Genomic DNA, 72,089 nt, shown 5'->3' with positions numbered 1-72,089 from the left:
GTTTATGTGGACTTTTAAGACCATCGGCATATACTGAATAGAGTCCTGAAACAGCCTAGAGTTGATTTTGTAATTATTAAAAGGTGATATTCAAAGTCATCCTGTCTCTCCCCTTCTTCCCTTCCATCATCGATGTCACATGATATTACAAGATAACAACAATAGGACAGGATTACATATCTTATTAGCAAAAATGTTACACAAAAGAGGAAACTGTAAACAAAGCCGGCTGTTCCATCCAACTAAACTGGAGCAATAACAATCTTCATACAACAGTACCACAACCTAGAAGAGCATTAGACACGTTAAACACAAATTTAATATTTTTGAAGGCTTTCCGTGTGGATTTACTAATTTTTAACGGAAGTGGGACCATTTTCCGTAGCTGCTCAAGCAACGGCAACAACATTTCTCTGGCAGGGTCAGGTATGCAAGGTCCATAACATTATGGATAATATTGATATACTGCCAGCACGCAGCTCCGGAGTAGGCTTGCAATGATATTGTGTTCCAGCTGTTTGAAATATGAATTCATTCATGGTAATAAGAAGAGGCGCGCCTTACGTAGTAGGCCTGTAATATTATGTTACCATGCTGCTTCAGCAAGCCTGAGATCAAGGAAGGTTTATATTCATCAGGTTATAATTGGTATGTTGAAATAAAAGTCGGAGATGGACGGGGTAGTTTTGTTACGAAGAAGTGTAAGAACTGATAAACATGGGTTAATTAATATATGTAACAGAAACTGCTTTGTAGAAATACATGGAATGGTATTAAACTAATGTACGTCTACACACTCATTCCCTTTTAAGCGATTGCCTAGAAATCACTTAATCCAGAATATACAAGTGTACTGATTTCTATTTTACTAAAGTGACCTGTAGATATCACAGTACGCTTCATGAGACATTTTGAAACTATCTCCTGCGAGACGTTGATGAATATAATCATGAACCATTCAGGAGTCTATTCATGGAATAAAATCGTGAATATTCTTCAATTATTCATGAATTATTTATATGCAATTCATGAACTTAAAACATGATTTTTTTTAAATATCGTTTAATTCATGAATTCATGAACGTTAATGAATCTCTTTCATTCATGAAACTATGAACATTCATGAACAACCCATTCATGAAAATTCATAAAAATGCTCATGAATATTTTAAGAATATTCATTAACTTAAAATCCGTCATGAATGATCATGAGTGTTAATTCGTGATAATTCCGTGAATTATTCATTATAATCTACAGCTGATGCAGAAACTGTTCTTGAATACTCATGAAACTTCATGAACTGGAACAAGTTATGAATATTCATGAGCTTGAGTCCGCGGTTCATGAGTGTTAATGAAATGCAAGTTGTACCGACTCAGTCAGCTCGCCATCTGAAATTTAATGAACTCTACTTGGGATTTTTCTATCAAACCAATGACAACTCTATTGGAATCAACACCATTATTTTGATGAAACAAATAACTTATGACAAATACGGATATAATTCATATGTTAATATATAATAATCACAAGTAGTTTAACACTTTGAAAAACTCCAACAGTTTACTGTGTTCATTATATTTTTCATACTGCCACCAGATAAGCCGCTAACAAAATCTGTTTTCAGTGATAACAGCTCCAATCAATTTCATAATACTTTCCAAATAAATTAGTATTTGTCCAATATAAACCCAAGTTGTAAAGCATGATAGTTTATAGATGGACAAATTTCTAATTCGAGATAACATTTGACAAAGTTTTACAAACCAATATCTATGCGACAAATCACCTACATGTATAGCAACTAAGCAACATCATGTGTTGCAAACAATTTCCTGTTGAAAAAGAACTACAGATTAAATTCCAAAACTTACTCGGAAAGTTTTCATTCTGGTGCTTAACAGAAATCCTGGAATGGAAATAATTACGTTCAGTTAATGTGCTCTAAACTTCCATTTTAAGAGATGAATTATGTTTCCACTCCCTCCACACATGCCAGGGTACAGCAGCCATTTTGGATTGGACTTTTTTGGCGGGGAAATATATTATGAAGTCATGTGACGCATGTGGTCATGTTACAAAGTCATGTGACTTCAGTGGATATTCATTAAAGGTTCAGCAAAATGAATGAAATAGCATGTCAAAGAATCATTCATGAAGTTTTATGCCTAATTTGATTATACCATTAAAAGTTCTTTTAAATTGAATGGCTAATTGCTTGACACATTGAATCATCTAAACAATCATGATAAAATATTATCATGTGATTCATAAAACTTCATGACGAGTTCAAGAGAGTCATTTCATTAACCACAATACATGCTAATATTCTTGAAGTTGAACAATCATTCATGAAATTATGCAGGGAATTATAACTCCGTCATTCTCCATCGTATATATATTTCTTTTCCTTGTGTGTTTCCAGACTTCTGTTTATATATTCTTCTAATAATGCGTTAACCAATCTTTTAATAAAACTATTGGTATTACCAACTTCTGTCTAACAAAAGTTAAACAACGAGCAACATTGACGAATAACAGCGAACGCGTTACATGTGTGAAAACTGAACGTCCGCCATTACCTCGACTACAATCCTATAAACGACACCGCCTTAACGACGAGACGCAGTCGACTAATAAAACGACACAACTTGACGACAAACGTCCCAGCCAACAGACCGACGACGGTACAATAAACTACGAACAAGACCTTACGACGACACTAACCAACGACCCACCATTGACGACGACATAACAACCGACGACGACCACTAACAACGACGACCAGCCTTGACGAACGACACTAAACAACGACGCCGCCTTGACGACTACACTAACAACGACGCCACCTTGACGACGACGACTAAACGATGACGACGACACTAACAACGACGCCTACCCTTGACGGACTACACTCAACAAACGACGCCGCCCATTGACGACTACACTATACAACGACGACACGTAAATTCATACAAACAACGATGTACCATTCTTTAACGACCGACACTAACAACGACGCCGCCTTGACGAGCTACACTAACACTGACGCCGCCTCGTACGATGACACTAAGAACGACGAACGAGGCCACCATCAATGGAACACAGCCAATGTTATTATAATAAAAGGTGATATTCAGACCCACACAGGAGACCTAAACCACTGTATGACTGTAAGACCGAGTGTAAACAGAATTAATTTCGTTATAAGATTATCTAGAGGACAAGGTGAAAATCGTCATTAAATACGCACTTCCGGAAATTCTATTCATTGGATGGATACTATGCTATCTGAACTTCCGTTAGAGACATTAGGTTAAGTGGAATCATTAATGCAGTGGAAAGACAGTTTCTATATTTTACATGATATCGAAACTTCGTGTTAGTTTTTTTATAATTACAGGAAAAAAACGAGTTCTGGTTTTATATATATGGACTCTTAATAAACAATTATGTAAAAGGAATGTTAAAGTAATTAAAATCTAACCGTATTGATGCTTAACTTTATATTTCTGATGTGAGTCTAGTCAACAGATATTGGCAATATTTGCCAAAAAAAAGTCTTATTATGTTAAATTCGTATCAAGTCAAAGCTGCAATATTTCTTTAAGTATTAAAATATCTTTTATAGAATCCGAGATCAATTATAGTTTATTGAGAGCTTACAAGGCAGTCTTCTGATTGCGCTAGCTCGCAATATGATACAGTGGTATAGACTAATCTGCAAAGCATTGGCATCTAGTTCGTCGGAGACCCACGTTTGATTGTAAGTACTACGATATATTTACATGATCATTGGTATGTTATCAGGACAATAGTATAATGTTTACATGAAGTTTGATCAAATTATTGTTTGGGTATACAAGGATGTGAGGTTAAACCAAGAGGAACATTGTAATATCGGTGATTGATATCCATTTTAACAGCCATTATTGACAGTGATCAGTTGACGTCGCACATGTTTGGAATTAATGACGTCATACAACATATTAGGTCGTCATTTTAATGTTTGATATTACTCCACATTACCTTATTAGTTAAAACATACAGTAATAGTACCGAGTCGATTAAAAAACAATAGTAAAACTATAGAAAAAACAATTGAAAAAAAAAAATAAAAAAAAATCCCGCTGTATTTCATGCAGAGATAGGACTAAAAAAAAAAATCAAAGTCAAGTGTCCAGTAATGCTTCGGAAATTTTTTATAAAAATCAAAATAAATATTGAACATGGCTGTATTGGTCCCACTTTTCAAACAAACCGAAGTTAATCGACAATGCCACGTCGTTGCCGAAAACACCATGTGACTACCGTAACTACGTGCCGTCTTTCCGAACGTTCTCCTGCTTTCTTCCACCAACAAACCTGACACGTCCTTACATGGCCCTGGCTGTTCATAGGACATTAAGTTAATAATACGGAAATCTTACCGAACTCTCCTGAGAACTGGTATTGAACTTTCCGACTTTCGGTAACAAGGCTTGTCTATAAGCAACGGCTTTCAGTGACTGCTGTACCAAATTAAGGAAGAAATCATTATAAATATTCGTGATATAGCTTCATTTTAAGGAAAATAGTAACAATATCCGAGGACGAATCTATCTTGACTTTTTGCAGTTAGTTGCGTACATTGTGACTTGAATAAACACTTTATTCCATAAAATCCAATAAAATCTATCCTAATTATAGCTTTACAAACCATTTGAAATATTGGCGGTTTGCTCAATAACATAAATGATGTCTATCTCCATCTAAAATTACAAAGTTTATTTGATGTACTTTTTCTACATCAATTTAATATGCAAATCATGAAATTAATGCTCGAAATAAAAACATGATCCCAAAATTTAGCAGGATAAAAGTAAACGAAATGATACACATTGTTCCTGTGATCGAACGTGTTTAAAAGTTATTATTTGTATCTATGAAGGCGTGCATTGTATGGAGTGCCGATGAACGCTCAGGTTTTATCACTTAATCTACGAATACCATGTGCGACTTATAATCCACGTGGACAGAGTTTTGACTTCCGTAATAATACAATTTCTAATTATAATGTAATTTTAGCTTTAACAGTGACCAATAATAACATGAGTCAAGCACTTTATTTAAAACCAAACTGGTTCAACCAAACATGTTAATTTCTTTGTAAACAATGTTTTTTTTTCCATAATTGTTTTAATAAGTACAAATGTACAATGAAACCAAATTTAGCGAAATGACCCACCATATTATTGACTGACGTTAGAGAGCACGTGTAATGCATAAAGAAGATACAAAATAGTATACATTTTGTTGTATAATGTGCAGATACTGAGCTGAAAGCTAGCTTATTCAGTTCATACTGAGAGATAATAAGACCTGGAGAAAATAGGAAAGCGCTACAGTGAAGGAAGAGTGTATCTGCGGGGTAAAGGCTCGTTAATTGTCGCAATCTTACCACCAAAGTAAGACAGGCTTATTAAAATGATTATATTTCAGAAAAGTAAAATCAATTTTGCAGATCTGATGACAAAATTTGAAAACTAAAAGTTATTATGTTCTAAGTATAAATAATATATTCTTGACTGAGAATCGTTTTATTTTTGGTATTCTTTTCGTTTTTCAAAGTGGTCAATTTGAGCAGGAGCGTTTCAATGATTAAAAGTAAAACCGCTGATTTAACTAAACGGTAGCATGCTGAAGACAGTAATATGCAACATAAATTAAAATAAGATTGACAAAAAAAAAAAATTTAATAACCTCAAAACCTTAAGCCATTTTTCTTTCAGTAGTGAGTAACTCGGCAAAGTTTTGGCTTTCTTTCTTATAAATTTTCAAAAGCACATTCCCTTGCAACGCAGCATCGTCGGGAAAAAGTTGTACCCAGCTTGTGAGCGTTCACGAAACGAGTGGGGCGGTGACTCGTGGGTTCCCAATGGAATGGGACGGAGACTTCAAGGGGGTTTCCGACGACGATAGGGCGTGAGATCACAGTGGGTTATCGACTATAGGGCGGAAGACTCATGGGTTTCCGGACCGATAGGGCGGAGACTCAAGGGGGGGGGGTTGTTAGTCGACGATAGGGCGGAGGACTCGTGGGTTTTTTTCGACTGGCTAGGCGCGGAGACGCGTGGGTTTCGGACGATAGGGCGGGAGACTAATGGGTTTTTCGACGATTAGGCGGAGCGGAGACCTCATGTGTTTTCGACGATTAGGTCGGAGGACTCATGGGATTTTCGACGATAGGGTGTGGAGTACTCAATAGGGTTTTCGACGAATCGGGGCGGATACTCTATGGGTTTCCCAACGATAGGGCGGAGACTATCATGGGTGTCAAACGATAGGGCGGAGACTCATGGTTTTCGACGAGTAGGGGTATACTCATGGGTTTTCGATGATAGGGCGGAGACTCATGGGTTTCGACGATGGGGGCGATACTCATGGTTTTTCGACGATTGGGCGGGAATACTCAGTGGGTTTCCACGATAGGGCTGTATTTGTGGGTTTCCGACGATTCACCACACCGCAAAGTTTGCGAAATAAAATGTCTCACGTAAATAAAACTGCTTAATAGTAAATATGTCAGCTATTTACCGATATTTACTGATGCGTTTGGCATCTGAGGTTTTTGAAATCGATATCCTTATATTGGTGATATTGATTATTTCGTTTATCAATGGTACGTTCACCGACACTCTGTCCACCTGTATATATGTACTATAGCCAGAGAAATCATTAGACAACATTTGACCTTAAATTTGATTTAGTGAATAAACGATATTGTAAACGTTTGATTAGTCATACTTAAACATTTGGTCATACTGACAACTCACAAATGGGTAAACATTGTACTGGCCTTCTTACAGTTTAATAATTCGGTTTATTTTCCACGATACATATTTATTCACTGTTATAAAATGTTGAAATGTTTACAAAAACCTAGTCCCTTTCATTGGAAAATGTTTTAAAATAATATCAATGTCCAGAAAAATATACATTACACATTATATTCTAAAATGTTAATGAGTGTGAATTTTGAAGTTGAGACCAATAATTAATCACGTTTCTTTGTGTTTCCAAGGTCCTATAATTTCTCAGCGTTTACACTTCACTGTCAGTGAATACATTTGTCATATGAAAATGAAAACAAAAACAAAATAATAGAATTATAGTATTATTCGTCTTTTATGCGGCCTTGATGACTGTTCATTTGTTTTAGCTGATCATGAGTCGTGATCGTATGTTCTCATTTAACTGTATTTATATTAAGATGTACAGGTAAATAAATGTCATATGTGTACTTGTAAAATTAAGCTGATGCATTGGTAGTATTGTAATCATCAAAATGTCTGTAATTGAATTTATGGTGATGAATAACATATCAAAACCTTTTCTTGTTTCACGAAAACTACAGCACTATGGTAGTACCCTTAACTCCTGTAACATAGAGCAATGCTGCATGTGTGTTTAAATCAAGAAAAGCTCATTTGATGAAAGGGGTTTAAAAAAATTTTCAAAGCCACTTGCCCCAGGCAAGTAGAGCCCAATACTTCTACCAATTTAGTTCTACTTGCCCCCAAAAAATACCATTTTTTATTGCAGTCTAGTATACTACAGTGTAACTAGAAATTAAAAAATAAAAACTTCAGAATTATCTAATAAACATTTCTAATTTTAATAGATATTTTCCTTCTATTATTAGAATAATAATGATTAATAAAGCCATTAATTTGCAGCATTATTTGCATTCTTAATTTTTTTTTTTTTTTTGCTTCTCTGTCTTTTTCTTTCTTTCTAAATTCTTGAAATCCGCAAACCGTATTCCGGCTCCATCATTAGTACCCAAGTGCAACAGAGATCGTTTTTACAGAGAAAAACTCCTTTCTTATGGCTAAAAATAATGGTTAGACGACAAATAATGTAAGTTAACTCTAAAGAGCATTTCTATTTTACTTAAAAGCAGTTAATTATTGTTTTTATCAGCTTGAATGTCTGAAAAACGTCTCTGAACTGAAGGTGCACCTAGCTAGCTAGCGACCCAGTTATGTCCATTTCGATTTTTTGTTTATTTTTGTGAAATAAAAATTGTTTCTTATTCTAAATTATTTGTTTTTAGTAATATTTAGGCAGGTTTGTTTCCTCAGGTATTTAGGTATAAGTCTCATTTAGCATGAAACTTAGTGCACCAGAAAAATTATGTCCAGAAATTCACTCTGGGAGCTGTCACTTGCTCAGGGCAAGTGAACCAACTTTTTCTACTTGCCTGAACTCAAAAACTGGTTGCCCCGGGCGTTGTTCAAGTGGATTTTTACATCCCTGCTTTTAGTAAAATTAAAAACATGTTTTGGACTGAACACAATGATTCTAAAAAGGCACAATGTTCCAAATACTAAATTTATAGTAATTGAATGTCATCAGATCATCACATCGACCTTGGTAACCATTTACTGATAGACCAGAGCTACTGACCTGTGAACTGTTAATGAAGGAATTTTTGACATTAGTCCATCAACAGTGAAACTGTTCTGTAGCTCCAACTCCTGCCAGATCTGTTCCTCATCAAAGTTCTGGATGATAAGTTCTGGCAGGGAGGAATCTGCCGCTGCTCTGTGTTGAGATTCCGAGGACTTTGAAAGGTCGTAAACTCCCTTTGTAGCATCTCGGAACTGTCTGTATAGTTTTTCCTGGACACTGTAAGTAAAAACTGACATAATTAATAACGATATATTCATTTTTTGACAATACCATTTGTGTTCTTTACTTGATTTTAGGGATATATGTAACATCTATATCCCACGCAAACAAAGTTAAATTAAAAACAATTGATATTTCAATTAAAACCCTGCTACATATAGTGTGCTAAAAATTGGAAATCTTCAGTTAAAAGTCTCATTCAATGTATTCTGCATGCAACCATAATAAAACCATATACTTGTACAACCGATATAGTCAATGCAAGTCCTTACAATCTCGTCCTGAGGTTATAATCCTAACTACATTTACTTTTATCACGTGTAGCTTCGCTCTTCTGAGGCACTGCCTTAAATTCATGTTAGATGTCTCTCTTCGGTGGACATCTATCAAACGTCCGAATATAAAAAAAAAATCTCGAGGGGGGATAAATCGTGCCTACAGACTACACCTGTCACAGACGTTTCAATCGCAGTAACCTCAGGTATTCTAAATAAGTAAAATTGATATACATGCTTCTAACAAAGATGACACCAATGTTACCTTAAAAACACTTCAGGTCGCTCAGTTAACTCTATAAAATTCTGCAACGTTCTCGTCACGAGGTCTTTGCAGGGCAGCGCCATCTTGGATTGACGTCTTACTAAAAGCTCTCCGGATCCGGACCCGGAGCTTCTAACATATGAAGGAATTAATTCTCTGATTCCCTTGTCAATAAAATTTTTTACCGCGTATATGATGGAATTCAAAAACAACAAAAGCCCGTAAAAATATTTTGCAATAAAAATGATATAAAAATTTGTAATCTTATAACTTTTAATATGTTTTCTTTTATTATTCAGTATTTCTTTCTAGATTTGTACTACAGTACTAGTGTAAGTATCAGTAACCACATCATGAACATAATTATGGCAGAAAGATTATTTTAATATTTAACTTGATTAGTTTATATAATACATGTGGAGCAGTATTGGGTGATATTGGGTGGTACTGGGTAGTATTGGATATTTGACACGCTAAATTTGTCGATTTCAACAAAATTTTATAACTAAATACTGAAAATCAAAAATATATGTTTCTGATATATATAAAACTGTATTTCACTATTTCTTTTTTTTAATTTAGTTTTTTTAATATCAGAAAAATGAAGCATAAATGCATTTCTGAATATACACTAGTGTTTTTCTGCTATAATCTGAAAAAATAAACATAACACATTTTGTACCGATTTATATGAATTAGCAAAACTATAAGAGTTACTTCCCTTAGCCCTTAGGTCGAGCTTTAAATATAATTTGCTTTGAATGAGTGAGTTCTAGTTATAATGATCGCAATAAATTACTCAATAATAACTAGATATATCTTGCTTATGATTTATATATAATTTAGTTTTGTATTATTGGATGGATAAATGTACAATGTATATGTGAGACGTGTTACACTGTACGAACACCCTTCTGAAGGGAAAATATTTATGTAGAAGTCCGACCCAAGGATAATAACCTCGACAGCATTCATTTATTTGTCGTAAAATAAAATGTGTTTTAAGGGAGATGTTTTCATTGAACTTGTCTTCTGTTTCTTAATAAAGTGTCCAAGTGAGTAATTCCTAGAAAAACATTCCCGAATTCTTGGAACAAAATAATCAGCTACATTTGTGATACATTACAATGCTTCCATTTATAAATTGTTTTCACCAAGTTTCAGTTTCATTGATATGTTTTTTTCTATTAATGTTAAACTGTAACTACATTTTGTGTATCATTTTGACGAACGCTGTTAACGCTGCCATCGTTTGTTAAATAGGATTGTGATAAGATACGGGTAAACAAATGAAATATTTCACGCTGTGAAAAGTTTCGTTAAAATCTCTGCGAAAAATAAATCCAAGTGTAAACATAATAAGTTGCACAGAAATGATTCATTATAGAAACACAGCGCAATCAAATGGAAAGCTGATCGACTAAGCGTTTTAATCCACACGAAGGGAGAGAGGTGGGCGGGGAATCGCTGGTTCTTGCATAACGAAGCCCTAATAAATGATGACACTAAATGATTAATATATACTGATAGATAGCAAATTTATAGTCCCATTTGAGAATAAGAAATTAATACGGTCATTGCATCTAACAGATACGGATTCGAAACTATGATCCAATTGGGAAATGGTGGTAGATTCATAAGAAACTTCTAAAACTACGAGGATTCACGGGAAAATACACATTACGAAATTATAGTCCCACTCGGGAGAATGTTGATACAAACAGAAATGTCAAAGCAATGTAGTCTTGCCAACATCACCAGCAGGTTTCGTTGTACTTGTTCAGACAGCAATACCTGGAGAAACGAGGATATTGTGAATAAGATATATTCTTGGAACTCTTTAAGTCCCCATCCACAGGAGAAATATCACATAGAGGCTGGTTTCATAAATTCGTTGAGCCAACATCGCAAGGAGAAACACAAGTGCATCTACTAGGTTGGACCTAGTTGTTCGTTTATTAATTAGGACGGACCTGTTGATTTTAAATTGTTTTCAGACGAGCCTTGACAAAGCCCTTACAGGCCTGTATCAAAAACCGCAGGTCCGTTAGGTTTTATATTTGAAATAATGACTTTAACCAACGGTCGAACCGGTTGTTCCGAATAAACGAAAACGGCCCATGAAATGAGATTAGGGCTCGATTCAGTTGGCTCGGCGTTGCTCGGGCGGCACAGTTTCGGATCCAATTTGATTTGGTCCACTCGGCTCGACACAGCTTGGTTCGACTCAGATGAACTAGGTCCACATCGCCAGGAGAAAAAGAGGGGCTGGGAAAGATGTTTTCGAGGAACTCGTTCAGTTTTTGCATTGACAGAAAAACAGACGCAGAGAATGAGATGATTTTGTAGATTTCATTAAAACGAAATTTCCAGTAGAAGGCGAGAGATTGAGAAAGAAAGAGGTTATTTCCTGAAACGCTTGAAGATCGCATTTCCATGAGAAATATGAAAGATGAGAACACGAAGAATTCGTAGATCTTCTTAAAGAGGCATATCCAGGAGAAATAAAGCTTGCAAAAGAGATAATTTTATGGAACTCGTTAAGCTTCATTGAGTGGGAAAACATTGGTATTGTGATTGAGTTATTTCCTGAAACTCCCGAGTCAATATCCTTTGGACATCATTTACTCAGTAGTGGCATAGGAAGGTGAAACCTAATGGGGAGGGGGCAAAGGTTCTCAATATTTTGTAAAATGAAGTGTGAAAAATGTGCAGGAGGACTTTTTTCTTTCAACTGTACATTTTTAGAACATTTCACTCGAGAAATAATGGTGTTGGGTATTAGATATTTCCTAGAACTCCTTAAGACTGCATCGCTAGCAGAAACAGAGGTGCTGAGAGTGAGATGATTTCGTTGAAGTTGTTTAGGCCGCATTCACTGGAGAATTTACGATGTTATGAATAAGATATTTCTGAAACGCATTTAAGACCGCATTGCCAACTGGTTATGCTGTATCGGCACCAGAAATACATGTAATGAGAGTAAGACATTTTTTGGAATTCCATAAACAAACATTTTCTGACACGCCAACAGAAACAGAGATGCTCAGAATGAGATGATTTCGTTAAACTCATTAGGCTTGAACCGATATAAGCATTAGGGAAGCTAAAACAAAGATATTTTCACAAACCTCATAAACCTCATTAAGTCTGCATCGCCAGGAGAAATAGTGATGTTGGGTATTTGATATTTCCTAGAACTCCTTAAGACTGCATTACCAGCAGAAACAAAGATGCTGAAAGTGAAATGATTTCGTTGAACTTGTTTAGGTCGCATTCACAGGAGAAACGACGATGTTAAAAGACCGCATTACCATATGGTCAAAAAGAAACAAAAACATGAATTCGCTGAACTGGTTATTTATGAATAACCAGTAGAAACACATATGATGAGAGCAAGACATTTCTAGGAACTCCATAAACAAAGAATTTCTGAAACACCTTAAATCTACATCGCCAATAGAAACAGATGCTAAAATGAGATGATTCCGTTGAACTTATTCAGCCTGAATCGACATAAGAATTGGAGAAGCTAAAATTCTGCTGATTACATAAACCTCATCAGATCACATCACCAAGAGAAACAGTGATTTGGGTATGAGATATATCCTGGAAATATTTTTGAAACGACTGAAATCTTGATTTGTTTTGGTCTCGGACCTATATATTTCCAGATAGTTAGACACTCTAATGGGGGATGTTGCCTTGTTCTCGCTAATTTGTATTTATTCCAGTTGTCTGATGTTCTACGGTGTTGATATTCTAACCACTTTTTATGCTTGTCCTGGATGTTGTCTCCAGCTGTAGCTTGTCTAAAGGGGCTGATTGCTTTGGATGGTAGTAGTTGTCTTTGCTCACTGGTACGTTTTATCTGCTATGATTAATTCAAATTCAGCGAAGTGTTTCCACGATATCCTATGGTTTCCCTCTAGGAATGTGTGTCAATCTGGTTTTTTTAGTTAGTATTTGATGCTATCGTATTATTTGCTTATGACAGCGTATAGTAGTAAAATTACCTGCATGTTAACATGTACTTTCATATGAAATCTACTCCTGTTAATGAGGTTTCGGAACACGTTCTTTGGTTGGATGTTCACACAAATATATCCCATGTAAAGGTCCATGGAACTGTATATTGTCACCAGTCAATAAATCTGACCACAGTACATATTTTTACAATAAATGTTATAGAAAATATATTTTCACTTATATATTTGCTGTTGAAAAATTAATTACAGCTAGAGAACGTTTTACGTTGCCTAAACTAGTGTCATGGACATCAAAATGTCGTATCCAAAAATTTTCGACGAGGGTTAGATCAAACTTAAGTTCGAGTATCAAGCAAGACAATTACGATACGCATACAAATTAAAGTAGGGTCAAACATCAACTGTTTGTTTGCCAAGATTCTGTAATGCTAGGTTTACACTATGTTCCCGGCGATCACGGTAGCCCCGTTTGCCCGAAACGTGGTGCGCCGTGGAATTTTGGCTATTTTTGTCTCTGTATTCAAGTTGAGCTAGGTCTTGTGAAGTTTTGCCACGGTCTTTTACGGATTACGTCATGGACCGTGGATATACGGGAAAGTGCTGTTCCGGGAGGTTAAAGGTACACTACGGCTTTAGCACGGTCTATCAAGAATACCACTACGTTCTCACTAGGCCTGTTACGATCTGATGAGGTCTGCCACGTTTTACACGTTTTGATCAAGCTACGATACGTTTTTCACGGTCCGCCAAGGCTTACTAGGGATGAAAGTCTGATACCGGGATTTTTTTTGAAGCAAATGAAACAATATTTATTGCCGAAAATGTCATTTCAAACACATTTTAATTACAAATTATATTTGGTATGAATATATAATTATTATAGCCAAGTGTTTTTACGCCATTTTTTCTGTAATGGTTAATCACTTAATCTGTCTTTTGCAATAATAGCTTTTGTATAATTTGATGGTTTTAATGTGTTTGATAATGACTATTTCTATTTAATAATACAAATAATCCATGAAGTAGCAAATATGTACCAGGCCAGGCAATGATACTTCATCAGATATTGGTTGCAACGTAAGACCGTAATAAGACGTAACACGCTGTATCACGTCGGGCTTTCAATCGATACATGCCGTGATTTGTGCCTTGAAAGAACCGTATCGAAACGGTTATCATCCAGCCTTGCTTGCCGTTCAAAACCTTGACACAACACATTGACAATACACGGCACAAACACGTGCAGTGGTCCATATCTTGCATTCAAAAACCGTGATAAAAAGTGGGAAAAAAACGAAACAAGAACGTCCCACAACTTACTTGAGAATCACTGTTAGACTTCACCGGAAAACAGTGCTTGCTGCCCGTTCCTCAGACACGTGACACGTATGCAGTCTGAATAGGTTTTCGTTTACGGCCTCGCACGCACATTGTTTACGTTTTGTCTTACGAGAAGTCAAATACAGATTCTAGTATGTCCGTACCATGTTGGACGTTTACACCATCACGATGTACCGTGTTCCTGGCCGTGACTGGCGCACTAAGATCACTTCTTTTGAATATTGCTTACTAACTCTACAGAATCACTCGGCGTACGCGCAAGCACTTCGACATCAACGGTAATCCACAGCATCCACGCTCAACAGATTTGTTTTTGTCACGTCACTTGACTACACGTTGTCCTCAAAGTTGTTCTACGAAAGGGTCAACTCTACCACGTTTTGCACCTCTATGTGGCCTACCTCGATACGGGGCTGAGACAGTGGCCGCCAACCACACGGGTTAAGTAAACATAGTGTTAACCCTTGCTATTATTTCTCTAATTATGACAGTCAATTAACACTCTAGTTCAGTGTCTACACTGTCCCATTTTAGACAACTCCGCAACCACTCATACACACATTCAACTATTTACTGGTATGATCATAATATTTTCTTCTGTCGGTTTTAGGTGTAGTCACAATTGTTATAAGTATTTAGCAAAACATATTATAATCCTTCATTCTTGCAATACCAATACGCGATGAAAGTGGGTGAAATAGAGAGACCAGAAGTACGTGAGAGGGGTTGGTTATACTGGACTAAGACGGGATTTTTCTTTTACGATTAATACGATTATCATAGACGGCTCTGTATCAAACCAAAATAACCATATTATCTAAATACTCTTAATCACTGTAAGTGAGAATACGTCGATCCTTGCTTCACGTCGAGTGATCTAGCACCACGTACTGCAGTGACCTATGATTTGAACATTACTTAGTTGAATTAATAGAAATCATACGAGTATGGATTAATTTCTACTCACACATAAGAATCATAGGTAATACGTATTATTTGCGTAACATACATGGTTCAATGAAGCAGACAGCAATATATAAGAGTTTCCACTGCTTGTAGCCATTGAGTGTACAATTAAGATATCACTTAGAGCGGTAGAATCGTGAGGTATAATGTCTTTTACTACAATTGTAGCTACATCTCTAGAAATTACTATTTTAATCCAACCTCGTCTTCTTGGCATCCGCATGACATTTAGCCAAGACGCCCATTACCTCGAATCGTAGTCGCTGTCACCAAAGACACGTTTCCCGCCTGCAGTGTCCTTGATACTGTAGCGTGTTTAGACAATAATTGGACCTCTGTAAACTACATGTCCAATTTCTGTAACAGATGGAATGATCAGCCTTGGACAACGGTGATCTGTAATACACACTGGTATACACTATATTATATTTTAGCATATTTTTTCGTGTATTAATTCGGAACTGTTAATTGGACATTAATTAATCGAACAAACAAACAAAAACAGGTTCTAAAACTTTAGAAATACTTTTCTTATGAAAATTTGCATAATGTTTCTATCGATAGCAGTTGCGCACTTCATCCAAATGTACTCACCCTAACCACCTCTAGATTAAACCCAGTCTGCTGCCGACTCAAATCAAAGCCGCCCCAGGCCTAGGGTTGTCGTCAGATCCCCCAGTCCAATCCCTGAAGATATTGCTGTCGATGATGATGTCGTTTCGTCCTATTGATGGACTGCATATACTTTCTGCTATTGAAAAAGGGAGTACAAGAGAACGCTGCGATTGAGTGGCTGAAGGAAAAGAACGCGCGGAGGAGATAGTGCCAGTGTCTGTTCAAGGACACATACAGAAAGAAAGTATTGTGAAAAGAGAAAGGGTAGGAGCTGGAAGCTTCCTTTATTTAACATCTGCAAGTACAGATGGAAGGGTGTTAATACTGGTATGTGTCGCTGCATAAAGTCTTGGCAGGCTGTAACCATGATGCCGATATCCTTGAGTTGTAGGGCAAGTCATCTACCCATCAAGCTTCTCTTCCGCTATGGCCTTTCATTTTCTATGAAAACTTTTACCATACATACTGCAGTACCGGGAGTCTAATGGAGGTTCTGCCAATAGACACCAGCGGGCTTCACCCTGTTCTGAAGTTGGTTTGTCCTTTAGTCAATATCTGGGTGGGAGGAAGCAGATGAGTGAGTTGAATATTATCATTAGTAAAATTTTGTGCATTTCAAAAAATCCTGGGAACGGATTTATATATATAAATATGCCTCTACGTATAATTTCGGAAGTGTGCGGATGTTGGTCGGCCGACACAAATACGATTTACGAATATTGCCTATGTTCAGCGAATATCAGCTAATCTTGTGCGCAACGCATTCATAAAATCTTCCCATACGCCAATGGGACTGGACCTTGCACACTATATATATGATGCATCACCCAAATCATGGAAGTTTAACGATTTGGTGAATGGATATACATCATTTTATCAAAACCTATTTCCACTTAGCATGTAGATGTGTTTGCATATAATTTTTACATGACTGAAACAGTAACATCCATTTTGGCATTATACAATAGAGTACATCGGTAAATATTGACTGATAAAGACGGAATTCCAGTCACTTTATGGAGATGATTATCATTATGAATAACGACGACTCAATTTGGTGTCATAATGTTTTCTATTTCTCGTAGCAAATTCAATAAAAATGGAATCAAATATACTACCTTTATCGATCACAGAGTGTGCTCGGCATTGTGAAACATGACAACAGAAAGTGGAAAGTTATGTAAATTTTGGTTTTTGTGTCTCGTAGTTACTTCCGCCATGTTTGATCCACACAGAGCTCTCTTTTGTAGTCCCATGATCCCCCCACAGTGATGCGTGCTGTTGTTTGGATCGTTGAGCTATTCAAACAAGGAAGATAGTGACTTAAAATGTTCTCTGCAGTGAATTGCCTAGAAGAAGTGTAGGTAGCCGGAAGTCTGGAATTAGAGACGTTTTGGTTTACACGTGTGTTGGAGAAATGAACAGTCAGCACATGTTAATACAATCTTGCTAGTCAATGGTATTCTGTGCCGGGTTCTACATATTGTATATAGTACTTATTAGCTACTTCCTTTATACGTATTGATGCCAAATAGAAATAAATAAAACATTTCTTGATCTAATGTTAAAACAAATTGTCTTGTTTTATATAAAAATATAAAAACGTTGATTCGTATAGTGCTTCGTGAATGACACTTAACCATGCTTGCTATATGACTTAGCGGTTAAATTCCTGTGTCTTATCCCCCCGAGTGACCTCTTAATTCTCTGTTGGTAAGACTTGATACTATCTTATTACCATGAAGATGAACTTACTACTCTTAGACCAGGTATTGTTTACACGCACCTCATATATTGTTTCATATAATGCGTCTTTGGAAACACCAAATCGTACAAAAACAAACAAACCCAAATGGAATTATAGATTTATATTGCGTCGTCTTTTCTCCGTTCGTGATAATATTACCGCTACCGCCGGAAATCGCTTTCCTATGATAAACTGAAAATGTTGTTTACGACATCATGCATGTTTTAAAGGATTGATGAATTCGAATGGTATGGAGACATATTATTGTAAATTAGCGTTCATATGACATTTCTAACTGTCTGCTGAAAATATATTGATTTCGTTGAAAACACTCCCGTCCCGACACCGCTGGCGTTCCTGGCCTCTTCTCCATTATACATAACAAGCTTTTCAATCAGAAGGAAACACCCCCGTAAAAAGCTGTCAATTCATCGGCATAAACCCAGAGGAGTTCCGGACTATTCATCCCTGTCACGTCTGTAGAGAGATAGTATAGGGCTTGTCTTTTCGTGTTTGTCTCCCAGTAGGAAATGATTTGCCGTTAAACCTGTCAGTATCGGTTGTACAACCTGTTTCAATATCTCTACCGTAAACTTTGACGATCATGACATTTTTAAATGGTTATGAACTAACCTTAATCAGCCAATGAACTCACGTCCTAACACCTCTATATTGAAGTAGAGTTTATCAGATACTTAGAGGAGGTTACACAACGAATGGTTATTGGATATGAAATTTATCGGTACTTTTCACGTACTTCAACAAAAAATAAGCAAGTGAAAATAAAAACGCACCTACACTTGTATATTACAGTACTGTAAACCAATTTCTTTCCCGAATTTTTACGATCCATGTAAATTCGCAAAAGTTTATCTCCGTCAAAAACGTATATGAGACTCACTTACCTTGTCTCCGTGAATTGACATCTACATCATGTATATTGATTGAGAGTTCCATTCACAAATGGAAATCGTCGCGAAAATGTTTTTAAAATGGAAATCGCGAAATTTAGTAGCCCCGATAGAAAGTTGGTTTATACATGTACCTTAATTTAATATCAAATAAAAAGGCTAAAAACATTGCACATGACACAGCTCGTAACGCTGTGAACATTTAAATATAAGAGTGAGTTGACAGACCAGACGTCCCTAAAGAACATGCATTATTTAGTTTTCCTCCCACCATTCACTGATTTGTCATCGGTTTTATCCGTGGGAGATTTCTCTGTCAACCCCTAGGGTATGACTGATTGCGCGCGCTAACCTTTTGAACCTGAAGACAATTACGTGACGTCATGACTTAATGCGGTGTAACCGTGGCGTGTATTTTCGATGGCGTCATCAATATTGACGTGCAGACGACGGAACCATGTTTATGTCGCGGGGAAAATACTTCTATCTAGGCTATTATTTCATCTTTTTGTTCTGTATATGGAGAAAAACATCATTTCCTACCTATGAGAATATAACAACAAAATCACAGCCCTCGGAATGTTCATGAATGTCCAACACTCAGTAAGTCTTGGATTGGACGTTAATGAATTACCCCTCGGTTTGTGATCTCGTTATCACACCATCTAGGTAGGGAATAATCCATGACACAAGCGTATAATCCACAGATACATGTACACGTACTAGTTATATATATCATGCAGTACTGGGTAACACTTGGCACAAGAAGAAGGGACATTTCAGACATAGAAACAGGATATCTAAAAAAAATCTAGTATCTTATTAGACATGTTTATTGATTGTTTGATTTTATTGTGTGAACAGTGTGATCATCTTTTTTGGAGATTTATAAAACATCAGATATACAGCGATCCACGGACGACAAGTCATTACAGAGTTCTACGTTTTCCACCATTTGCATTTTAGATAACAATATTACGTGACTACGAATTTAAACGTCATGTGAAATATTCGACTTGTAATAAATCTCGCAAATATCACTTCATGTGTCACCTTAGCGTATCTGTAGGGGTATTTCCTGTCCTGGAACTCTCCAGAAAAACAACTGAAATACTTCCGCCGTGCGTGCCGTCCTCCCTCTGAGGGTCGTTACGCATTGACATAATCACCAATACTGACTGCCATTTCAATAACTGCGCCGATAGGCTCTGTATGCTATAGGGTTTATTTGATTACGAGAGGCAGCAGGGAATGATATGAGACCCTAGGGGTGATTTAAGGAGAAACAACCCCAATTGTACAGGTCATTCTGTGGGGATCAATTTCGTTATCACTTAAGCCTAATAATTTTGTTTTTACCCCACTCTGTCAAGCAGTAATCCATAAATCGCGGTCGAGTGTCCGATGCAATTTACATCTGTTCGATTTGTATATGAAAAACAATGATGTATCTTTGTGTGAATATATATTTTTTATTTATTGTTATGATTCATTGTTCTGGTTTATAGCCCTATAGACAACACGTTGAGGACGGCTGTGGAAGGAGGAGCTACTGACATATGGGATGTACGTAAAACCAAGGTATGATGGGTTATATCATCATAAAATACAATTAAAACAAACAGAGGATGGATAATAGTCCTCATCTACCCGATCAAGGTTCTGTCGATATTAGGTTAGCGCAGTTTGTTTATTGTTTACAAGATCTTACAACAATAATGAAATCTTAATCATATAGCAATGCAACTCATGGTAGTGTCATTTTTAATACTTCCAAACACGATTCTTATTTTTAAAAATAATTTGACGATCACTGGAAAATAAATAATAATTCCAATATCTACAGAGTGCCATAGAACGATTTCCAATACGCCCAGCCAACCCCTTTATCAAGACATAACATACAAAGCTATTTCAGTCATACCATAAATAGTTGATGATTACTTTATGTTTAGCATGTAACCCTGTGTGTTTTGTTTGGCCTGATAAACGGTAGGTTGCCTCCATTGCTTTGTCCACACTGTAGACATTAACCATGTGTGGCTATATCTATACAAACCACCTCTCTATAATCATAATCATCTTGAGACATGATAATGAACCTGAATCTACAATATATTGCATTGTTTGCCATTCCACTGCGGCCCTCGTCGAATAGATTTCTGATTGTTCACTATCTTGACGTGATTAGTACGTTTCGCTGGTCGAGCACTGATGACTCTATATGACAGCAAATGATATACGACGTCAATACATTTGTATATTGATATAACTAGAAACTAGGTCATTACTGAACAAGTGGGTCACACGATGGATTATGTAGGTCAGTATTGTAAACCTACCAATGGTGGTATTATCTGATATCGTGACATACATGTATTTAGATTTTGTATGTTGTCTGTAACAGGACATAGGCAGATGAAACATTTAATCAATGAACCGGTGATGTAGTAACGTAATGATTTAGACACCGATTGTCTTAAGACCTATGAGACGGTTTCGCGTGTTAATATTAATATACAATAAGATACAATTGGTTATTTTACATCAAGGCATATGTTGACTACTAAACCAGAAATCCACTACACAGTACATGTAGTTCAGTAAACATATCAATTCTAGTTGTAGACTTGTATACCAATGTCTTCAGGAATGTTTGGTTCTAGTCATACTGTTATGAAAAGTTTCCACTTAGATTTTCGTTGCTTAATGTATACAACTTTATTTCGTCGTATTTACATTCACTTTTTAATTTTACTATTAATAACTAATCAAGCCAAAGTGAAGTCTATGAGGGTATAGCGACTATTATGACGTCACTAATGCTGACATAGTAACGCCAACTGATTACCATCAGTTAGTGCGCATTATAAAGTTTGTCTTCTAAACTCTGTCATCTATATCGACTAAAGAAAGGAAGATAATGCTTAAATATATTTTGTTTTAATATATATATATTTCCCTTTTGATGAGCGGTTGAAGTAAGACTAAAATGAATGAACATTATCAATATTTCATTTTTCTTCAAGGGTCTCGTGATTTGAACAAAATAAGATCGCTGACGAAATAAAAGTAGTACACCAAAGAAAACCTTTGTCATTTAGAATGTGCACTTTTAGCTGTTGTCGGTGTAGATCGTGTCAAACGTGGGCGAAATCATAACCTTAAGCAACTGGTGCTTCATTTCATGGTATCCACCTAGTGTATAGCTAATGGCGGGCTCGAGAGACCGAGCAGGTGGTAAAAGATAATTTGTCGTCTACATATAACTCACTTACTGGTGTAATTTGTCAGAGACTATTCATTTACGATGTAGCAATGCACTGCAGATAGTGAGATATAGTGTATATGAGTATCATTTCTGTGAATCCACGAGTTCATCACCAACAGGCACACCTTGATGTTATTTTGACGTTTCATCATTATGATGTTTGATAGTTCATAGAGCGCGTTTGAGTTATATTTCATTAATTTGTATTTACTACCATAACAACCACTTCTATATAAATAACACCTACTTATTAAGACCGCTTTCTCAGGGTCCCAAATGGTCACATTCAACAAAGTTTGACCTGTGCATAAAGACCACATGATTTTAAAGACCATTTTCTCCTTTGGGTGCTCTTTATAGGCAAGTTGGACTGTATATGATTCCAACTGATATCCTTAATAGTTTGTCTTATGTTATTGTAAGCATTATTTTATCATTCACACATCGTCGATCGACTTTGAATTGATATATGGGTAGTTAAATGATGATAAAGAAGATAATCTTCTCTCCTCCAAATATAATTGTGTGACTTTTTAAAACTTTTAATACTCATTTCAATCTCATTGTTTTACAGTTATATGGATCCACCCCAGTAAAACAGTTCCAATCAGAGACTTTCCTTTGATCTATATGAAAAATATCGAATAATGGTACTCTGTGTTTGAATGTGTAGCTTTGAAGTTGGGCGTTCATGGTTCGAATATATGTTGCTAAAACCGCTGCTGGTGCATTCAAACAATAATGTAAATAGATGGCTTGGATGTGAGAAAACAAGAGCGGAAATGGAGGTTTGACGTAAAACACTTGAATTTCATGTTATTCAGCATTTTGATCTAACAAAGTTACTCCCCCTAGTTCTAGTAACGACATAAGGAACCAAGGGAAGGAACTCTTATAGCCCAGAATGCGTTATTTTTGAAGATTAAGGCTATTCCGTTTCAGAAAAATGATGTCAATGTTCTGCTGTATGTTTTCTCGATATATTGTTGTTAATTCCATGTGATGAATTATATTACTGTGATTTTTCGTCACAATGGGTCATTTTTGACAGAAAAAAAAGTTGTTTTTTTTGTGCAGATTTTTTATGAACGAAATATTTAGGGATAACTTATTATTTAGAAATGCATCGAACATTTATGACGCTATTACTCCAACTAGCCGTTGATTTTGTTGTAATGAAACGGTTATGGGTCGCCGGCAACCAGGTACATATTGTAGAGCCCTTCGACCAGTGTTTAAAGGGTCCCGGGTTCGAATCCAGGTTTGGCAGTCTATTTCCTGCTCCTACTAGATGTATAGTACGTATTTGATTGATTTGGTGGATTTCGTTATCATTAATCAAATCTCTAATGGGGTAATATGATTTTCTAATTAATTCCAGATAGGTTCTTTGTTTCATTTTGTCGTATCCTACAAGCTGTCAGTCACATACATATGTACCTTTTAGTTTGTATCGAACATCAGATATTTGTTCCGTTTACAAGGCTCGGTTCATTCCAAAACAGCTATAAATCAACTTGGAGTTATTGTTTGGTGTTTCAATTGACGCTAAATGCCATCAATCATACATATCTTAAATACACGCCAAACAATATGACATCCCTAGGGGAATTGTGTATTTAATCCTCTACGCACCTGGGGTCAAATACAGGTTAGCCAATAACAGAGGTACAATTCCAAGTGGACAGCCCCATATTTTACTCCTATCGATCAACCGTATAAACGGTTCTCCTATACAGCCCCTCACGCGCCAGCCAAGGTTTATCTCGGGGTCCACACAAGAAATGCCAAGTCCATTGAACAATAGTCCCCAATCGATCGGTGACAATCGTTACCTGGTCCATTGAAACGTTTGTGTTGACAAACCATCTTCAAGGTGAAATTAATTTTGGATGTCAATTTCTGTCATCCATGACATGACGATATAAGATGTCACTCTTTCAGATTTCCACTCAGTGAGGGGCGATGTCTTGTTCCATTAAATGTTACCAGATGGCTGGACCTCCCGAACTCTGAGGAGGTGTGAGATGTGAACCCGTTATATATTCCACTGCATTCGAGTATTCTTTATAGAAGCTGTGATGTTAGCATTATAGACTATCGTGTTTCTTCCAATATTGTGACATACTATACTGTTTCTATACTTTCGTCACTCTAAAACAGGAAAACATGCACAACATAAAAGTTCACATTGTCAAAGAATTGATCATTTCGGGCAGTTATCTTTCGTAATTGAATACTTAATATTCAGTTATTACTATTTCAAACTGCAAATTGATATATATGATCAACTTCGTAATTTACGGTAACTTAAAATCTTTACAATAGGAATTTTATTAATTTTATGTACATTATATATCTTTTATTACATTAATTGTTTTGTTACTAATTGACTGGCGTTTTAATCAATTGTTGTCCAACCTTTAATATTTAGACAGAGGAAATAGTTTATTGGACACAATACGGAAAAAACGCCAGGAATATATAACTGTATTTCACTCCTACTCAATGTTCCAAGTAAAGTCAGTTTCAATAATGACATGTCATTTATATCTGCTACGTTTCCCAATGAAAGCTTTTAGTGTAATACGTTCGGGTGAATTCGCCTGGCGTTGTTCTGGAAAGACACACTGGATTTGTCGTCGACCTACACTAATATAGCAGTTAGACGGAATGTATCTATAACTACCAACATCCTTAGATACGCTTGTGTCCATAGACACTCCCCCCAGGGCTCCTCCTCTCCGGGGTAGTTCCGGCCACACAGAAGTGGTCTCCGGAGAAAGGCATTCTCGCGTTGCAGATGATTTCAGTAACTATATATAGCCGTCGTTAAAAGGCGCCGTTTTGTGTAAGAAATGATTTGAGGTTTTGCATCAACGGGAAATAGGCTGTTATATACATTTATACATTTGTTTCAATTCCTACTCTGCATTATGTTTAATCTAGTTCAAATTAATCAATCTGTTATACCATCGCAGAATTTATAAATATAGCCAATATACATGTATAAAAGATGTCCAGTCAATATCGTCTTATGGCACACTTGTATAAAGCTATTGACTACTACAGCAATTTAAAATGAAAGATAAATTCATGAAAAGAACAACTTCGATTGAAAAGATAATGGACTTCACTTTCTATTAACTAAAATAAGTTATCAAATGATGAAATGAAGAAGTCTTATTTTCAGACAGATTATAGAGAAATATTTTAAATGATACCATGTTGAAATTATACTTTTGTGCTTCACATGTGATTTTAAACATAGTTTTAATATGTATAACATTAAGCAATTTCTAACTGTATATATACCTTTTCATAAGAGTCTCATAAGCCAATATCGACAGGATATCAAAAATTACTTGTACATTAATGTTATCAATGGTTGTATATTTGACACTAAATTAAAATATTGATTGATTGATTGTAATCGTATTGAATATCAAACACCGAACACCACAACCCATCGTTCACAGATTCTGCATTTATTTTTTGCCTTAGTACCGAACATCACAACCTAGCGTCCACAAGTTTTGCATTTATTGTTTATCTTCGTAAGATATATAGAAGTTGACAACTTTTATCGGCATGTAAAACAGCAGGTATGTAGACCTGAACCTAAATAACCCGTTAAAGGAGAACGTAGTCTGAGCTTTTATAGGTAGGTCTACATTCCGCATTGAATGTTCGGGATTTCTATTTATACAGATATAATTATCTGGCTCGACGCACGGCATACTACATTTACTATATCCCATACAGAAGAGGGAAACTACAGAAGACTCTGGACAAATACAAAGGTGATCAGGTGACGAAACAGTCTTAGACTTAAATCTTTGCTTAGCCAATCAGACATGACGTAATATTTATAACGTCGTCAATGATTGGTTAAGTTTCCTCGCTCCAATTTCTCGAAACAGAAGAACAGATTTAAGTCAAAACTGATTTTTCTCGTTATGTAACTCTGTTAAAATTGACTTGATCTAGTAAAATCTTGCTAAAAGTAAATTAATAAATGTTATAAGGTTTAAATGTTTACAACATATAATAACAATAATATATACTAACAAGTGAAAATAAATCAACAACATATACTAACAACTTATACTAACAACATATACTAACAACATGTACTAACAACATATACTAACAACATATACTAACAACATATACTAACAACTTATACTAACAACATATACTAACAACTTATACTAACAAACTATACTAACAACACTAATGATTTATAACAACATAACTATACTAACAACATATACTAACAACTATACTAACAACTATACTAACAACTTATACTAACAACATTATACTAACAAACTTATACTAACAACATATACTAACAACATATACTAACAACATATACTAACAACTATACTAACAACTTATACTAACAACTATACTAACAACATATACTAACAACTTATACTAACAACTATACTAATGATATACTAACAACTTATACTAACAACATTATAACAACTTATACTAACAACATATACAACAACATTATACTAACAACTTATACTAACAACTTATACTAACAACTTATACTAACAACTTATACTAACAACATATACTAACAACATATATACTAACAACATATACTAACAACATATACTAACAACATATACTAACAACATATACTAATGATTTATACTAACAACTTATACTAACAACATATACTAACAACTTATACTAACAACTTATACTAACAACCTATACTAACAACATATACTAACAACATATACTAACAACATATACTAACAACTTATACTAACAACATACTAAATTATACTAACAACATATACTAACAACATACTACTAAACAACATATACTAACAACATATACTAACAACATATACTAACAACATATAACTATACTAACAACATATACTAATGATTTATACTAACAACTTATACTAACAACATATACTAACAACTTATACTAACAACTATACTAACAACTTATACTAACAACATATACTAACAACATATACTAACAACTTATACTAACAACATATACTAACAACATATACTAACAACATTACTAACAACATATACAACATTACTAACAACATATACTAACAACATATACTAACAACATATACTAACAACATATACTAACAACTTATACTAACAACATATACTAACAACATATACTAACAACTTATACTAACAACATATACTAACAACTTATACTAACAACATATACTAACAACATATACTAACAACTTATACTAACAACATATACTAACAACATATACTAACAACTTATACTAACAACATATACTAACAACTTATACTAACAACAATACAAATAAAACTAACAACATATACTAACAACATATACTAACAACATATACTAACAACATATACTACAACATTACTAACAACATATACTAACAACATATACTAACAACATATACTAACAACATATACTAACAACATATACTAACAACATATACTAACAACATATACTAACAACATATACTAACAACATATACTAACAACATATACTAACAACATATACTAACAACTTATACTAACAACATATACTAACAACTTATACCAACAACATGTACTAACAACTTATACTAACAACATATACTAACAACATATACCTAACAACATATACTAACAACTATACTAACAACTATACTAACAACTATATACTAACAACATATACTAACAACATATATATACTAACAACTATACTAACAACATATACTAACAACTTATACTACAACAACATATACTAACAACTTATACTAACAACATATACTAACAACATATACTAACAACATGTACTAACAACGTATACTAACAACATATACTAACAACATATACTAACAACTTATACTAACAACATATACTAACAACATATACTAACAACTTATACTAACAACATATACTAACAACATATACTAACAACATATACTAACAACATATACTAACAACTTATACTAACAACATATACTAACAACATATACTAACAACATATACTAACAACGTATACTAACAACATATACTAACAACATATACTAACAACATATACCAACAACATATACTAACAACAACCTCTATGTCACTGTACATAATAAAAACATCTCGTTTCCTTAAGTGAAACTAGCAATCAACGAAAAAGTCTCAAATAATTCAGTTTTACTTTTGCAGATTGGTTACTTAAACAACCCCTGTAATCGTAATTGTAATATACATATACGCCATTTGCAAAGTGCATATTAAGATTTGGGTTGCGATATATGTTAAATGGTTAGAGATAATTTAAAGTTTCCGATTCAAACCTCTTAGTCAAGGATAAGACTAACCCTATATACAGCAATATTGAGATGGGACAGCACGCTGCTAAATGGAACATTTAGCGCCCATTAATTATAGAATTAATGCACAGGCAGTTATTCTCTGGCACTGATTCGCAGTTCACAGTTTGACTTGATACACATAGTTCATCTAACGACCCATTTAACAGCACCAACGAAAGAAGTTTGCTGGTAAGATAGTATTCTTTATCCAGTAAATTTACAATTGTATCGACAGAAATATGTATCTGCTGCATTCCACAACAATGATATAGCTGTCCAGGGGTATAGCATTTGGAAGTCAGAATAGATTGTCATATCATATTACACCGCGAATCAATAGCTTACAAAAATATACAAGTGTTAGTAACTTAAAGTTTGTGTATAGTTACAGAGGAAACTAAAATAAATCAATACGGATAATAACTAGTATTACTCTTTAACATATTGTTGATTATTGTTTGTGGTTGACACTGCTATTTCAAATGAAATACAAAAAAATAAATATTCGAAACCACTTAAAAATACAACAGTTTTATGAAGCACTGTGCTTTTATGTTTATCCATTCAGATAAATAATATATACATATTTATTCCAAAATATTACTGATCGATCTTTTGCACATGTCTGTTCAATACTATTGACATTATCATTTACAAGTGATAGTCTCAGATTTATATTAGTTGCCTCTAATTACCAACTAAACCAGTCGCATTGTTTACTTCAGTTCTACAAGGCGGTAAACATCTCGTATAGCTTTTGTACTGTATATTAGAAAGAAAACACCAAACATTACATACTTTGTATATTCATTTTTTTTCGTCTATTATTCATAACCAAGAGCACTACGTCTTGTCTATAGTGAAAAAATGAAGACGGTAACGTATCTGTTAAATCATAATTTATTGTAACCTGGTTATTTCGATATATATTTTAGGAACCAAAAAACAAATCCAAATGCATCTATTTATTAATTTTTCGCAGTGAAATATAAGGGTTTATTGTGAAAATATATGCGATATTAGCTCGAATGAAGATATATTCGGGTTTTTTTTTTTTTTAATTTTCATTCTACAACTGAAAACTAGCCTACCAAAATTCAGCATTTATAGTAAAAATATAGTTTTGGCGGGAAAATTAGATATATATATATATAAAAATGATATAATATTACACACATATTTCAACGTTTTAACGTCCATTTGATTATCTTATATTAGTTTTCAACATAGATGGACTAAATGTATAAGCGGGGGAGTAAGGAGGTAAATAGGAATCGCGTCAGAATGAAATACACATACACCAGTATCAGTTAGCCTAGTATAGACCGAGGACAGAGACATAAGAATTTAACAAATACAATATTCCTTGTTTCCTGATGACTAGCACTTATATTTTATCTCGTGAGGTTTTGCAATTCTGAAAAATATCAAACTTTCCATCCTACTCGATGAAGTACATTTACAATGTATAACTTTTATTCATCAAGACACTAGAAATAACCTCTATACAGTAAAACGAATGTGACGAATGCCATGGGACCAGATTTTCCGTTATCGACAACTAGTTTAACACCTGTTTGATAGTACTTGATTTCCTATCAATCGATTCCCTTTCTAGGTCCTAAGTTTTACTTTTAAACATGGCTACATCCAGCACTTTCACGGAAAAAAATGTTATACAACAAAAACCTGCTTGACAGGACCAAGAGATCACTTTGTATTAAACGAGAATTCGTTATAATTGAATTCGTTATACATTTCTCATAGAAGAATAAAAAGTATCAATAAAGAGGAGCCTAAACCAGGGATTTTAATTTACCTCGTAATAAGCAAACATTCGTATCAAGCAGATTCGTTTAAAGAAGTATTACTATATATAGTTGTATTAAATATTTACATTTTGTCAAAGAGACTCCTGTTACTGTAATGATAATAATGATCTGCATTATGAGTCAATAAATGCAGTCTCTTCTTCTTTGTTTTTCATGATTCCAAAAATGACGAATACGTCACGTGATCTGTAGGGGTGCAAGGGTCTGAAAGGATTTTTGTGATTTGTTGTTGTTGTTGTTGTTGTTGTTTACGTATCTTGCTGTTCTGCGTTGTGGTTTTTTTTTCTATCCGTTGAATTGGTTTGTGTTGTGGGGATCCCATATGGAAGAGCAGTATTCCAGTTTGGGTCGGACTAGTGCTTTGTATGCGTGTTCTTTTATATATTGTGAATCTGTTTTCGTTTGCGGTGATATTGTTTATGTGTATGTCCCATTTTTTTTTTTTTTTTTTTTTGTAGTGTTAGTCCTAAATATTTACTTGTGTTTACTTGCTCAAGTGTGTGATTGTGGAGTGTTTAGTTGTGATGTATTTTGTTGCGTTTTAGTGTAACACTGATGATGTTGCATTTATCTGGATGGAATTCCATTAGCTAATCTGTTTCCCATTGTGCTGCTGCGTCCAAAGCCTTCTGTACACTTTCTGTAGTAATATCTATCCTTTGGACGGCCGTAACGTATTTATGCGTAATTATTCATTTGCCCCATTTCATGTACCCTTCTGGGGCCCCACTGAGACCGTTGAAAACTAAATACTAGTTTTTTGGAAATGAGATGTTCATCCCTATATAGCATGTCAATATCGATTCGGTCATTGCATTAGTGACGTCACAAATCACCTTTGAACATGCCCAAATAAGTCAAAAATTGAGGTCTGAAATCCGGATTTTAGTGTGTGCCCGGAAACCTGTCGTTGTGAGCTTAGTTATCAAGATACAGACATGCAGATGGTCTTAAACGATAGAAGAGATATCAAAGTAAGAGAAAATAGAGAGAAAGGGAAAAGGAAGGGGAAAATAGCACCGATTTCAATAATAAAAAAAACCAAGTCCCACGCGCAGGTTTCTGCCTCCCATGACCCGTTCGTGGTGACCTTTAGGGGACTTCCGGTGACTGTTTTTGCTTGTTTGTGGTGTGTACTGTTTGTTATCATCGTGAAAATGGCATCAAACGAAATCTAGATGTAAACTGCTTTCATAGATGGCATTTGTTATAACCTACTATCGAAATTGAGTCAAGTTCGAATCCTGCTGGCCGTCGAAAGGATATACATATAATGGGAATCCTGTTTACTGACAGCAATTTAGTCCGTGCGGGAAAATTGACATTGTAGTTGAATGAACCAGTTTGCCTATAAACCTATAAAATATTTTAAAATGTCTGGATATTAATAGCAAACTAAAAAGCTGTTGAAAACAGTGACTTTATGTTGTCTTTTCAAATTTTTAAACGAACTAATTTTATCACATTGACCTTGACTGTTCAGGTTTAATCGTTAAAGCGGAAATCCAAATATTCACTCCCATCTAAATTATATGGTTTTACTTTGAAATAGAATACAAAATGTAAATATAACATTATAGGATTCTTAAATCGCACTTATTGAATATATGAATGCAATCTGGATATAAGATAAATAGAATAAGTTATATTTTCAATAAATGCAATTTATTAATCATTTAATTGTTGAATAAAAATAGTTTATAGTAATTCGCTTTCATTTGAATATATAAAAAAAATATATGTTAAATGAAAATTAACATATATCTATTATATAGTAACATGTGTATAGTTTTCATATTCGTGATTTCTCAAAGAACCTATCTTAAATTATCTTCGTATCCGCATTGTGTTGGTTCACATACATTACCTCTGCCTTTCTGAAAATAACATTTTCCCAATAATGACATTCAGTATATGAGAAGTCCAGTTATCCTGTTATAACCGCGCATGATCTAACGGCTATATTTCTCATGCCTCTAACCACTGTTAAAAAGGCACACAAGGTGCAATTTTTGTCAGCATCTTAATTGCTTTCATATTAATGTGTAAACACGTCAAAAGCAGACAGAAGACCATACAGTACACGCCAAAAGCATAAAAAAATGCATGTTAATTAGTCGAAAGGAACCATAGTGATTCTTCCTATTCCGAATCTGTTTACATCTCCCACGTGTGCGACAGATGTCTTAAAAAGACATTTTATTGACTGGATTTTGACAGGTATGTCAATGATTATTCAATATATTGTCCTTCAAAATGTTATAATCAACAGGCTTCTCTATATCGACGATATTGAATGGTGTCGTATTTGAAAACTTTCGTTAATATATCATAACAATGATGTATATACGACTAACCAGTTTCCTAACGTAATACCTTTATAAGCCTTTGTCAGTATAATGTGACCGGGTAGTTAGAGGTGTGTGGCAGTAAACTTCAGTGAGGTAGCACTGTACTACGTGTCACAGTCCCACTATCACAAGGAGACACAACAAGTACAAACTGCAGCCTCCCAATATACGTACGTACACATGCAAAGTACCGTTGATATGTATATATAGGACGCATATCTAATCAACCAAAGAACCAACATATTATAATAAATAAGTAGGATCAGAAACATTGGCTTGCAAAATTAAACCTTCGAGACGAGTTTTATTAAATATCATATGAAATCATCACAAAAAGAAGTCCTCCAAATCCTGACGTCATTTTATTGTATTTGTCTAGACGTCACAATGAATGTCCAACCCATGAAAATCGTGGCAGGTCATATTACACTAGTGACATATAATGGATATTTAGCGCATTATGTTATAAAACTATCTAAGGCCAGCCACTCTATTCCAACATATTATGTCTGTCTGAGAAACTATTATTTATGTGCAGTCAACATATATCTAAATATTGTAACATTAAAAATACTCCACCGCCGACAGAGCATAAATGATATTCATCATTTGATGGATTGGTGTTTAAACGTGTATATATATATATACATGTATATCTTATTAACACAAAATATTATAAAAAATAATTTATTTCGCCTTTGCTGCATGCACAATCAGTACTTCATTCCATATAAGATATAGTGACACGGAATTTTTTCGGGATACAATTTGTTATTTTTCCTATTTTTAACTTGAAGTAATTTAGAAGCTAAAACCAACAGATCGCAGCCTCAATTAACATAGCTCGCCAAAAATATCATAGCCTCCAAAAACATAACCCAATAAACATACTGCAGCCTTCCAAAAACACATCATGAACATACATGTACTGCAACCTTCCAAAACACACCATGAACATACTGCAGCCTTCCAAAACACATCGTGGACATACTGCAGCCTTCCAAAATACATCGTGGACATACTGCAGCCTTCCAAAACACATCGTGAACATACTGCAGCCTTCCAAAACACATCATGAACATACTGCAGCCTTCCAAAACACATCATGAACATACTGCAGCCTTCCAAAACACATCGTGGACATACTGCAGCCTTCCAAAACACATCATGAACATACAACAGCCTTCCAAAATACATCATGAACATACTGCAGCCTTCCAAAATACATCATGAACATACTGCAGCCTCCCAAAACACAACCCGAACAAACTGATCTGTTCTCAAAACCGAAACACGAACAGATCGTAGCCCCCATTAACAAAACTCGCCAAAAATACTATAACCAGCCTTCCAAAACACAACCCAACAAATTTACGACAGCCTCCCAGAAGACAAATCGACAAACTTACGGCAGCCTCCCATAACACAACCCGACAAACATACTTCAGCCTCCCAAAACACAACCCGACAAACATACTTAAGCCTCCCAAAACACAACCCGACAAACATACTTAAGCCTCCCAAAACACAACCCGACAAACATACTTAAGCCTCCCAAAACACAACCCGACAAACATACTTAAGCCTCCCAAAACACAAACCCGACAAACATACTTAAGCCTCCCAAAACACAACCCGACAAACATACTTAAGCCTCCCAAACACAACCCGACAAACATACTTAAGCCTCCCAAAACACAACCCGACAAACATACTTAAGCCTCCCATAACACAACCCGACAAACATACTTAAGCCTCCCAAAACACAACCCGACAAACATACTTAAGCCTCCCAAAACACAACCCGACAAACATACTTAAGCCCCCCAAAACACAACCCGACAACATACTTAAGCCTCCCAAAACACAACCCGACAAACATACTTAAGCCTCCCAAAACACAACCCGACAAATATACGGCAGCCTCCCAAAACAAAACCCGACAAATATACTGACAGCAGCATCCAAATCAAACCCCCAATCAAAACGAACATACAAATGTACAGAATGTACTGTAAAAGTTCACTGGATCATCTGACAATCAATCAAACGTCAGCAAACGCTAACTAGTATCACAAAACGGTAACCAAAACGCTAACCATTATACAAAACGGTAACCAAACGCTAACAGTAATCACAGAACGGTAACCAAAACGCTAACCCAGTTATCACAGAACGGTAACCAAAACGCTTACCCAGTTATGACAGAATGGTAACCAAAGCGCTAACCCAGTTATCACAGAACGGTAACCAAAACGCTAACCTAGTAATCACAAAACGGTAACCAAAACGCTAACCCAGTTATCACAGAACGGTAACCAAAGCGCTAACCTAGTAATCACAAAACGGTAACCGAAACGCTAACCCAGTAATCACAGAACGGTAACAGAAACGTTAACTCAGTTATCACAGAACGGTAACCAAAACACTAACCCAATTATCACAGAACGGTAACCAAAATGCTAACCCAGTAATCACAAAACGGTATCCAAAACGCTAACCCAGTTATCACAGAACGGTAACCAAAACGCTAACCTAGTAATCACAAAACGGTAACCAAAACGCTTACCAAGTTATCACAGAACGGTTACCGAAACGCTAACCCAGTAATCACAGAACGGTAACAGAAACGTTAACTCAGTTATCACATAACGGTAACCAAAATGCTAACCCAGTAATCACAAAATGGTAACCAAAACGCTAACCCAGTTATCACAGAACGGTAACCAAAACGCTAACCTTGTAATCACAAAACAGTAACCAAAACGCAAAGCCAGTATTCACAAAACGATGACCAAAACGCTAACCCAGTTATCAATGAACGATGACCAAAACGCTAACCTAGTAATCACAAAACAGTAACCAAAACGCTAACCCAGTTATCACAAAACAGTAACCAAAACGCTAACCCAGTTATCACAAAATGGTAACCATATAGCTAACACAGTAATTACAAAACGGTAACCAAAACGCAAAGCCAGTATTCACAAAACGATGACCAAAACGCTAACCCAGTTATCACAGAACGATGACCAAAACGCTAATCTAGTAATCACAGAACAGTAACCAAAACGCTAACCCAGTTATCACAGAACGGTAACCAAAACGCTAATCTAGTAATCACAGAACAGTAACCAAAACGCTAACCCAGTTATCACAGAACGGTAACCAAAACGTTTACCCAGTTATCACAGAACGGTAACCAAAACGCTAATCTAGTAATCACAGAACAGTAACCAAAACGCTAACTCAGTTATCACAGAACGGTAACCAAAACGTTTACCCAGTTATCACAGAACGGTGACCAAAACGCTAACCCAGTTATCACAGAACGATGACCAAAACGCTAATCTAGTAATCACAGAACAGTAACCAAAACGCTAACCCAGTTATCACAGAACGGTAACCAAAACGCTAATCTAGTAATCACAGAACAGTAACCAAAACGCTAACCCAGTTATCACAGAACGGTAACCAAAACGCTAACCCAGTAATCGCAGAACGGTAACCAAAATACTTACCCAATAATCACAGAATAGAAGGAAATATGCAAGCTTTCATGGAAAAATGCATTACTAATTCATTAAATTGTACTATATGAATTTCTGCAAGAAATGACAATATTATATGTAATTTTCATCATTATCCGTTTAAATCAAATTTAAAATGTCTATGCATATAATCATCTGACAAAAAGATCATAGTCCATTCACATTCAATTGCGTTATTTTCATGCATATCATATAAAGGCGACATCTTTGATATTGTATTTCATTATTTTATGAACGGCAACACCATCGAATTAGGACGCACTAGGGCTAGTCAACCCTATATAATTATTTGACATCGTAGGTCTGGATGGAATATAATTTAGAAGGTTCGGATATATACTTATTTGAGTTGGTTTTAACGTTACGTTATGCTGGAATACAGTTAATTAACTTAATAAGGCTGTGTATAAAGCTACTAGACTGTTACGCTTTGTGGCACTTGTCTGACATGTAATCGGTCTGCTGTAGGATAGCTACTATATAGCAATGTAACGTACACCGCTATGTTACACCAGGCGGTAATCACACACCCTTTAAATGTTTAAATAAAGAGCCAAAACACAACGATACCATCAAGTCAGTTTTCAAATCATGACAGCTTTAATCTGAGATAGCTCACTGTGCAGATCATGTTATGAAAGAAATTGTTTATATTTATAAATAAATACATTCATATTGTATAAATACTTGATATGTATAATTGCTGGCAGCCTAAACGTTAATATCAGCTGTCTCATCGACTGCCATGGATGCTCTGGGGATGGGGAAGCTAACAACGCTTTAAAGATATTAGCCCAGAGGGCGAGAGTTAAGAAAGAAACGAGTTGAGTGAAGTAGGCCGGTGAAAATATCTACGTACCTACATATAATGTATAGCTACATACGCGAGCTGTCCGTATTTCTAACAAAATACGCTTGTGATTGAAGTAAGCGGCAGAAAGCTATTTCCCGCCATGTTGCGCATGCGGAAGAACCTAATCGCATATTACAGTCGTCTATCTTTCAACAATGAGACGACTATTTACATCCTGTCATCACGTTCGTTCGATTCCAAACAGACGCCGGTGAAATATCAGCCAATAATCGCGCTTTTCTGACAAAAAGCAGACGACCCTTTAGCTTCCGTTCTCCCATCCTCGGGTTTAGGCTCTCGTCGTTTTGGCGATGGAGACAGACTGATGGTTGGAGGAGGTTCGTTTGCGTACTTACGGTTGATTTCCTCATTGTCTAGAGAATTTAGCCAAGTGGTAATTTACGACCTCGCGCTCCAATTAGTAAGTTACTTTAACAAACGACAAGAAATTGCGGATACGGCACCTAATTGCACCATGGTATCAATTTGTTACAATGGTCAGTGTTATAGGCTTAGAATTAATGAAATAATTTGGTGCCATTACCGTTGAATAAAGGTAACTCAAAGTGCAGTACAAAATAATCTATGACGTCATAGAACACTTGAATATGTGGCTGCCATGGTAACAAGACATTAAACAAAGCATTATGTATTCTCTTTCAATGAAACATTGTCAGAAACTAAATTTTGTAACAGTCATGCTTATCTATAAGAAAGATTTACGGAAAATGACGAACTTTACATTTTCTTGTAATGTTACAATAGGTCCCTGGGAGAAAGTTGTTTATTTGTTTAAGTGAACATCAACACTGTTTTGGGTTACACAGCACACTATATTTTAAATCTTTATATTTTCTGTAGATTTATACAAGAAGTTCAAATTTCTGATGTGTCAGACAGCCTAATAGTTGGCGTTCTTGAACAAATTTAGATCGTGATGCTCTGAAAACCATTAATACGGTGGGATATCTTTTTCGATTGCAGCAATTCAATTTAATCCTGTAAAATGTTTTTAAGTGCCCTGCAAATAGACTCGTATATAACATGACCATTATGATGATTGAATCCTTCAATCTAAAATTGGAATTACTAGATGCAATCGATTTTATCTGTAAGACGATTAATTGAGCAGCATCAGGCAAAGTGCGCTAACATTAAAATAATTCAGATTCTAATTACGTAAATGCTACAGTTCGCTTTCGTATGATATATTGGCAAGATATGAAAGTACGAAAATACGGACATGATTTTAGTGCGAAACGAAGCCTGCAAATTGTTATTGATCTAGCATTGGCAAAGAAATACGCATGTTGAGTGCTCTCATATTCCCTTCATACCTCCACAATTACGTTATATTCTATAGCCTAAAACATAACAACGTATCACTTGTATCTGTTATATTTCTCTGTGTAATTCCGATAAAACATAAATGAAATTGATTGCTGATACTGCAGATTACTGTTGATAATTAAATAATAAGTATGAACTAGTTATTCATATTGTTATACTGTATTCATTTAACTTAAACACTTCGCGTTACTAACGTTTTTTTCCCATTATTATTTCGTCTCCTTATTTCCTCATTTCCTCATCGCTTCATGCCATTGCCGACTTAAATTTTGCTTGTCCCACTATCATCTGATCTTATCCCATCACCATTTCCTGTAATCATTAGCTCACATCACCTTCCGTTCACAATTTCATTATGATCATCACTTCATTTCACAATCATTTAATTCATCATTGTCTCATTTCATCACATTTCCCTCTTACGTCAAACTGTTTTGTCGTCTGTGTATTGGTGATTACAAACTCTTCCAGTGTATTATGATAAAACATTGATGTAATGCACTCAATGAGTTTTTATAAGTTACTATGACAAAATAAATCAGTATTTTGGTCTTTGACACCATTGCAGATCATTACACATTTTCTTGATATTAAGGCCAGTCCAAGATTTGCGATCTTATCTCAACACCGATATTTTAGTAAGAAAAATGACATTTGAGTGTATTTTAAATCATTGCTTTGTAACAATTTATCGATATTATTTTTCTATGTGTTCTATTAATTAGTTTGCTACACTTCTCGTTGCCAAGTTACACGTCATTTTTTATGGATTACATATAGTTTGATCCGTACTTCTTTATCAATTTAAGACTATGTAATCTTAAGTGACATTTTATATATACAGATGGACCCTGTGTTAACAATGTTTGATTACAAGTATTCACAACTTAGATCATGAAGATAATCTACAACAGTAGAACAGTTTTTGTCTATCCTTTTTCTGCTTTTAAAACGTTTTATCCTTTGATGTATATGATCAGCATCAGAAACATGATATTATGCTACCTAATTTGGAATTATATGAGAATAAACATCGCTATCATTGTTAATAGTAAATATCCGAAAGTTCACCGACAGTACTTATCACGTTAAATATTGTTATTTTCAAATATATTCTTCAAGTAAATATGAATTCTATATCGATCATTCTGAACTGATTTCAGTGTGATAATTATATAAATCAAATAGTGGACAGAGGAAACGCGTGTAAAAATGTACGAGAGAGGGAAACGATCAATGTAATGACGGGTGCAGAATGAGAGCCCTCCTACGCAAGGACGAAATATGTAAATGATTAGTGATTTATTGAATAATTTAGAAAGGAACAAAAAATGTATTTCCAGAGTAATGAGTGACAACATACCGAAATGTTTTAGGAAATAAATCAACTATAAACCGATTATAAATCAATTATTAACCAACTATACACCAATTATAAACCAACTATACACCAAATATACAGCAATTATAAACTAATTATACACTTACAACAACTATAAACCAACTATACAGTAACTATAAACCAACTATAAATCAAATATAAACCAACTGTAAACCAACTATAAACCAACTTAAACCACCTAAACACCAACTATAAACTAACTAGAAATAAACTATACACCGACTATAAAGAAAATATAAACCAACAATACACTAACTATACACAAACTATAAACCAACTATAAACCAACTATACAACAACTATAAACCAACTTTAAACCAACTATACACCAACCATAAACCAACAATACACCAACTATAAACCAACTATAAACCAAATATAAACCATCTATTAACAAACTATACACTAACTATAAACCAACTATAAACTAACTACACACCAACTATAAACCAACTATAAACCAACCAAAAACCAACTATACAACAACTATAAGTCAACAATACATCAGCTTTAAACCAACTATACATCAACTATAAACCAACTACAAACCCACTATAAACCAACGATACAACTATTAACCAGCTATACACCAACTATACAGCAATTATAAACCAACTTTACACTAACTATACAACAACTATAAACCAACTATATAGCAACTATAAACCAACTATAAACCAACTACAAATCAAATATAAACCAACTGTAAACACCTATAAACCAACTTAAACCAACTATAAAGCAACTATAAAACAACAATACACCAACTATACACCAACTATAAAGCAACTATAAACCAACAATACACCAACTATACACCAACTATAAACCAATTATACAGCAACTATAAACTAACTATTCGGCAACTATAAACCAACTATAAACCAATTATAAACCAATTATACACAACTATAAATCAACTGTAAACCAACTTTAAACTAACTATACAGGTAAACACGACTGATATTTTAGGGGGGGACAAACTAACTCTAACAGACCAGGAAAACGCGGACAACAGTTGGTTTACAGAACACCGTATGTACACCTAACTATACTTCACATTCCAATGGTAATTTAATGTGTCACGATAACGTAATGTTGTAAGTATAACATTTCTTTTAATTATTTCAGTATTCCAAATTGATTAAATGTTTCTACATGAATGCAGACTCTATACCAACTAAGCATATTTAAGAATAATTTACGCCCCAGCAGAAGTGCAGTCAGCAACACGTATAGATATGTTACCTGGCCATTTCCGAATTTGTTATTGCAGCGAACGCATAACATATGAGACATATTCATATCACAAAAATACAATTTAAATCTAAATGTGTATATATAATGATGAGTCGCTAACATGTAAATGATAATATCATAAATTAAGTCTCTATCTAGTATTCTGATCTAGGCTGAAATCTAATATTTCTACCGAGCTGTAGTAACACTGCAATGTAAAGCGTTATATTTAAATTTTATATATAGCCTGTTTAATGGTGTCAGATGGTATTTCATTTAAATATCTGACAGCACTTTTTGACAAGTTTTTAACCGCGCCATGGTAGCATTATCTTGTGATTTGTGGTACTATTCTCGTACAGACAATGAACTGACACTTCCTAGACAATGCCATGACACTTCATATTTGTTCGAGTCCGAAATTAGCGGTATGCTATTGAATGGCGTTGTACCGAAATCTGTACTCAGCAAGGCGACCCGTGATCAAATCCAAAGTACCGTCAGCTTGATACATCAAATATCAGTAGCTCTACATTAGTTTTGTCATGATAAATACAGTACTACAACTTTGTATTTGTATATCACAATAACAGATATACAAGTGAACGTTAAGAATTATTTTAACACGTATAAGTAATTTCAATTTAGATGCTTGATTTACGTTCTAATGTAATGTTGAGTTTGGGTTGGATACCATAGTATTAGGCTAGATTCAAACAATCGCAATCAACTTAAGCATATAGGAAACAAAGGTCTGTTATTTTTGTAATGAAATTAAAATGGAAAATGTGAAAAGTAGTACAAATGTATATACAAGAAGAAAACTTTGATAATTTTGATTGAATATGTGACCTTCTTCCTGTAATTGTTATTGCCGTGCCATGCTGACTACACTTGCCTAATCCAGCCTATTACAGATCTCATTGTAAATGTGTTTATGGCACACACTGTGAACATTGTTCACCGCCCCGCGTTTCATATTTAACAAACAACAAACATCTGGAATGTAATGTCTGATATTGTTACAATATTCAAACAAGTCAGTGTTGGAATGCATCCGATGAAACCAAACAAACAACAAAAGAACAAATATATTTGTGTATATACATGACAATCACATTCCACTCCTTAGCCTATCTTCATGTGATAAATACATTAATACAATACAAATGAGATTTATCTCAATTCCATCATCATTTCCATCTATATATTCACGACTTTAGAGATCCACGTTTTATCGTTGGTTACAAGAAACTTTTAGGAGAATTCGAAGTTTGTCTTCTTGTAACAAACAGAAAGCAATAATACAATAACGTCTATTACGTAACGCAACTGCATGATATTATTTCAGGACCAGGCCTAAACCATACAATTTGAATGTGTATCAAGAGTTAGATTTCTGTTTTTCATATTTCAATTTGAGATTCAGCCGTTTGCTCATTTGCTTATGGTTTTCGCGATATATTTGAAACATGCAACTGCGTGAAAATAAACAGTTCCTTGTGCATTCAGAGTTTGGAATTTTGATTTTGCCAAAACTAATCAATAAATATTTAGCAAAAGAAATCTATTCCAGAATCAGATTTCAAACTAATACTTGAGGTTAACGCAATATGTTTTAGAATAAGTTATATAAATCAGTTAACCTATAGACTGTCATTTGGAGGTGTCAATAGACAGAGTACACGTGTGACTGTCATATACATACACAATGAAATAAATAGATATCATTTCACAAATATATAAATACTGCCTGTATAGTAGCAATACATATCTCTACCATTTGAAAAATATAATCATAGCACATTACTTTCCTCCTAGGCTTTGTATATTATTTTATATATGGATTTTTCGGAAACATCATCAACATATACAGCACTATGAATGTCTTGCAAGTTCAAGGTGATTACTATAAATGAAGCTATAAATCACATGACTACCCTAAAACGAAATTATGCTGAGTCCAGCTGTATAAAAAGCAAAGATTGCTTTAAAAGATTTCAAATGAAAGAAACTACATTTCGTTACGTATTTTTATGTCTTAGCCTCGGCAGTCTCAGCAATGTACTCAAACTGTGACATGTTAAATGTGTATTTACACACAGTGCTACCGACATCACATGAAAGAATATGAAAGAAAATTCCTCGCTTCAGCGGTATATATCTATACTCATAGAGACACTATCCATAAATCACAGGAATATCTTACAATCGAAGCTAGTAAGGCCGCCTCCGTGCCCTGTATGCGATCCTCAAGTCGGGATCCCGCGCTTATGATTTTTTTCACAGCTGGCACAGAAGGAAGAAAGCATTGGCTATGATGTTGTTTGTATGTGAGCAAGATTTTCTCCATATAGACGATTACAGAGTATACAGCAAAAAATGTGGCCAACTTCATCACAGGAAGTATTACGGGTGTTTAGCAAAATGTGTGATTCAGCAATATAACACATATTAACATGGCGCGAGGTCCTGAATAGAGATCATTAACCATTTATAATTCACAATAATAACCATCATTGGGAAGTAACAAATACAACGTCTTACAAGAATAGACTGGACACCATTCAACAACATTATAAACAAGTTAAGCTTCAACGATAAACAATGGCTATCAAGGTTCGACCATGGGGTTTAACTGTTACAGTGCCCTAATATGATATCATATATTTCCGAGTTGATTCATTACCGATTTGAGCAATTTCAGATTCTGTAGGAAAATGAAAATGTATGTCAAATTAAATTTTCGCATTGATAAATATAATTTGTACGCAAATACCGGTACAACATCTATCAAGGAAAAACATTACAATTCATTTCTATATTAACCACGAAATGTATATCTCTGTCAATATCGATTACTACGCATATCCGTATCAATTAAATCAAATCATCGCGTCATGGAGACATATAAGCTGAATCCTATAATTGTACCTAAATAGGTTGATTCATTGAATTCCAGTTATCGAATGACACTGATTTACTATCAGTGACAGCAATCTACAACAACTTATCGTCTGTTATCAGTAACAACATTTAACCTCCAGTGGAAGAAGGTTACATTTACCACGACTGGGACCTTCGGCAACTTCACAAGTTGATTGATATCTTCTTAGGAAATAAACGGAATATTTGTGATCGACTGAGTCTTAATTGCACTTTAAATGCTAATAATACCTCGCCTCTGAGCTCGTTAATGTCCCAGGTGAATGTGTCACCGGCGTGAAAGAGATCCTCCTAGCACGTGTCTCCACCACCACAACCAGGAGGCTATCATCAAGCCAACACATAGTTGTGAAACTGAGGATCTGTCGCCTCCATTGATGTTCTTCACTTGATATACTTTATTAAAACATAGCACATCTGTATAGTAACGGATACTCTTACAATCATACACTTCACTTCCGTCGCATTCACAGTTTTGTAACTTTTGCGCCTTGGCCTGTTGGTATAAGATTGTTACACTATTGTTACACCGTTCTGTGCATCTATCCCCTATAAATAATTTACCACAGTGATTTGTGTAAAATTCTAACGCCGTTAAACAGGAACTGTCAGCCTCACAAATCCATTTAGCCAGCGTACAACTGACCACCGAATCCCCGTCGTTTACACTATGAATGGCGCTGAGTACATCATTTGTGCATACTTCTATCCCTTGTTTCCTCTCCAGGCAATAGGGATCTCCACTACAGTTGCAGTTTATGAAATCTAAGCCGGCATCGTCCTCCGATGAGAGTAGAGATATAAGCGCCCTCTTACATGACGTGGTGCAGACATCAGTTTCATGAAATAGATTTTCTTTGCATCCTACAAAGAAGTGTTGCAGTGCCATGCCACAGCCTATCCTCCTAGCACACCAGTCTTGTACATCGTCACAGTATTCGGCGGACATGACAATACTACATAGCCAAGATTGCACGAAACAAAGTGACAGGACCCAGGAAGCACGAATAAACATTCTATGGACGGGTCGGACTTTCCAAGGACATATTCAACAGCCACACATCTGCATAAACAGCCAACGAGTTGTTGTGAAAATATTTAAAACATTCAAGTCACAAAACGTTTTCGCTGAGTGTTACCGTAATGAATAACGTGTACAGTCAGCTGTCCCTTTCAGGTATGCCAGTGGTTTTTGTCCTTTTTCACCTGAACAGTTTTATAAATCTGTTTTATAAAAGGTATTTTTCTCCCTTGAATGAGCAGTTTGAACGAAGCCGAAAGCCGGAATACTCCTAATAGTCCTGTAACAACAGCGAGGCCTGGATATCAGGTTTTGTTACACTGTTGACGATATAAAGAATGATATAGCTCACCTCGTTGTTGTGAAAGTTCAAATTACCACAGTGATGAGATTTCTAACATACACACCCATCCATATCCAACGGAACTTCATGGATCCTCGGTCAGAGGTATCGTCTGCTATTTCACAATTCGTGGCTTTCGTCGAATGTTTTGAACCAAAGAGTTTTAACATGTATACTTTGTAACTAATTCATCTGCTGTTTATCTCCATCAGGCGTGTTCGCTAACTTTTTGTAGTTTGTATGTCTTGTGTTTTCGTTAATAAGTGTCCAGCTGTATAAACCGGGATTCACAGTCACTTGCTACATACAACACAGCACTTCAAACTAACACGAGTTATTACAACACTGACACCACTACACACCGAAATGCCCCATGAATACTCCAGTAAGACTATTTTTGTAATCACTTCGCCCTCTGGCGGATTTGACGCCTCGCGAGAGGGCGTGTGTTATCCAGATCCACTGGCCGTTCAGCCAATACCATCGACTCTTCGCTGATGTAGGGAGTGATTGGCAGGTCTTAGGTATATGTAGCCCGTCGCTAAATGCCATTAATCATTTGCTGCCTTGTATATCGGAAGGCTGGCTCTGCAAGCGTATACTGTAGTTGTTCGCGATGGTACAGTGAATTCAGGTCCGGTTGTCTTAATATCATAGCAACAAACATATACTCATGTACTATATTTGTCGACAATATTCTATCTATCTTAAATCATTTTTATCAAAGGTCGATTTTATACTCATATACGATATACATTTTCAATATTTGCTTTTTGCAGACAATATTTGTTTTAAACCAGATATGAATAAAAGTTGTTAATTACATTAAGCTAACCATACTATACGTATTTGCAACAGGTATATATATATTGATGGGAGTAGACTATCGAAATCCCAGCTCGCCACCTCATAACACATTATCGAAACTTGATACCTCTTAACAGCAAAGCACAACATTTCGTGTATGAAAACAGCCGGCTACTTACCAACAACCGTTGAATTTAGTTCCTAAATACATGACACTCAGAGCCGTGTGCCTCGGAGTGCAACACACCATAAAGACCACAATCAACGTTATACGATCTATCGTTTATGATTTAGACTTAGAAGGGGATTTCGTTGTTGGTGAATACGAATGTATATATTGGTGCATGATAAGGTTTTCCCTTCGATGTTACAGATTTCTACTGAATGGAATTTACACTAACATACTCAGCATAGTGACAATGTATCTGTGTAGATTGACAGCTGCAAGCCTCGCTGGTAGAGATCTTATCAAGGGAAGATTTGTAGGTGAGATAACTTAACAGTAAAACACACGAGAAATTTAATATCTATTAACATAACACTGGCACGAGTAACCGATACAGTAACAATCTTCCTTTATCGAATACCTATACGGAACTGGCGAATCACAAATTTTCTGTGTACAATAGAAGACAACAAATAAATAAAAGTTTAGGACGTAAACAAAACGGAACATATTAATGAAATACATCCCTGTTTTTGTTTTTATTATTTTACTTTCTTATTTTCTAACTTGGCTACATTGCTTACATACACATTTTATGCCAATTGCATCATGCATTCAATGAAAAGCTGAAGACTACGCAATGTTATAATAATAATTACATTTCACAGTTATAATGTCTTCAGGTAAATAAATATTATTTTCCGTTCATTTTCAGGTGAATATCAGGTAAATTTCAGGTTAATTTCAGGGTCAAATTGACCCCAAGATACACTGCCTTTGTAATCACAACTGTTTCCTAAACAGTGTTTCTAATAGCCATACCTGCCAATGTATAGAATAGTATACAATGGTCTTGGAATGACATTGGAGATCCATTATTAGAGTAGATCTAAAAGTCGCTATTTTTGTACATGTATATTTCGATAGAGAAACTTAAAATGTTATGTTTACAATTTCATCTCTAAAATCATTTAACCTTGGGTCAAATTATGTATGTAGAGGAAGGTTACTATGGTATGAAATTTATGTTTGCATGTAATATTTTCTATATGTTTACTACATATTATATATCAATCTTTAGTATTTGTTTGTGTTTTTTTACAATTAGAGTAAAATTTATCTAAATTGTATCAGCATTGATTTGAAGTGATTAAATCGTACTGAGGTATGAATTAATTTTCAAAGAAAAAACATGTTAAATTGAGACAATTAGGTATTAGCTGAAGAAACCTACAACTGAGATGAAATACAGTTGTAGTATTTGAAATCAAATAGTTCATGGGTGACCTTTATAACATTTTGCATCATCAGTGTGGTAGTTACAAATTATGAACATATATAATCTGTTGTAACAAGCGAATAATTAATTGTCATCTAGCAACACATCACAATATATTATTATTTTTTTTAATTTTCGTAGGAAAAAAACACCGGTAGCGCTGCTCATTGTTCTAATATTTGTCATTTATTACATTTCCACTTGTGTATCATTTGAACACATGTAGGCGTGAAAGTGACGCTTAAATGCAAACTATCATACACGTCCTGATGGGTGAGTTTTATACAGGTTTTGACAGCTTGGCTGACGGTAGATTTACAGGACATGTGGAGCAGTCGAAAACAGTTACCTATACACACAGTGTATGTATATCCATACTCTCTTTCATCAACAATAGAAACATTTGATAAAAAACAGATAACTGTAACAATTCTACTTAAACTATGGTTTATTACTAACATTATCGTTAAACAACCATACATAAGGCATGCGCACGTGTTCTTATTAACATTTTTGTCATCAACAAATGGACAGGTAAGGAATTGTATTTCCTAATGAAGAAAGTAAAGGTATGCGTTCATATAAAGCGAGGTTCTTTTTGTAGGATCTCTTCCTGATTTACTTTTATATACATTTTATAAACCTTTCACAGTCAGAAGGGATGAGCATGATGATGCGAATTTAGGATGCAGAACATATATATCACTTATGTTTAGCAAATCAAAATCTTAAATAGAAAGTGTGCTAATTTTAGTATCGGACAAAAAAGGATAAGTTCATAACTCAGTGAATTAAATGTATTGATTGTGAATTTTTTAAACTTAGGTGTTTATATCCTTATTTCTTTTTATAAAATGTTGAAATAACATATTGTATTTGCTGATTTCAATTCAAAAGATTTATTGAAAATAATATGCAAATGGATTTGGAGAGAGATTCCCAAGCTAGTTCTTTATAAAGTATATCATGGGAGGTACCTCTGCGCAATTACGTTTTAATCCTAGCGGCTTCTATAAGAGAACAGACTCTTGCAGAAGTTTACGTTGTTCAGTACAATTATCCCATAAAACATCAGCATATTCTAAAATAGGTAAAATATAAGTTGTATTTACTGATGATTATTTTAGTCCATATACATCAATCATTCAGAAGATATACCCCTATATATACAAATATATCGTAATAACAAATGAATTACTTACATGGCTTATTTGCATATTCTAATCCAGATGTAAACTATATGTCTTACTCTCGATAAACATGGTTACTTTTATGTATAAAAATGCGAACAATAGTCAATGAATACGTTCTGGTGTTAATATAAGCTTACGCTGGTTGTGTTGTTTATATTATTTGTGATATAATTCGTATAATGCTTGTCACATCGTTAGAAGAGCGTCACATTACGTTTAAATTTAATACCGGCCAGACATAAGGCTACATGTAGCAACCAAAATAAATATATTATACATCTGATTTATTTATAGTTGCTGCTGTGTCATCTTCTCTGTTCTTTTATAATCAAAGGATTATCTTCAAAAAATCGAATATCTATTAGAATGTATCACGCAAATGCGTTAAATACATGTTTAATATTTGGAAGAGACTGGTGATTGTCATTATGCCATTGCTTATATTCTGTCAGTGAATCTGACTTAATAATATATGAAAAAGTATCGTAATACAGTGCATCTTTTAAGTAAAAAGGAGCAGGTTAAATATTAACTTTTTTTCGGACGCTGGTTTCTATGGTTATTCTCATTTTTTCACCGATAAGACTTCCGCGATCATAGCAATGTCCCGCGAAATCACGAAAATAATGTTAATGTCAACTATGGCAGACTTGATTACTCTCTACACTCTATATAAAAAAAACTATGTGAATCCCTATATATAATGCAGTAAGACACAATTACTGTTAACCATCCATATATATCCCAGATTTACTATACTTGCACATTAATGTAGGATTTCCGTTTGATGTATCACTGATAGTTTTATCATTAATACTTGTATGTTGCATGTTATTGTCTCAGTCACACCCTTGGATTAATTTACATCTGATATAAAGGGAAATAAAAGAATTGAATTGACACCTAAACAGTTTGATAGTATTGCCTTGCCAAAACATACATGTAACATGGAAATGAGATTTCTGTATCAGCACAGAAAACAATCGCAATTGTTTATTTCAATTTTGATAGAAATATGAATTCGTGAGTAACACCACAAAAAATAGAATATAACATAATACGCCTACTTTTTAATAATCTTAATTTCAATACATAATATACGATATGGTAGAAGTCGCCTAGACCATTTGTGTTTGTTAGGATTACATAAAAACCCCTCCCGAAAGTGTTTCTTTTAACCACACAGTAAAGGTTTTAATCAATATGCAACACTTGAGCAGACATTTGAAGAGAGAATGATTCCATTGTGAAGAAATGGCTCTTTGGGCTCCGGAAAATAGAAGCAGTGTGTTTGTATACTGCAGTAGCACGTACTTCAATGCAAACACAGGTGCAGTGTAAAGAACCCTACCGGTACAAGCCTGTGAGAGACTAAGACTATCGTCTCCGCACGGCACCGTAAGAGCACACTTCAAGCCAATACCTGGGCCAAATATGTGTTTCTTCCTTGATATACGATGAAAAACGTAATGAATAATTTCACACGAAAATAGAAATTTAATTGATGTCCTATAAATAGAGCAACTTCCCAGGTAATCATACATGCAAATGAATCACAGAACAAAGTAACCATTTTCTTTCATGCTATCTAAATACACATGCTAAACTATAAGTCTATCTAAAAGTGCAGGCGAACTAGTTAAGTGATAATGTATTGCAGGGAAATACTAATCACTGTGTAATGGAGATAGACAACATCAAACTGTTTAGCTTAATCTGATAGCATCGACACATTTATTTTTAAAACGATGATTTAATTTACAACGTGCATGGTTCCTCACCTTGTTATATCACCCCAAATGCTACCTTAGCTTCATCTCGATAGAATGTTAGTTGAGGCTGTGAATTCGTCTTTGTATCGATTCATCTTGGTATCCAACATAGATATGTTACCTAGTTTTCATTGTTCGACAAAATGGCTTAAACGGAATCATTCGGCGCATGCTCTTCGATCTTAGGAAGCGTTAAATAACCTGTATCTTCACTCAACGTACTCGTTATTATAACCTTATAAAAGGTGACTTGTTCTATATGATTACGTGTATATTAACTGTAGCAGATGATGGTTTCCTTATTCTGTACATTAAGTTCATAATTGTTCATCAATGCATAGTTAAATAGTTTGTATATTGAATCTATCGCTCACAACGCACGTGATCTGAAGGCAACCGTCCAACAACTTACTGTGTCTTTCTTTCTGATCTTTGTTTGTTGTTTTAATTCTATCAGCCTGGCAGCGTATTGAAAATCAAGCATTGGTATGTAACCTTAATATTCACTCAAAGTCTTAAATCCTGCAATTACAAATACAATGTAATTATATTGAGCGCCGATGAAAACGCAACACTTTTAAATTGAATATTTTTCCATTAAATGTTTTGTTCATATCAAATAAATCAATAATGTAAAACTTTGAGCACCTTACCTATGTATACAATAATGATTTGCATGACCGAACTTGCTCTCGTGCCGTGAAGCGGTCGATTGTTGAAAAAGTACCTATCTGCACGTGCACTCGGTATCAATGTACGCTTGGTCTACCCATTACACGTGTACAGTCCTAGTGGATAGGGAGACTGTTTCCACATTCAGATTTTGAAAACGACGTTTAGTTTGGAAAACGATGCCACGACTTACGAATATCCAGCGTCACGAAGTTAAGGGTATGTTGGCAATTGCGCGTAGAATGGGATGTTCGCCTTGTACTATTGTGAGACGATCATCAGCGGTACATTCAAACGGGTTCTCTGAATGATAGACAGCGCCCTGGGAGGCAACGAGTGACGTCGATCGACAGGACCGTTACATCCGGTCACCTATCTCCGTGACCGCTTCCAAACTGCCTCCCAAACGGCCAGAACAACGATAGGTACCATTTGAAGACGAAGTTCGGTTTCTACTGTCCGCCGACGTTTGCGTAGCGCCGGTTTAAAAGCATGTAGACCCTTCCGTGGGAACATGTTGACACAACGTCGACGTCAGAGTCGCCTGACGTGGATCCAGAGGCATCGACGTTAGCTCATGCGCCAATGGAGACGCGTACTGTTCACGGATGAATCCCTTAATGTAGTATAACGATGCCTTGATATGGAAATTTAAAGATTTAAGTTAAAGTAAGCTATATATAACTTGATAATTTGATTGACCAATATGAATATATCTTCATGTAGTTGATTTAGGAACATCGTCTATGTCCATGTTGCGTTTTTGCTCTCTTTGTTTTAATTTGAAGAAGTATCCCACTTCTGACACCACTTGTTGCGTTTTTGCTCTCTTTGTTTTAATTTGAAGAAGTATCCCACTTCTGACACCAGTTGTTACGTTTTCACTCTTCGTGTAACCAAAATATAAATAAAGTTCAAGTTCAGGTTGTCAGGCACCGCCGAAAAATATTAAACAAAGTCCTTTTATGAGATATGTTTCCATTTATTCAAGTTGTATCAAATCAAGCTAAAGTTCAGGGTTTTCACTCAACAGCAACATCTACATACGTAAACTAATCCTTTTAACCAACTGTCCGATTTATCTAAACGCACTACAAACTAATCACTAACTACTATCATCTGACTGTCCAATGACTCCAGCTGTATCTCTTGGCTGACTCTCAACTAACTGCTCGGCAAACCTCCAAAGAACTCCAAAGAACTACAGCTATACCTCTCGGCTAACTCCAACCTAACTCCCAACTCCAAGTGTCCCCTTCCCTTTTACCGACTCTAATTTACATCTCTATTCTTAGACTACTATTATTAGCTAGATACTCTATTCTAAGGATACTTATTAATAAAATGCTATTCTTAACTAAACAATCTAAACTAAGGATATATATTTATAGGATGGCTATGAATACACATGCATACCTAAAATAGAATGGCCCCTGAACTCTTTGTGACCCTGGCCAAAATTAGACCTAGCACATAGATACCATAACTAAAGATAGAACAATACTGAATATGCAAATTAAAGACTGTCCCATGCACCACATCTCTATCTGCTGCTAAAGATAGGCATTGGAATCACCAGAGAGCATAAGTATATAAATAACTCCAAAACTAAGACAAGGAAATCCCCTATCCATTCTTAGCTCAATGACCGACCCTTGCTACAGACAGCTCATTAGTTAGGCTCTATAGATACACAATTACTGACCCCTTTATTTACATATCATCTGAACTACAGTGCCCTAATGTTCTCACCACCATTACTACATCATTAGCGCTCTCAGACTGACCACAGCCCTTTCTAGTCTACAAATGGCTCGGTTTACAGCTGGCGTTGACCATAACCGCCATCTCTATTTAACCCCTACTGGTCTGCTGACCCAATAACTACAAACTAATTGGACATGCTAATTGTTACACCAAATTAATGATCCTAGTGACCTAATCTACCTGTCATAGAGACTAACAATTAAAACTACTTAAAACTACAATTATACTCAACCTTTATACACTAAAAACGCCACATCCATATAGGAAGTTATTTTATATCTAGGAAGTTGTTATTCAATCATTGCCTGACATCATTTTAGGGAATCGTGATCTTTACGCCATTCCTGCTTCTGGTATCGAATATACAAGAGACTCGAGATATTCTTTAAAAACACTCCACAGACACTCCGGACACAACATACACAACAGACACTCCGGACACAACATACACTACAGACACTACAGGCATGACACACTTCACACCAGGACACCTTGACAGATACCAACACTATAGGAAGCATGGAAATTAATTGTATGAACATGTATTTTAGTAGACGGAGAAGTTATTATTGTAATTCCCGTCAGGACGTATAGGACTATACGGTCCTTTATCCACTATACTAAATATGCATATGGAACCAAATAAAAACAATGCAACAAGAAGATAACACCTTCATCGTAATTATTCATCAACCACAACTACCAAAAATATAAACCATCAACAACATAAAAGCTTTATATAGATACATGACAGCTTCCATCTCGGTAATAGTGACGGTAGAATTTGTGTGTGGAGATGACGGGGAGAGCGATACGTCGATTCGGGCGTCCGCGAATGTGACCGTAGGGATGGTGGCAGTAGTGTCATGGTGTGGGGAGGGATATCTTCGACCGGAGGACGCCCCTTGTTATCATGGACGGTAATCTGACGTCACGGCGTTACATCGACGAGGTCCTACAAACTACCGTTGTACCGTTATCATCCCTACGTCGACATTCTACAGCAAGACAATGCTCGTGCGCACTCAGCGAGGTTGACCAAAGGCTTCCTTAATCAACAGAACATTCAAACACTGCCCTGGCCTGCCTTCTCCCCTGATCTCAGTCGGATTGAACACTTGTGGGACCAGTTAGGTCGAGCTGTGAAACGACGTCAGCCACAAACGCAAACGTGAACTTGAAATTGCCCTCAGGAGGAGTGGAGAAACGTTCAATCAATTAGAATTCAGCGTCTGGTTCGGTCCATGCCACGTAGGTGTCGTGCTTGTGTGGAGGCAAATGGTGGCCACATCAGATATTGAAAGCGTGAACATGAATTTGGGGGTAGCGTTGAAACGTTTGTCTCATCTCCATTCACGGGCAATCTTTGACTAACTCACTGGTAGGAAAAGACTCTCGAAATATATATCTTTGTAATGAAATAAAGATTTTTTCTGTAAACTTTTTGTTACCATTAAATGTTGCATATTATAACAGTATTGCGTTTTCATCGGCGCTCAGTATATTTTCATATTGAGTGTTGTATCTTTGAGTGATAAGTCCCTGTCACCATATAAACAAATACCGTGCATTTTTAAAAACAACTGATTTTTGGGATCGAAAAAGTAAAATAAAAGAGAAAACAACTATAGTGCCACACTAAACTTGATATTTATCACCTGGACAATAATATCGATGTACAATCTTGTACATATCAAATAATCTCCTCTGCTTTTGTTACAACTACTTCATTCAATATAGGCATTGAGCCATAGATTTATTCTATTTGTTGGCATCTTCTATTGTGATATGCATCTTTTAACAGCTAGTGGTATTTCTTAGGTCTAACACTTCAAGGAAAGCAGGAAAGTAACTTTATTTTAATATGTTCATGTTTTACATGTATAATTTATGTGCACTGTACAATTATCTATTTATTAATGGATAGGAAGTTCAACTTCATGATTATTATCAGTTTCAATTAACTCTTACAAAGAAATACAAAACGTTCTGACTTCAAGATCATGAACAGTTTTTTTAACATACGTTTGGACAGCCACAGACGACATTACAAAATGTTACATCATTGTTGGCGTACAAATCATTTACAAAGCCAATGTTTCTGCATGATCAAGGAGTTTGATTTAATGCTTTTAGATTTCTTGTCACCTAGCCCATGTGTGGGTCGGCAGCTTTTTCTCGTTGCTTAACTTCATGAAAATATCATCTTTAAGTTTGCTTCAAACAGTAATTCGTATTATGAATGTTGAGAAGTATGTTATCAAAAATATATAATATTTCTTGAAATGTGCATTAAAATTCAAATAGGCTTGAACTGCACTGCATGTTTTCATCTTGTGGCATAATAATATATATATTTTGTGATGTCACCTCTGATTTGCCGATACCTGTGTCCATAGAATGATAAAATGAGGGAATGATGCATAATGTATTTAATGTCATTCTTATGTTCTTTTATACAAAATCTATGAGAACTCATTTCTTTTACCTGAAATGAAATATAAAATCAAAGGCAGTTATGACGAACATTTATGTACCCACTATTTTATTTTGACTTCATTATAAGATATGTCAAAATGCATAGACTAGACTATTTGAATTAAACGTTAGCGTGATTATTGCCTATCATACCGTAATGAAATGGCAAGTATTGGCTACATGTAGTAATAATTTACTAGAGTGTCAATTAAATTGTCGAGAAATGAAATGGGTTTTCTTCACTTGTGTAGTGATCCAACTTTATGCAAATTACACTTGCAATATAAAAGTAAGTACATTGCAACTTCGTTCTCAGAATACCAGGAAATAGTTAGAGAGAGGTTTGATACCTAATCATAATTCACTTGGGAGAGAGTAATGGGGCTCAACAGGGAATAAGATTTGCCCTGACTATCTCTATAGAACAATAATGACACATAGAAACAAAAAAGGGGATCATTCCTGTATTATGTGCACCAATGTGAATTGTACATGCTAGCTCATACATCATCTGCCTGTCTGAAAGAGGGGGGGGGGGGGACACCACACTTTGCCGTGACATTTTTTTTAACATATACATAACATGTATCGCTGCATTTCATTCTTATATCATATTTTTTGTACAGTGGTGTTTTAAAAAATTCAAATGTACTTACCCAACATACATAATGCCTGCATGTATGTTGGACTCAGGCATGCAGTACTTATTCATATTTAATAACTAATTTTACATGTACTATGCAGGCTTGTATCATAAACAACGCCAATATCACTTCGAAATTGTTTGTTAAAATAACATCAGGATGTGGGTCACACATATTTTGGTAACAAGGTTACTTTGTATAGCTAAAATATACCGCATGCATCTGCACATGGTCCGAACTTGTTGTAAATCGAAAGTGATCATCCATGCATCCCGGTTGGGCCTACTACTATAAATAGATATCGCTGGAACATCATCATATATTTGTTTTTCTTTCTTTTCTACATATGTCAAAAATATTTTAAAATTTATTATTCTATAAGCAATTAATATCACTTGTAAGTGTTCGCTAAAATCTTTGTCCATCTCCATCACACAGGTTCTATTTTGTACCGATAACGTCAAAGTTAAAATTTGTACCAGACCGCGATTTCTGTTGAAATTAATTGCTGATTTGTGGAATCAATAGATAACTTATTTACGTACGTAATGAATTATAAAATGAATTATTTTTACCAGTGTTTTCTTGGCTTTTATGGTATAGATACTAAATTGCTATTTTTGGTAATCTTATATCAGAATTTGTTATAGGGCCAGAGGTAGTACTCGAAAACATGGAATAAGCCGACACCATTTGGTATCGCGCCAGGTCATCTCCGATACCAAACAGTGTCGGCTTATTCCATGTTTTCGAGTACTACTGCGCTCTGGTCCTAAGCCAGACATCTATCTGTCATAATGTCTAAGTCTGGTGTCAGGGCCAGAGTATCTCGGGCTACACCAGACATCTATCTGTCATAATGTCTAAGTCTGGTGTCAGGGCCAGAGTATCTCGGGCTACCAGGTAAAGCAAACCTATTTTTGATGAAATACAAAGCAGCGGTTTAGAAAGAATGAGATTTGTTTTCTCAAGCGCATTGTGTTTAGGCATCATACAATCTAAGTATTATGCTTACAGAATGCATAAGGGGCGAGAAACAAAGCACGTATGTCTATATTTATATCAACAGATTAATGCAATATGTATTATATTGCTGTGTTTTCTCAGCGTGTGGTAACGGTATTTTCATGAATTAAATTACTAATGCCTTTCATTAAGCTATTGGTTACCCAAGACTTGTCCGGAAATATCTGGACCAATTACGTCTTCATAGAGAGCCATTGTCTTCAGTATACCCCAATACATCTCCATCAATCTGTTGACCGTGGTTGTATGTGAGATACATCAGTGTGTGACTATGTGATTAAATATCTAATGGGTTACGCGTTGTTATTTAAAAAAAATGAAATAAGAATCATATACAACATATATCGATATTCTTTGGTACATGTATTACTTATAACATTATTTTGGTGGTATAATGAAGTATGTGTTAGAATGTAGTTTAAATGATATTCGGCCTAAACCCTTCAACACTTTTATTATCATATATAATTCCATGCAAAACCACCTTATGTACATGTAATCTCAATTAACACTATGACAATCTAAACTCAAAGTAGTAGTGTGAAAACAGCAAAATGATAATGTGATTACAAAACGTAGCATGAGATATACATATCTGCAATGCTGTGTCGATATACGGACACATGTTCACATGTATGTTTTCTAAAAGTAATAGTCTGTCGATATACGGACACGTGTATATGTGTGAAATAGTAATACTTAGTCGATATACGGACAAATAATTATGTCATTTTGTGTTTGTGTAGTACTGTTACATAATAAATGTCGTAATGAAAAATATTAAAGATCGCAGACGCAAACGGCCACTGTTCTAGCATATTCTAAATTAAAATACAAAACCGGTATTAGTTAACATTTTCAATACATTGTGCATTGTATTAGGATAAAAGTATCTCATTTAAAAACCTTTTTTATGGAGGAGTTTACTCAAATACTAACCAATACGATGCGTTGTATATTATATGATATTGCGTTTCTAAACGTTTATATGTTTTGTAAATTGTAAATGCTGAAATAAGATATAAATAAAACTAAAGATATTCCAGATATGAATGAAGGATTTTTCTTCAGTAATTCTCGAAAACTCGAAAATGTTAAATCGAAACTTAAAAATGTTGACTAGAAACTCAAAAATGTTGACTTGAAACTCGTAAAAGTTAACTCGAATCTCGTAAATGTTGCCTCGAAACTCAAAAACTCAACAATAAGAATTCCTTGAGTAATATCCTTATAGCTCAGTCGGTAGTGCGACGAACTACATGTAACAAGTTAAGGCTCGCGTGTACGAGCCCTGTTGCAGTTGGTGTCATTGACCACCCCAAGAGGAAACTATAGTTAGACACAGAGGCTTCCTTGGAGAGAGTACCTGGGTTAGTTTTTGTTCGATAGTGATCACTTTTTACAGGAGGATTGAATGTTACTGTCACATCCTAGTTTTGAGCTAGAGGGAATTGCTTATTAGCTCAGTCGCAGACCGGTACGTCCGGGGTCACGGGTTCCAGCCCGGCGGGCGGCATACCATTCTTTCCCAGTTATGTTAAGAAAAAAAACCCAAATCGATATCGACTAGAGAATTAAATTGCAAAGTGACTACTGTCTATCCAGACAGACGTTAACACAGCTCTCCAGGCATCGACATTAAAAGGTGCATGTGCATTGCTGGTGGTGACAGATAAGAACAGATAGACACTCGTTGTTATAATATTCACTGTTTACCTCCAGGATCTACCGTGATGATGGCAGTGGATCCATCGCGCCTTATACCTTGTAGCTTTGTGTAGTCACAGTCGTAGCAAGCTTTGTGTAGCCACAGTCGTAGCAAGCTTTGTGTAGCCACAGATGTAGCAACGTAATTGTAGTGAATCATTCAAAATAATTACACCTAAAAAAACGTGAAAAAGATGAAATTTGCTATCATATGGAAAACTCGTTCAATGAACTACTTAAAGAGGATTAGTTAGCCTACATGCTTTTTTTTCAAATATCACGAGTCGTCTTTCCTCTTTAAATTCACAAATAGATAAGAGACAATCGTTTGTGGGACGTCGAGGAATCCGACTTGTTACAAACAGTCTTCTTTCTTGGTTCCTAGTTTGAAACACATGTATAAAGTTACTATGTGCTGAGAAAAGGTCAATTATTTTTGACCTGGTACTCCGAAATTCCTTTATTTTTACTCTGATGCCACCTTAAATTGCCGCCTTCCGAAACACGATTTAGACTGCAAATCAAACCCTATCAAAATATTAACAAATTTGGTTGTGCAATTTAAGACTAATTTAGTCAAATGATAAAGCAATGTATCTGGTCTCATTATCTGTCAATTATATCAGAATTAAGAAATATACTAATATACAACCTAACGCACGCATCAATAAACAAAACGATATCTAGTTTACGATCGTACACGTGAATATCAAAACAACTTTTATTATTATCTCATACCTTATATTAAACTAACATTGTGGTGTGCAAGCATCTGCAGGATTTTTTGTATAATTGCTAATAAGGTGCAATTATAAATCCCATTAATATTGTATGCTGACAATTGTATATAATTCCTGAGTATATACATGGAAGTGTGTCCTTGCATGGCTAACAGGAGTATATTCTTACTAATGGTATAATAACGATATCACCACAAAACATACTCTCAGACAATGAAACAAGGGATTAACCACTTGTCTGTACAGTTTAGTTCACAAGCGGGGTTTGTAGCAAAATATTATTTGTAGGGCAAAATATGGATGTCCTCCGCAATCAAAGCCAACTACTCCATAAAAGAGATGATCACCAAACGTAAAAGGATGTAAAATATTTGAAATTGTAGCGGACAAGGGTGATGAACAGATGTGGATGAACAGAGTTAAAACAAATCGTACAGAACGTCAACATGGAAAACAACACATTTTACATATTACAAGGTGAGCCACTACGCTCGTTCAACTCATTCGATCCAACCGTCTATCGTTCCTAATGGAAAGCGGAAGAAACCCAACAAACAATGCACCATATATTAAAAACTGATATTTTAAAATTATTTATTTGCATTTTATCTAATATTATTTTGATATAGAGACATATGATGTTTCTGATATTAAAACACCCCAATAACATAACTAGGAATGGATCTATTTTATCAGTTTGATAGAATGCAAAATATGAACTATGCATTTCTTAACACATAGTTACTTATTTGCAGCTCGTGAACGACGTGTCAGATAGAACAGGTACACCGGTTTAAGTATTATCAAGTCTTAAGTTTTCTAATTCCAGTGTGTAATTGATATTAGATCTGATAGGCTTTATATTGATTTTGTTGACAGTCATAACCATCTGGGAGTACGTATTGATCAAACTGTAAATTGAGATTTCATATAATGTGAGTACGGTTATCTCGTTCTTTGTGTGTATATACGATTGCTTTTAGGGAAATGGCTCAGAATGAGTTGTAAAACGTGTGCCAAATTGCCTTGCTCTTTGAAGGCAAAAAAATATATTTAGCTAAGAATCAAACTGCATATTAATTATTCGGAAGTTAGAAACGTCTTTTATACAAAATTACTCTATGAATTATATTTATGCTTGGTATAAAATCACACTCAACATTAGGCATTTGAAGGCAAAATCAGTAAGGTATCATACAAATTGACGGATTCGTTACATGTATATACACGGATATCAATATTTTTCTGTAAGTTTTGCATAATAATAATAATATGTTGAGGTAGTAATTAATTTCAACGGATAGAGTATTTTCGTTTTACCTAATAGTATTTACACTTTTTATCTTAGCATGTGTTATGAAACATTTTTAAAAGGGTTTATTTCAATAACAGAGTTATGTTATTCTATAGCTGAAGGAAAACGCCTTTCAAAAAGAACAAAATATTGGCCGTTAACACGAAACACGTAAACATAATATCTCTGAAATATCAAACCCTATTACATATCATGTTTATATTTAATAAGGTGATTTTGTATTTGTGATATTGCATTTGATACGGATGCCTGCGTCTAATGAAACCTATGTTAAAGTGCTTACCATAAGTACTCAGAGCATTATCCAATGGTGGACTTGAATAACAAATCAGGGATATGATAAACCTTCTAGTGTAATCCAGCGGCCAACGATTAAAAAAAATCGCAAACGAAAACGGCTATTAATATCGTGGACATTATGACTCAATGTTACAGCTATAATGCCCACTGACCCCATTACAAAGGTTCGTCATTAAATTATTTTCTGACATGAATGCATTAGGAATGCAGAAATACAACAAATGAATTAATATTATGTTGTAAGATTTTCGTAAGAAACAGTAATTAATGTATATATATATATCAGATCGGCATCCTTACAAACATTAAAAAGTATGCTGCTATTGTCAATTATAGATATTATGAAAAAGACCGTTTGGAAATGTTATTTTTATGGCCAAGTCGAAGTGATTACTTATTCAGTGCCGAACTATGGCAATAAGACTCATGGAACTCGAATATTCAAATCAAATAAACATATTGCATTACACGGATGAAGATCACATACAGAAGGAAAATTATGAAATTACAATGTTATGCTTACGACATTATCCGCTTCGCTCGTTTGACACTGTATTTATTATTAATTTAAACCGCTGACAGTTTAAAACTAAAATACAGGTTTAATCATTAGAAACATAGGTAAGGGCGTAAATAAACAAAATTACGCTAGGGAAAAGGATGATATGTTTCAGAAAATATTGTTCTACCATATATAAATATAAACTTTATTTCTTTTACATCGATTACGAAACAAGTTATGCAAATTATAATAAATCACTCTCGATGACCAGGATGTAAGCGCGCAAGGGGACCTAGTGTGGGAGGAAACCGGAGTGCCCGGAGAAAACCCACGGATCGGGCAGGTGACCTCTAACCTTTTCACGTCAAACCCCGGCCGGTTAGGTGAAAGGCGAGCGGCTTAACCACTACACCACCCGATCACCTATCATATAATCATACAATGATAATACTAAATGAATATCATTTGTTTTCAAGTTTTGCTCTTGAACGTGGAACCAAGTGTAGTTATAACTATTTTAGTAACGTTGAAACTTACCTTCATAACAGCCAATACAACACGGGCTTCAGTAAATGCCTACAAACACTATCAGCGATAAAGTCCAATGGTGTTCCTTTTTTACCTTGCTGTCCGCATCAACAATGGCTATAGAAGTATTAAACAGAATTGAACTACAAAACCAGAGCTTGGTTCTAACTTTACATCAATGTATTTTTGTTCAATGTATCTACTATCTTGCTAGATTTTCCTGCCATCTAACATTTATTTTGTTTATTTTAGATTCACCTACAATGTACACAAGAGCCATATACACTGTTAAAATGTTTTAGACCAACACGGTCGGTTTTACCCGGCCTCGACAAAAATACACGATTGTAGAATAAATGCATCAATCTAACATCCGGAATCAATATTCCATAAACAGTTATGATATAAGATGTTATGATATATGGTAACAGGCACCAGACACTATTATACATCCAGATCACAGGTTTTATAATGATAAAGATACGGTATCTTCACTAGCTCAAAGAAAAAGAAAATAATACTTGATTTTTCTTTCATTAACCAAGCAATTATCGGAACAATGCCTGAAGCAACGGAACTATATTTCTTGGATCCATATATATATAAGATAGTTATACATGCTATTTCTTTATATAATTGCGATAAACCAGAAAAAGTTATATATATATTTTTTTATAATTATTGATTTTTTTTCCATTCTAACATAGGAAAAAGCATGTCTCAATCAATAGGGTATACGATGAGTATCTAAGATAATTCACTTGACATTTACGAAAGTTGATTCGGGGAGAGACGTGTTAAAATGAGCCCACTGTTATTTCCGTCCGGAAGGAACTATTCCTTCGAGCAAATCGTCTTCCTTAGGCGAAGTAACATTTCAATGTGGAGTTATTGGCATCGCCTCCTATCGTCAACAGTATTGCTGAGTAGTCAATTTCTTTACGGAACATGACGCCAGTCTTGATGAATGAATTCTATGTTTTTTTCGAAAGATTCGTGAATTCATAGAGCTGTCGTGGATCAATAAAGAAGTTAAGGAGTTATCAGTAAGCGTATGGCAATTGTTGCAGACTATTTTGCAGTAAGCATAATCAATGCACAACTGTAAATATCCATTGTCAAAAACAAAATTACACAAATTCAACAGAACTTTATAAATTTCACTCTTTTTTGCACGAATTCAAAGGCTTTTATAGTCTAACTTCGCACATGATATAATGTTATAACTTTTGACCTTGTATCAAATAACAATATAGATGTCTGCTTTACATTGTATCAAATTACAATATAGAGGCCTGCTTGACATTGTATCAAATTACAATATAGATGTCAGCTTGACATTGTATCAAATTACAATATAGAGGCCTGCTTGATATTGTATCAAATAACAATATAGATGCCTGCTTGATATTGTATCAAATTACAATATAGATGTCAGCTTGACATTGTATCAAATAACAATATAGATGTCAGCTTGACATTGTATCAAATAACAATATAGAGGCCTGCTTGATATTGTATCAAATTACAATATAGATGTCAGCTTGACATTGTATTAAATAACAATAAAGATGTCAGCTTGACATTGTATCAAATAACAATATAGAGGCCTGCTTGACATTGTATTAAATAACAATATAGATGTCAGCTTGACATTGTATTAAATAACAATATAAATGCCTGCTTTACATTGTATTAAATAACAATATAGAGGCCTGCTTGACATTGTATCAAATAACAATATAGAGGCCTGCTTGACATTGTATCAAATAACAATATAGAGGCCTGCTTGATATTGTATCAAATTACAATAAAGATGTCTGCTTGACATTGTATCAAATTACAATATAGAGGCCTGCTTCACATTGTATCAAATAACAATATAGAGGCCTGCTTGATATTGTATCAAATTACAATATAGATGTCAGCTTGACATTGTATCAAATTACAATATAGATGTCAGCTTGACATTGTATTAAATAACAATATAGATGTCAGCTTCACATTGTATCAAATAACAATATAGAGGCCTGCTTGATATTGTATCAAATTACAATATAGATGTCAGCTTGATATTGTATCAAATTACAATATAGATGTCAGCTTGACATTGTATCAAATTACAATATAGATGTCAGCTTGACATTGTATCAAATAACAATATAGATGTCAGCTTGACATTGTATCAAATAACAATATAGATGTCAGCTTGACATTGTATTAAATAACAATATAGAGGCCTGCTTGACATTGTATCAAATAACAATATAGAGGCCTGCTTGATATTGTATCAAATAACAATATAGATGTCAGCTTGACATTGTATCAAATAACAATATAGAGGCCTGCTTCACATTGTATCAAATAACAATATAGAGGCCTGCTTTACATTGTATCAAATAACAATATAGATGTCTGCTTGACATTGTATTAAATAACAATAAAGATGTCTGCTTGACATTGTATCAAATAACAATATAGATGCCTGCTTCACATTGTATCAAATAACAATATAGATGCCTGCTTGACATTGTATCAAATAACAATAAAGATGTCAGCTTGACATTGTATCAAATAACAATAAAGATGTCAGCTTGACATTGTATCAAATAACAATATAGAGGCCTGCTTCACATTGTATTAAATAACAATATAGAGGCCTGCTTCACATTGTATTAAATAACAATAAAGATGTCTGCTTGACATTGTATTAAATAACAATAAAGATGTCTGCTTGACATTGTATCAAATTACAATATAGAGGCCTGCTTTACATTGTATCAAATTACAATATAGAGGCCTGCTTGATATTGTATCAAATTACAATATAGATGTCTGCTTGACCTCTTATAAAAGAAAAAAAGACCAATATAGCACCCTAGCTGATGATTGAGTAGGATAATGAGTATTGATCTATTGCCCTTAAGTGTGCCGTCTACACAGATAATTAATGTAATCTAGGTGATTGCGGCGCTTGAAACGCACGTATTATATACGGGTTAATGCGCCATTTGTATGTTGATTAGCAGATTTAGACACGACTGTTGTAAATGTCAAAACAAACGCTACATATGCCAAACAATCAAATGCGCAACTTCAAAGCAAACAAAAATTATAACAAAATAAAGGAACTGAGAGATGTTTTAAAAAAGATACAACGATGCTTTGTACATCAAAACATTAAAAAAACACAATTATTCCATTTCTATATTATTTTATAAATGGCCGTTGTTATGTTCATCTAGATCACTTAAGAAATACACACAATCAAGAATTGAACATAAATTTTGATTTACTTGACAAATTGTCATTACTTAGACACATATTTCGCTCCCACATTTACCTTCTATAGTGGGCAGTGTTAATATAGTCATATATTTACACTTGCTAGGCTTATTCACTATACGCAAGTACTAGCCGATTTTGTTGACCATAACTGCATGGTAACATTGAACTTTGAACTTGTGTATGAAAATGTTCTATGCAACGTAAAGGGGCTACTTTTTTTAAAAGAAACACATGGCTTTGTTTACATTTTGACGTAACATTACGTGTATATTGCTGTTTTTCATAGAATTTGGGGAAAATGTAAACAATACATATATGTTTTATATTTATATATGATACAAACATTTTTGAAATGAACAATTGTATAAAGAAACGGGAAAAAATATCCCGACCGGGGCGACGTGCAGCGCTTTCATTTTTGTTAAAAAGGATGGATGTCAAATGTAAACATTACCTCTGTGTCTGTGTCCTACGATCGAGTCTTTGGGGTTGACGGGCGTGAGACCCTCTGACAGAGCTAGGTCAGTTATAAACATATTCTCTTGTATTTGTTCTTTTGAGAATTTAATCATGTGTATTATAAAACATGCACCGCTAGTAATCCACGTGTTGACAGTCACACGTCACCACAAATACAATGTATCCATCGAACACAAGTGAAGTTGTTCCATCTATAGATGGCGATGGATCTAAGCGTAGATTATATAATCACATGGCTTCGAAGGATGTAATATCGTCAAGTCAGACGACAATCTCAAACAAATTTAGCTACTTGAACATCGGTGTTTTGACAACTTCGGAAAACTCCAGTGTGTAAGCGTGCGTCAGCCTCGCCTCGCTGCACCGAGTTCACACATGTGGCCACAAATACAAATACTTTATGTTATTACGCTATATATTAACTTTTAGCAAAATTGAATACCTATTTAAAGTTCTGATATTATGATATTATTAAATAAAATTATCTCTGAAATTTACTTTGTTTGTCATGTTTATTTTACACTAAAATATTGATTTTTTTTTCGTCGCGGATGAATAATTCTATCTTACGTGAAGAGTCATCATTCGCTGTTCAATTGAGTAAGCTCCTCCCACTTTTGACCGACTTTTATTGAATAATTACGTCACTTTCAAATGACGATTTTATTGCATAAAATGTAAATAAAAAGTCGTGTGAGTGTAAATATAGGGATCGGATTTCGTATTTATGTTAACCATGCTTGTATGGAGCAATTCCTCTAAGAATATATTCAATATGGGGCGCTAACGCGCCCCATAGAATATATTCTTAGAGGAATTGCTCCATACAAGCATGTTTAACATAAAAACGAAATCCAATCCCTATATAAGTGAAGATATCAGGCGAAGTAGCACGCTGTTAATGCTAAATGCACTCTGAAAACAAGTGCATTACTACCTCAATTATTTTATATTTGATTTAACTTTCTTTGAAGTTCCGGTAATTTAGTCATCGAATGATAACCACGAAACAAATAGGGATTGGATTTCGTTTTTATGTTAATCATGCTTGTATGGAGCAATTCCTCTAAGAATATATTCAATATGGGGCGCGTTAGCGCCCCATATTGAATATATTCTTAGAGGAATTGCTCCATACAAGCATGGTTAACATAAAAACGAAATCCAATCCCTATATTTACACTCACACGACTTTTTATTTATATTTTATGCAATAAAATCGTCATTTGAAAGTGACGTAATTATTCAATAAAAGTCGGTCAAAAGTGGGAGGAGCTTACTCAATTGAACAGCGAATGATGACGCTTCACGTAAGGTAGAATTATTCATCCGCGACGACAAAAAAGTTCAATATTTTAGTGTAAAATAAACATGACAAACAAAGTAAATTTCAGAGATAATTTTATTTAATCAGATCAGAACTTTAATATATTCAATTTTGCTGAAAGTTAATATATAGCGTAATAACATAAAGAATTTGTACACGGACACATGTGTGAACTCGGTGACCGTTATTGTGCAGCGAGGCGAAGCTGACGCACGCTTACACACTTTAGTTTGCCCAAGTTGTCAAAACACCGATTTTCAAGTAGCTCAATGTGTTTGAGATGTCGTCTGACTTGACGATATTACATCCTTGGGAGCCATGTGATTATATAATCTACGCTTAGATCCATATCGCCATCGATAGATGAAACAAATTCACTTGTGTTCGATGGATACAATGTATTTGTGGTGACGCGGAACTGTCAACACGTGGATTATTAGCGGTGCATGTTTTATAATACACATGATTAAATACTCAAAGAACAAAGACAAGAGGATATGTTTATAACTGACCTCTATCAGAGGGTCTCACACCCGTCCACCCCAAAGGCTCGATCGTAGGACGAACATAGGCACAGAGGTAATGTTTACATTTGACACCCATCATTTTTAACAAAAATGAAAGCACGTCGCCCCGGTCGGGATATTTTTCCGTTTCTTTATACAATTGTTAATTTAAAAATTGTTTGAATCATATATAAATATAAAACATGTATATATTGTTTACATTTTTCCAAAATTCTATGAAAAACAACAATATACACGTAATGTTTCGTCAAAATGTAAACAAAGCCATGTGTTTCTTTAAAAAAAAGTAGTCCTTTTACGTTGCACAGAACATTTCCTTACGCAAGTTCAAAGTTCAATGTTACCATGCAGTTATGGTAAACAAAATCGGCTAGTATTAGCGTATAGTGACCAAGCCTAGCAAGTGTAAATATAATAATATGGTTGATGATATGATGATGCTAACCCATTCCCCACCTTCTTAAAAACAGTGGATGTCATCATTTTATATGTTTAAACTAGCGTTAGACATGTTAGAGTATGATTTTATTGTCGTCATGTTCATCTCTATAATTATCTGAATTCTGAACAACCCTCCTGGTTGCCGAGTAATGGTTACAGGATTAATTTGAATATCTGACTGTAGTTCATCATCAATACCTAGGACAAACTCAAATGTCCATAAATATTTTATTTTGTGGTAGATTTATCAATAATACAACAAAATCATACCATTGAATGACCTAAGCTAAAATCGGGCTGCGTTCCTTTAATAGCAGTACATTTCTTAATCACGTTTGCTTTTCCCTCGATTTAAATACTGAATTCTACTCACGCACATGTTCCGATATGTATTCAAATCTAACTTCTATGTAAAAGGCCCCGATTTAAACATGGCACGGATCATGACCTCTATTTATATGAGTTGTAATTCGGAACACCTCCAGCTGTTTGAACACGCCCACAAAGAGTCGAAATTCTTTAGAAGACATATACACATCCTAGTTCTGACAATAAAGACTCTAGTTCAATTGGTTCTGTTTAAGAATTGAATACAACAGGTATAGGATTTTTTTTTGCTTATAATAGACGATTCAAAATGGAGACTTAATACGAATAGAAATACAAACGTGCTTCAGTATGACTCAATATTGTTCAAAATAAAAAATTCTGAAAAATCAACACGGAAACCAATTAACCTGCTTGATACACGTATTTGCATTCTGATGCATATGCAGCTGTAGGGTGGGATAAAGTAGTAACTAAATATTCCATGAGGTCAAAGCATACGATGTAATTAGCATTTTGAAAGAGATTTCTAGAAAATCAATTTAATTGGTTATAGAATTTAGAGAAACATTGGATTAGTAAATAATCAATGTTCATGTCGATTTACTGAAGTCAGTTATTTTAGCTTTGTTCCTAGTAAAGAGTTCGTGCAATGAAGTCTAAAACAAAATGTGTGTTGGTGTGATCTTTTCAATAATTATCTCCCGCTTACCAGCCAATGAAATGCAAGCTTTCAAATCGGCATCAAAACATAGAAGTTGTTAGTCATTCCCAATCTATGTGACTGTTTCCCTCTTAACTCAATTGTTAAAATTTTCTACTTTAATCAGTATTACTACATGTATATATACACAAATCACGTGACAAAATACTTCATTCCGATTGCCTACACATATAGGTGCTATTTGCAATAGTGCCCAGGCAAGCAGGCACTAGTACTATTTGCCCGAAATTGAACGTGAATATATTGTGACCTCACAAATGCATGACGTCATTATAACGTAGCGCTTCGATCAAGATGGTGGACAGGATATAAGATATCCTGTCCGAGGATAGAAGCAAATGTTGCTTTTCTACAGAAGGCAATTTACACATGTTCTAATATTGATATAATCTTCATGAAGCTAAATCCCGTTTTAAAGAAACAGTTTTCTGTGACAATTCATATGTTGTACTTTAATGTAACAACGTGGTGTGGAAATGAAGACAGCCTAGATGTCGCTTGACGTGCTTCTGTTACGATAACATGACAATAGGTCTTATGTGAGGGTGATGTACGAAAAACAATATGGCCTGGTTGAAAGAACACTATTGCCTCATAGTATTGTCTCGTGACGGGATAGTGTCCTTCGGCTCGAGCACTATTCCATCACGAGACAATACAATGAGGCAATATTGCCCTCTCAACCAATCAACATATTCACAGCAATGCAAATTCAAATTGACGTAAGAAATATCCACATCTGTCCAATAAAACGTGTATATAACAAAAGTGTACCAGGTATAGAATTGAAAATATGCCAACACACATGTACACCATCCATTAACTATGATCCAGCGCAGGCGACATTTCCGCTGCCTTAACCAAACAAAATTAATTTATAGCATTGCATAAGTAGCTTATTGAATACATGTCTTGGTGACATTCTGTCAGACATTCACCTGTGTAAAGCAAATACAAAACGTTCAAGCAATATAATTTCATTTGTCGTAGATACGAGGAGTTGATATATGTGTGATTCGATATGTATCATTCTAACTACTATTACAGTAAAAAGTTGTCAAACTCCAACAAGTTCGAAGGTTATTCTCCTTCGATATCTTTTTCCGGGAACATTTGTTTTTTTTTTTTTTTTTTTTTTTAACATTAATATAATAAGATTTGTACGAAGCACAATAGCTCGGTATATTTCAACCTTGTATATTCTATATATGGTAGATACTTCATCCATCCAGTTGAATGAATAAAAGTATTAGATCTAAAATTCATGGGATATAAGCCTTTTACTTAACAGCTCTTTTCCTCTTTTATAAGTCACATGTACAATGAAAACGTGTGTTGATTTAAGATATTTTATTGATATTTTTTATGATATTTTTATCGTTAGTGATATTTGTATATTCCCCATGGACATTATTGTATTATTAATACGTTAACGTACACAATATGACAAAATAATAGTTATATCTCTACTATACATAATGTACATATCAAGAACGTGTAGTCTACAGTACGATCAAAAGTAGGCTGACTGGTGACATTAAGCTTACACTGTAAGCTCATTGTTTCATTTTTATTTGTGATATACGGTTAGACCTTCTCAGTGATTTTAAATACGCCATATGCTACCATAGCTGCTGTTGAATTAAAGAAACAACACTAGGATTTGATTAAGATTTAATCAAACAATTGGTCAAACGGTACTAAGGAAATAGACCTTTGACTCGAGGTCGCAGATAAAAAAACTACAAATACTTATCGAGAGCTTTCCTGCTGGTTCGACTGTTGCCTTGGTAGCACTGAGACAACGGTGTAATAACCTGCATATCTAATGTAAGCATGAAACACAGAAAAAAATGACAGTATTACCAGGAGCTACACGACACGATCGAATGGGGTTTAAATGGCGCATATTTCTGACACGTGCAACAGTCTGTACTTTACAATACTGCCACATATCTGTAAGTCAATGATTAGCAGCATCCACCTAAAATGCTAATGGAATCAAACATACTTTATATAAGAATTAACCTATTATTTGCTTAGTTTATGAGATGACAAACCCAATGGAGCACGAGGTGAATCGCGTAAACGCGAAGTGTTTACTTGCAATGTACTGACTGCTCCATTGTGTTTATCGTCTCATAAACTAAGCAAAGTAAGAGGTTAATCCTTATATTTACGATATTTCCTTTAAGCAATTGAATCAACAAAAACGTCAGACACAATCATTTACCTGTGTTATTTGCCGTCAAAATTATACCGCCGTCATGTTTATCCGTGCACAACAGCCATTCAGAAAAAGCACGCCGTTGACTGCAGCTTTATCCCGCCCTTTTCCCCATGACATTACAAAAATAGTTAATATATTTCAGTTATTTTATTCAGGTCAAATATCAATTACACTTTTAAAATAAAATCTGTTTTATTGTATGTCTCCGATTTTTTCGTATGTATGTTATTTGTAAACATTGACACGCGATTTTGTGGAATGTCAACAGAGGTCCACCAATGTTTACGTGTACCGATTGTATTCATACGCACTTAATCGGGTCACATTCTGCACTCAATTTATTGGGAAATAAACAGATCTGCCCCAACTTTGTTTATCGATACAGAAACAGTTGCAATGATATTGTAAATATAGTAAGCCATGTCCACACCGAATGTTGGTTGAAATAACGCTGACTTTCCAGGAGCCAGTGGTTCCATTATCCTTACTCTACATATATTGCATACAAATGGCATAATTGTGCTTCATGTTTCACTTTCTACCGTAATAATTGATTACAGTAA

The 72,089-nt window shown here is 34.9% G+C and overlaps 2 protein-coding genes across 2 annotated transcripts; both read right to left on the bottom strand.

Annotated features, from left to right (window-relative positions):
• Window positions 1-8,238: 8,238 nt before the first annotated feature.
• Window positions 8,239-9,312, bottom strand: LOC138334064 (U3 small nucleolar ribonucleoprotein protein MPP10-like). Its single transcript, XM_069282778.1, has 3 exons — window positions 9,218-9,312; window positions 8,453-8,674; window positions 8,239-8,347 (listed from the first exon to the last, which is right to left on the bottom strand). The coding sequence occupies exons 1-3, from the start codon at window positions 9,298-9,300 to the stop codon at window positions 8,239-8,241; spliced, it is 414 nt and encodes a 137-aa protein (XP_069138879.1). The 5' UTR covers window positions 9,301-9,312.
• A 32,669-nt stretch (window positions 9,313-41,981) lies between these two features.
• LOC138333012 (growth arrest-specific protein 1-like) lies at window positions 41,982-45,702 on the bottom strand. The gene has a single exon (XM_069281108.1). The coding sequence runs from the start codon at window positions 44,935-44,937 to the stop codon at window positions 44,191-44,193; it is 747 nt and encodes a 248-aa protein (XP_069137209.1). The 5' UTR covers window positions 44,938-45,702; the 3' UTR covers window positions 41,982-44,190.
• Window positions 45,703-72,089: the final 26,387 nt, after the last annotated feature.

The sequence above is a fragment of the Argopecten irradians genome, chromosome 10 (assembly GCF_041381155.1).
Source record: "Argopecten irradians isolate NY chromosome 10, Ai_NY, whole genome shotgun sequence".
Lineage (NCBI taxonomy): Eukaryota > Metazoa > Mollusca > Bivalvia > Pectinida > Pectinidae > Argopecten > Argopecten irradians.
The sequence above is the reverse complement of the archived record's forward strand: the minus strand, read 5'-3'. Positions and strand labels throughout refer to the sequence as shown.

Coding starts and splice junctions, on each gene's coding strand:
- LOC138334064 (XM_069282778.1), bottom strand. CDS start 9,300: ATGGCGCTGCCCTGCAAAGACCTCGTGACGAGAACGTTGCAGAATTTT. Junction 8,675..9,217: donor CGACCTGAAGTGTTTTTAAG/GTAACATTGGTG, acceptor TTTTACTTACAG/TGTCCAGGAAAAACTATACA. Junction 8,348..8,452: donor CCTTCATTAACAGTTCACAG/GTCAGTAGCTCT, acceptor GTGCCTTTTTAG/AATCATTGTGTTCAGTCCAA.
- LOC138333012 (XM_069281108.1), bottom strand. CDS start 44,937: ATGTTTATTCGTGCTTCCTGGGTCCTGTCACTTTGTTTCGTGCAATCT.